General features: G+C 34.8%; 4 protein-coding genes across 4 annotated transcripts; all 4 read right to left on the bottom strand.

Annotated features, from left to right (window-relative positions):
- Positions 1-11684: 11684 nt before the first annotated feature.
- Positions 11685-14071, bottom strand: LOC141707073 (wax ester synthase/diacylglycerol acyltransferase 6-like). Its single transcript, XM_074510043.1, has 5 exons — positions 13804-14071; positions 12969-13559; positions 12238-12618; positions 11966-12103; positions 11685-11832 (listed from the first exon to the last, which is right to left on the bottom strand). Exons 1-5 carry the CDS (start codon positions 13987-13989, stop codon positions 11689-11691), a joined length of 1440 nt encoding a protein of 479 aa, XP_074366144.1. The 5' UTR covers positions 13990-14071; the 3' UTR covers positions 11685-11688.
- Positions 14072-36269: 22198 nt separating this feature from the next.
- Positions 36270-36944, bottom strand: LOC141686235 (secreted RxLR effector protein 161-like). The gene has a single exon (XM_074491284.1). The coding sequence runs from the start codon at positions 36942-36944 to the stop codon at positions 36270-36272; it is 675 nt and encodes a 224-aa protein (XP_074347385.1).
- Positions 36945-41904: 4960 nt separating this feature from the next.
- LOC141686256 (uncharacterized) lies at positions 41905-44921 on the bottom strand. Its single transcript, XM_074491303.1, has 5 exons — positions 44400-44921; positions 43525-44289; positions 43229-43419; positions 42825-42883; positions 41905-42596 (listed from the first exon to the last, which is right to left on the bottom strand). The coding sequence occupies exons 1-5, from the start codon at positions 44919-44921 to the stop codon at positions 41905-41907; spliced, it is 2229 nt and encodes a 742-aa protein (XP_074347404.1).
- Positions 44922-45727: 806 nt separating this feature from the next.
- Positions 45728-46901, bottom strand: LOC141705852 (early nodulin-like protein 3). The gene is made up of 2 exons (XM_074508727.1): positions 46609-46901; positions 45728-46469 (listed from the first exon to the last, which is right to left on the bottom strand). The coding sequence occupies exons 1-2, from the start codon at positions 46790-46792 to the stop codon at positions 45964-45966; spliced, it is 690 nt and encodes a 229-aa protein (XP_074364828.1). The 5' UTR covers positions 46793-46901; the 3' UTR covers positions 45728-45963.
- Positions 46902-72089: the final 25188 nt, after the last annotated feature.

The raw sequence follows: 72089 nt of genomic DNA on the forward strand, positions 1-72089 counted from the left end.
ACAACCCCCTTTAGGCGGACAAGAAGTCCGAGAGGATCAAAATACACCAGATCATCATCTAAATGATGGACCGGTTGATAAGCTCCATTAACAAGTCAGTAGAAGATTGGGGCATCCATTTGAATGAGAGAGAGAGAGATGAACTGAATGTGAGTTTGAAATTTGATGTTTTTGTTGAGAGTAGGAGAGTGATGAGTGATAAAGAGTGAATCATTTTAATTTATAGAGGGAGTAAAGATAGAAATCAAGAGACTCTTGAGTTGCCCGGATAATAGGAGTATTAATCACATAAGCCTACTAGACAGCTAGAAATGACTAGTGACTATTCCCCATGCAAGTACTCAAGAATATTAGTTTATTTTAAAGAGTAACTATGTCCCATGCAAATAATCGTGTACTCCCTACACAAAAAGTAACTCTCCCTATCAGCAAGCAATCAGATAAAATTATCACTATCAGCATACGCAAAGCAACACAAATAATGTACTAGTCTACTAACATTAGACTAACATATTTCCACGTAAGCAAGAAATCATATAGCATGTAAATGTGTCAATAAGTCAGAGAAATTTAGAGACTAAGTGTGTCAAAAGTATTTTTATGAACATAATTTATGAATTAAATTTGTTCTGTTTTTCATACTTTTTGCTTCTTTTGATATGTTATTTATTAAGTTCACATACTGAAGATATGATGTAATAAATATTCAGTTTACTTAAAATTTTGAGAAATTCCAAGTTAATATTAATGGAGAAGTCCGGGTATTTATAGAAAAAGGTAAGATACTTATCGAGAAGTCAAATAAATGTTTGATATTAAACTTATCGAGAAGTAATTTTGAATATGAAAAAGGTACATTCGAGAAGTCAAGTGACTTATCGAGAACTCTGATAAATGCCCAGTTTGTCCAAAAAGGACTGAAATACTTCTAATTTATTTGAATTGAAACAAATTGAAATCAGAATAAATTTTCCAAAAGTATTTGTCTAAAATAATTCATTGAATTAAATTATTTTAGTTCTGAGTTATTGATAAATCTCAAAATATCCTTGTCGAGAACTCTGTGAATTAACACTATTAGAGAACTCTACATGGTGCCCGTTTGGGAAATCTTAAAATAAGTAACTTATGACTTAAAATAATTAAGTGCGAAATAAGTGATAAGTTGATAAATACTTATAAGTTCTATAAGTGTTTGGATAAATTTACTTATAAGTCAGAATTTTTTTTACTTAAATGAATTAAAACAAATAATTATTAAATATAATTATCTTAGTTCATGAATCTTAAATTAGAAAATATTTAAAAATTTATATTTTAAAATCAAAACTTTAGAAAAAAGTGAAAAAATGAAAATAAGTTGGAAAAAAGTACGTCACTGCTAACTTTCAACTTATCAGCTTATAAGTTGTAAATTCAGCTTATAAGTTGGGTCGACAAACACTCGTCGATAAGCTGTTAAGGGCTTATAAGCCATAAGTGGCTTATAAGTAGCGTGCCAAACAGGCCCATGGTCTTATCGATAAGTCATAATAGAGCTTATCGAGAAGTCATTCGAGAAGTCTGTAAATAGACGTATCGAGGACTCACTCGAGAACTCTAAAAAGACTTGTCGATAAGTCATTTTGACTTATCGATAACTTAGTTCTCTATACCTTTGAGTACTGTTTTTCTGCCTTGTGTTAATTTTACATATTTAAGATGTAAATTAACAACTAAGCAGTTTACTTAGAATTTTGAAATATTATAAGTTAATTTTTGAGTTTTCAAGAAAGATAAATATACAGAGATTCGGAAATATTTATATTTCATATTTCAGTTAATTTCCAATTAAATCAAACTATGTTGATTTATTAGAAATTAATCTGCTGCAAAACATTAGCTGAGTTCTTGCCTTAGGATGAAGAATTGAGCATTCCAATTTCACTCACAAGTCTAGTGAAGGTTGCTTCATCCAAAGGTTTAGTAAAAATGTCAGCTAATTATTTTTCTGTTGGAACAAAAATGAGCTCAATTTGCAGCATGTTCCCTGATAAAATGGTACCTAACATCAATGTGCTTTGTTCTAGAATGATTAACTGGATTAGCTACTATAGATATGGCACTAGTATTGTCACACATAATAGGAATTTTGTGTAACACTAGACCATAGTCCATTAGCTGATTTCTAATCCAAAGCACTTGAGCACAACAACTTCCAGCAGCTATATATTCAGCCTCATCTATGGAAGTTGATACAGATTGTTGTTTCTTACTATACCGGGACACAAGTCTTTGACCAAGAAATTGACAGCTTCCACTAGTACTTTTCCTATCAACCCTGCATCCAGCAAAATCTGCATCTGTGTATCCAACAGCTTCAAAACCAGTTCCCTTAGGATACCATAATCCCAAGTTTGGAGTTCCCTTTAAGTATCTGAAAATCCTTTTGACAGCCATCAAATCTGATTCCTTTGGATTGGCTTGAAATCTGGCACATAGACAAGTAGCAAATATGATGTCTGGTCTACTAGCAGTCAAATACAGTAATGATCTAATCATCCCTCTATAGCTAGAAATATCCACACTCTTGCCTTTCTTGTCTTCATCCAACTTGGTTGCAGTAGACATTGGTGTAGATGCTAGTGAGCTATCCACCATACCAAATTTCTTCAATAAGTCATTCACATATTTGGTTTGGCTGATGAAAATACCATCACTTCTTTGACTAACTTGAAGGCCAAGAAAGTAACTCAATTCTCCCATCATGCTCATTTCATACTCACTCTGCATTAGCCTAGAGAATCTTTGACAAATCTTTTCATTTGTAGATCCAAAGATGATATCATTCACATAGATTTGAACTAGGATCATATCTTTACCATGCTTCTTGTAGAAGAGAGTCTTATCAATAGTACCTCTAGTAAAACCATGTTTGAGTAGAAATTCTGACAGTGTGTCATACCAGGCTCTTGGTGCCTGTTTCAATCCATATAGATCCTTAAGTAATTTGTAAACAAAGTTAGGAAATTCTGGATCTTCAAAGCCAGGTGGTTGTTGCACATAAACTTCTTCTTCTAGTTCACCATTGAGAAAATCACTCTTGACATCCATTTGATACACCTTGAAATTTGAGTGTGCAGCAAATGCCAGAAAAATTCTTATTGCTTCTAGTCTTGCAACAGGAGCAAAGTCTCATCATAGTCAATTCCCTCTTCTTGTGAGTAGCCTTTAGCAACCAACCTTACTTTGTTTCTAGTAATAATTCCATTTTCATCCATTTTGTTCCTGTACACCCACTTAGTTCCAATTATGCTTCTGTTCTTTGGTGCAAGAACTAATTTCCAAACTTTGTTTCTCTCAAACTTATCCAGCTCCTCCTGCATGGCACATATCCAGTCAGGATCCATTAGGGCTTCTTCAGTTTTCTTGGGCTCTACTTGAGATAAAAAACATGCATGTAGGCATTCATTAGCAGTTGCACTTCTAGTTCTCACACCAGCTGAGGGATCACCAATAATAGCTTCTACTGTATGACTCCTATCCCACTTTCTGGTGTGTGTCTGTTGACTAGTGCCTTCATCATTTTCTTCAGTATTACCATGACCATCATTTCCATTTTCTCCTTCTCCCCCTGAGTTTTTGCCATCAAATTCAGGTGTCTGAAGAGAGCTTTCATTCCTATGATTTTGTTCAGAGGTTTCTTGATTTGTCACTTATTGTGTCACAACTTCATCTTCCTCATCAGAATCACTATCAATGGTTAGATTTCCATATGCAAGGGCTTCATCATCATTTTCATCAAGGCATTCCAAGCCCGGACACTTGTCATCATCAAAAGTCACATCTGTGCTTTCCATAATTTTCTTTTGATCAATCACATAAACTTTATAGGCTGTTCTTTCCAATGAATATCCCAGAAAAATTGCTTCAAAAACTTTAGAGTCAAATTTTCCCACATATTCAGAGTTGTCTTTTAGAATGTAACACTTGCTTCCAAACACATATAGATGCTTCACTGTAGGCTTCCTGTTAGACATGATTGAGTAGGGTGATTTTCCATGAGCTTTGTTGATGAGATATCTGTTTTGAGTGTAGCATGCAGTATTAACAGCCTCTTCCCAAAAACTAGTTGGCAATTGAGCATCTTGTAGAAAACTTCTAGCAGCTTCAACCAATGTTCTATTTTTCCTCTCAACTACTCCATTCTGTTGAGGTGTTCTAGCTGCTGAAAATTCTTGAACAATGCCTTTGCTTTTGCAGAATTCACTTAATGTTGAGTTTCTGAATTCTATTCCATTATCACTTCTCAATCTTTTCACACTAACCTTTCCTTCAGCTTGCTTCTCAATTTTCTTGATGTGCTCAATTATAATGTTTGGAGTTTCATCTTTAGAGTACATGAACTCAACCCAAGTGTATCTTGAAAAATCATCAACCATGACAAGGGCATATTTGTTCCTTGAAATGGACAAGATATTTACTGGCCCAAACAAGTCCATGTGAATAAGTTGCAGATGTGCACTTATGGAATTCACAGATTTTGACTTGTGACTTGATCTTTTCATCTTTCCTTTCTGACAAGCTTCACAAACTTCCAGTTGAGTAAATTTCAGACTGGGCATGTCTCCCACAAGCTCCTTCTTGACTAAGGTGTTGATTGCTTTGAAATTCAAGTGAGATAGCTTTTTATGCCACAGTTTGCTTTGCTCTTCTGATGCCTTGGTGTAGAAATAACACTCTTCTTCCTTATTTGTTGAGTCTAAGTCTGCAACAGACAAGCTTCCCTTTCTTACTCCCTTAAGAGCAATTTCACCAGTTTTTTTTCTAATAAAAGCACAATCTTCTTTGTTGAAAACAACTTGAAAACCTCTGTCTGTAAATTGACTAACACTTAGGAGATTTACTTCTAATCCAGCAACTAGTGCTACATCTTCAATGACAATATTTCCAGAAATAATCTTGCCATATCCCATTATGAATCCTTTGATGTTGTCTCCAAAGGTCACCAAAGGGCCAGCCATCTCCTCAAATTGTGATAGCATGGCCTTATCACCTGTCATATGCCTGGAACATCCACTATCAATGATCCATATGACCTTCTTCCCTTTGCCCTGCACACAATGAGGATTAAGTGTGTTTAGCTACCCAAGCTGTGTTGGGCACTTTCTTCTTGTTAACTGATTTTGCAGAAGTAGAATGAGAATTTTGAGATAAAATAGAATTCATAGACTGTTGAGCATTTTCCCTTTCAGATATAGAACCAACTTTTGATTCTATGAGATCAATTCTCAATTTGTAGCAACTCTTCATCATTTTCATGTTGCAGGGAATGCAGTCAAACTTGTCACAGAATGAATATGGATCATTTGCCTTAACTTCATTGTACTTGCAGACTCCTTCGGGTGGATTGCTAACAGTCTTTTTACAAAGATGAGTTAGGTGATTCATTGATCCACAATTCTCACACCTCTTTCTAGGAGCATCTGCAACATAAGCAAAATTATTACTTTTGTTTATCCCAAATTTTCCATTTCGATTCTTCTTTTTCTTTTTGACATGTTCAGCTTTAATCTCCTTCACAGGCTCCTTAGTTTCTTGATTGGCTTTTGGTGTTTCAACAGAGATGGAAGACTGAGTTGTCTCATCATTTTTCTTTTCCTTGTCCTCATCAGCTATCTCCTGTTTGATGATCAACTCTTCTTCACTGAAGTTCACTTCACAGCTCTTACCCTCAGCAATATAAGCTTTCCCTTGTTGCTTCTTTAGAAGAGCATCATACTTTGCTTCCAATTCAAGATAGGCTTTATCTTTCTTTGCCTTCTTGGGTTTCATACATTCTGTAGCAAAATGGCCCAACTCATCAAAGTTAAAGCACCTTATTTTTTATCTATCAACAGATCCAGTTTTGTAGCCAGTTTTGCTATCAGGAGTGTACTTCCCTTTTCCTTTCCAGCTGCTATCTTTGTTGAAGGACTGTCCTTTGCTCTTGAAAAATCTTGATTTCTTTACTCTAATATTAGAGAATTTTCTAGCCAAGTAAGCCATTGATTTTTCTAGCTCATCAAGCTCATCAAGAGTGTAGAACTCATCTTCTTCATTCAATTCCAGTATGACTTACTCTTCAGTGTCATTGACTCTTTTCTCACTTGTAGAAGTTGCTGGAGTTGGGGATCTTTGCTCATCATTAGAAGTCTGGCCATCATTCACAATCAGTGCTCTTGAGCCATCCATTACATATCCTTGACCAACCCTTAATGACTTCTTTTGAATCATTTCAAGTTCATAAGTTTTCAGAACCCCATAGAGCACTTCCAGTGTGATTCTACTCAGATCCCTTCCTTCTCTGATTGCAGAGATCTTTTGTTCCAAATGGTCAGGGAGAGTGAGCAAGAACTTCAAATTCACTTCTTCAACATCATAAAATTTATCATGAAGCTGCAAGTCATTTATCAGCTTATTAAACCTTTCAAACACATCAGTAATACCCTCCTTTGGTTTAGCCATAAAACCCTCATACCGAGAAATCAATATCATTCTTTGATTTGACCTAACCTCCTCAGTTCCTTCACAAAGTATTTCAATCTTTTCCCAGATCTGTTTAGTAGTGTCACAGTTGACAATGTTATTATACATTACATTGTCAAGTGACTCAATTAGTATCAGTTGCAAAGCACTATCTAGGGAAACTTTCTCTCTTTCAGGTTCAGTATACTCAGAAGGATCCTTGGGAGCATAATGAGTTGGAATAACCATATCTTCATCTGTGGTTTCCTCAACTCTAACTACAGGAGTGAAGGGCCCATTCTTGAAGATACCAATGTAAAGATGATTGTCCATTCTTATAAACAGCAACATTTTCTTTTTCCATAAGGTGTAATTGGCCTTATCAAAGGGAGGAATCTTGATACTACTGATTTTCTGTGTATTCATTTTTCTAAGATCTAATCTGCTTACTTTCAGATTTTGCTCTGATACCACTTGTTAGGTATGAATACAACACAGGGGGGGTGAATGTGTTTTGGCTTAAATGTTTGATTTTCGATCGACTTAGGCTTTAGCAGTTGGTAGTTCTTAATGATTTAGTAGAATGAATGTTAAACATAAATAGCTGTGCAAATATGTAAAATAAAGATCTTCAAAACTCACTTAATTTTATATTAAAAATCAAGCAGTGTTTTGCTACAAAATCTCTAAGTTCTTATTTTACAACTTAGCTTCTTTCTTGAGAGAGAACACACAAATTTTCTATTATGATTGTTCTACTTAACTAGAGGACCAGTGTTAACTTTATAACTCAGTTAACTGCTGGTTTACACAGTGGATAATAAACATGCTATTAGCTTTTCTAAACTGTCACTTGTCATTTCTATTTATAGAAAAAAGCAAATCTTCCATTTCTGGCTTAGCATATCTTTAGCATCCTGTGATTACTTTAATCTCCTCTGTCAGTTAATCTTTGTCATTGATCTTGCACATCTCTCAAGCTGCTTTTTGTAGACTTGTCAATCCAGCCGTGTGAATTGTTTGTTGATTTGCAACCTTGGATATTGAACTGTTCTGCAATTCTGTACTTAGAGAAATTTCTTCACTTCGAGATCTCCAATTAAGCTATAGAGAACTCGACATCTCGATTGGCATGTGGCTTGTCGATATCCCTGAAACTTCATTGTTAACTTGACTTATCGACAACTCCGAGTTCTCTAGTGAATTTTGGTTTATCGATAACTCAGAGTTCTCTAATGGACTTTGGCTTATCGATAACTCAGAGTTCTCTAATGAATGTATACTTGTCGATATCTCTGAGTTCTCGAATGGGTATCTGACTTATCGATATCTCCAATAGCAATTCCTGAGTTCTCTACACCCGGTGGATGTTGCTTATCCGTCGGGTAGACATTGCTCATCCGTCGAGTAGATATTGCTCATCCGTCGGGTAGACATTGGTCATCCGTCGAGTAGATATTGCTCATCCGTCGGGTAGATGTTATTCATCCGTCGGTACTCTCTGGAGTTTAAATGACTTCTCGATAAGTCATTCTGGAGTTCTCGAATGATTTCTCTATAACACTAATTATGTGACTTGTAGAGATCTTGACTTAGAATGTTTTACACCAAACAGATTTATTCAACTCCAAGCTTCTTCATAATTCTTCTGAGGCATGATCTTCTTGATCTTCTTCCAGATAGAATTCTTAGGCTTGGCACTGTTTAGAGAAAAATGCCCCAGTCTGCTCCATTTACATTTTACAGACATTAAGTGTTACAAGTATGAATTACAGATTAAGGTTACAATACAACTAATCTTAGGGTTGTCAGTATGACTTAGTCTTGTTATAATACAGGCATGTCTTGCACAACAGTCTCCCCCAATTTGTGAGAAGATTGCTTATCACAAATTCATGCCTGTTAACAAGACTAACCCCAAGTTATAGAATGAAAATAAAATAATATAAAAGCTGATACAACACTTGTACAATGAATATTTGACAGTTTACAATAATTAAGTAAAGACTGAGCTGCCTGATTCTTTCTCAATTATGTTCTTAATTTGCACAAGTATTTCCAATTCTTCTAGGATGGGGGTGTCAGTTAGAGCCTCTATTAGTTTCAGCAAATTTGGCTTAGGATAACTAGCTAACATCCCTATCCTGTATCTTGACAAAGAGCCAGCTTTCATATTCAGAAATCTTCCATCCTTTGATCATAGATGTTGATGATATTATTAGCTCCAGTAATCTTTGACATCATCTATTATGTATTACAATCTCCCCCAACTTGTTCATTATGAAATTATGCACAAGTTCTGATTGATGATGTCAAAACTTTATCCAAATGGTCTTCTTTTGTTGAGTTGCATTTAGATTTATTCAACATCCATTAGTTGTTTTGGCATTTAGATATATTCCTTTGATCATAGATGTTGATGATATTATTAGCTCCAGAGTTCTTTGACATCATCTATTATGTATTACAGTCTCCTCCTTCAAACAACGTTAAAAGCTCTCTTATCACACCTCTTTACAACAAATACACAGATTATCATCAATAATTTTACCTACAGAAACTAGGGGTGCACATAGGTGGGTTGGTCGAGTTAAATATATTTTAGCAACCTGACCCAAGGTTTGAAATTTTATAACCCGGCCCATAAAAAATAAAAATGCAACCTAAGCCTACCCTTTGTTCGTCGATTTTGGTTGGGTTGAACGGGTTGTTAAAAGTCATTCAAAATAAATAATTATTAAAAAATATATTTATGATAAGAGACTACCATGCAAACATACGAGTCCAAAAATAAAATCACGTTATGTGTCATTAGAGAACAATTTTGGGATTTTGAAATAAATCCCAATAAAAACTTTGAGAACAATTTTTAAAATTTTGAAATTTTAAATTTTTTTGAGATATTTTATGATATGTAACGATTTTTATATGGGAATTGAACAACAGATTGATACATTTATTTATTGCATTTATATGTTCAAGAATTTTTTAAAAGAGGAGAGAGGGGTTGTACGAGAGCTCTTCGTTCGATTTTCTTTTCAGTTATTAATGGACATAATGATCGGTGAATGGAAAAAAAAAATTAGTTTGATGACCAAATCGCAAGTTTTGAGTCAGTTGAGTGACCATGACGCCGCTTTATCTAACTGTACATGCCCAATGAATTTATTTAAACTAAGTCACAAGCTTAGTCAACATTTCGTCAAGTTTTTAACGGAATATAACGGCGAGTAACCTGAATGAAATTTTTTAAGAGTAAAATGATGTAATTGAAAGTTTTTTGAGTTGAATGACCCAATTAAAAGTTTTCGGTCAGTTAAATGACTAATACGCCATTTAACCCAAATTACATGTAAGATAATACTCTGTTTTCCCATCAACAATGTTCCACAGATTTTAAAAAAATCTAGCATGACAAGTTAAAATGTGAAGTATGAAGTGTTAAGTTTATGCCACGCTGTCTTGTGCCGAGTAACTGATGCCCCTCTATGAGCCGAGCCGAATATTTTGTCTATTCGGCTCAGACTCGGCTCATTTAGTTCGGACTCGGCTCGGACTCGGCTCAAACTCGGTAACTCGACTCGGTTCAGATAAAGTTTATATATATTATAAATAATAAATTATAACTAATCACTTAAATGTATGTTTTTACTGGTACATTTTTTCATGATTTATTAATTATTTAATTATTTTAGAAATTTTATTTATTTTTCTAAATTCAACACTTAGTTTTTCGTAAGTAATTATCAAATTGTTATCATGATACATTCATCTCCTATTATTCATATTTCATAAACATCATTAAATAACTTGTAATTTACATAAACCAAATTTAAGTAAAATAACAAACATAATAAAATTTGACATCGTCATTTTAAAAAGTAATGTACGATTTATAAAGTTACAAATGTTTCAATAATTAAAAATAAAATTGGATATATTTTTAAAAATCGTCTTGAAAAATAAAAGATATAGCTAAATTAAAAAATAAGTGTGAAGTGTGAGTGTGCATATATAATTTTAATGTAAAACTAGTATTTGATCTCGATACAACTTGTAAAATTATGATTATAATTTAAGATTATTAGATTGAAAAAAATATATTGAAAATATTAGTGGACAAACTCGACTCAACTCGAGTTCGGCCCAGTTCGGTTGTCCGTGAACAAACTCGTGTTCGGCTCGAGTTCGAGTCGTTTATAAACGAGTCAAGTTTGAACATCAATTTCCGCTCGATTATTAAACTCGGCTCGAATCGTTTTAAAAATAAACTAAGTTCGGCTCGGCTCGGACAGAACTCAGCTCGACTCTGTTCGTTTGCAACCCTACCTCTACGTGTTAACTGTCTCAAATATGTCAACTTTTAACCTTTGAAAACTCATAAATCACCCCCACAAAATTATATCTCCAGAATTGAGATTAAACGTGGGATGATTTGACTTTGATATAATAAATGATAATTATTGAGATAGAAGATGATCAAAATGATGATGCCGTTGACTTGGCAGAAGTACTACTTCCAAAAATCATGGTTATAGTCTTAGAGACATACTCCCTCTGTCCCATTGAATTCTATACATTACTTTTCGACACGCTTTTCAATGCTCATTTAAAACATAATTCCACAATATTTTTTTTTTAAAAAAAATTCTGAAAAAAAGTTTCATGTTTAAACTTTTATTCAAAAAAATTTTTTTTGAAAAAAACATTACGGAACTATATTTTATAGAGACCTCGAAATACGTGCAAATAGTAAACGTATAGAAATCAACGGGACAGAGGGAGTAATCCTTAATCAAAAACATAAAAAAAAAAAAAACTATCGTACAACACGAATGAAGATTATAAATAAAAAATATATAGAAATTGGATTTTAGAAGAGTTATACTAAGCGAAAAAAAGTATTTTTTCTTGTCGGAAGTATATTATTTATTTTAAATAACTAAAATGGTTGTAATTCATAGCCCAGAGTAGGTATACTGTATACATGACATGAGTGTTTGGTCCAACATACAAACGATAAAAAAACAAATTACATAATACAGGCCAAATTTCGGATGGCTGACTAAGATTTACAATAACTATCACACTCTTTTTTATGCAGACAAGTAAATTACTTCATTCTTTATGTAGTTATGATAAGTATTGCTGATTTATTGTTAAAAGCACTCAGACAATCTGTAGAAATGTGTGTGCAGACTTTTAAGAATGAAGTGCAGCTTTGGAAATAGATTCAAAGGCATTCTGGACGCATGTCTTCAACTTCTCCAAATCAATGAAATTTTTGTCCACTGCAAACGAAATTCTCACCTTGCTCATGTAACTCAACACCGATACTCGAAGACTCTGCAAATTAGCAATATCGATTCCATTAAGCAATCGAATTGGTTGACAAATATTTAAGAACCACTATAATAAGTGTTTGTCAATTCTAATAAGTATAAATCCTGGATTTAGTATCAAGTTAAGTTATGACGACCTGAGGAACGCCTGCCACAGAAAAGTAGATGCCGCTAATGGGATGCTCACATAAACTCATTTGATCTGCTGGTCCAATCAAGCTGCTGATGCCCATGCTGGAATTCGACATCGTTTTGTATATGTATCTAGCTGGTGTCTGTCACATACATGTTGTGTCAAGTATAAATTATCATTCGGCGATTAGTTTGAAAATTGTCGAGAACTGGCCATAGCATTAATAAAAGAATGTACATTTAGCTAGTGCTGTTGTGCATAAATGTATAAACGTACCTCAGGACCTTTGATTTTTCTAATGTAATCCAGTAATCCACCGGTGAGGAAAGCAGCTGGATTATTTCTCTTTCTTTTGATCACATGGTGTGATTCGTAGACAAATTGAAGGGGGTCGAAATTGGGGGACGGATCATAACCAGGAGAAGTGTTACTTAGTTTAGGTAGGGGAATTTGCAAGAAGGCAAAATGATTACCCCATGGAATTGTGACATTGGGCTTGATCATTTCACTTGAAGATTTGTTACTAGCTTCCATGTTCCTCCTGGTGTTGAGTAACACCACTGTAGTAGCTTTTTTGTCCCCAGCGTTCTTGTCTTTGCATTTCATGTACAACCGAGTTCCTAGATGGATTACTCCGGTGATCACATCGTTCACAGTCTGGTGAAATTTAAGGTCATGCAATTTAAAACTTTAATGAATATCAAATGAAATTATAAAAATATAACCATATTGGCCACTTGATCACGCACAGGGGCGGAACTAGAGGATTGAGCCCCGGGCAACTGTCTAAGTTCATGAAAAAATAAGTGAAAATCATTGAAAAAAAAGTAAAATAGTTTAGTTCGGCCCCGGCCCTGAACATTATTCGGTCCTCCTGAGCTATATTTCTGGTTCCGCCCCTGATCACGCGGTATCTCTCTCGACATTGACAGGGTGCGTATGTGAATGTGTTAAACTATCAAAAAAATTAAAAAATAAAACACCGGTTATGAAGTGTTATATATTACCACTTTAAGGCTGGTCTTTATTTGCTTGATATGGTCCAAAGAAAACTCCATAGTACTTATATCCATAGGAAGAAACTCGAGCCCAACTTCTCCAGATCGAATTGGAGACAAATCATCTGCAAGCACGCTGCTTTTCAAAACACTCCATCCAAAATCTCTGACAGTATTTAAAATCCATGATGAAACCAGAGGCACGCGCTTCAAAACGCTTTTAACATCATGACTACTTTCAGATTTTGATGAGGTACATGATGAATTCCACGAAGGAAATGTTACAGAAAGAGACGGATCATCTGCTCGCTTCACCATAGAAAGAATAGCTGCCATGATAGAATAGCCATCCCCAAGTGCATGGTGAAACTTGAAAATTAGGTTCCCTGCTGCACGGATAGTGGGACAAGGAAATACGTGAAGTTCCCATAGTGGTCGGTGTTCTGGAAGTGGCTCTGATGATATATTCAATAGGTATTCGACCAGATACTTCTCATAATATTCGGGTGACTTCCCGGTGGGGATTGTTGGAACCTTAACATGTTCTTTGACATTCACCTCCACTTTCTTCCATTTCTTTTCGCCATTCTTTTCTCCTACCTGCATTGTTCTCAAATTATCATTTACATGTAGCTAGCACATCAATTCTATACAATCCTATACAAAAATAACAAATCTAAATCATTGTTTAGCTAGCAAAGGACTTTTTGTGTAATTAGGCTTATATGCCTTACAATGAACCAAAATCAATGTTTTCTTTTCTTACATATTCTAGCCTTGAGGTGTTACAGATAACACAGGTGATTACTAATCACGAAAGTGAAGAAGAAGATTAAGAAAATACCAGAAGAGAAGAAAAGCGACGGTTAATAGGTACGAAGAGAGTCTCCAGCATAGAAATAGTTGGCAAGTCATGGATGGGAACTTGGAACTCGAAGACGACAACAACGGTGAGAGTAAAGGCGGAGGTGGTTAAGCATTGGCCATTTGGACTAACCGGGGCAAAAGTTTCTTCTTCATACAACGCCATTGATCACCTCCTGTGTGACTTTCTGATATAGCTAGATTAAACAGAACTCTTATAAGTCCTACATGTAACTAGAGTCGTCATTTTGTGCGTATTTATAGATTGTACACCAGGATTTATGATCGAAGATGTGTGATTTGTGTTTTGGCTGGAAGGTGGGTGGACTACCTAGGCTTCTAACGGGCACTAAATCTGTTTGTTTCTTGTTTGAAGTTTTTAAATTGTTTGGTATTATTTGGCTAAAACTTAAACACATAATCGTTTTTGGTGTGTGCAATTTTCCAAACTTAGGCTGAGTGCTGTAACAAATGCCTGTGTTAATCCGTCAACCATTATTTATTTATCCCTAGACAAAACAGAAGCAGCATTTATAAAGAATATACACTGTAATTCAGGGACGGAGGTAAGGGGTGGCAGGCGGGTGTTGCCGCCACCCCCAAACTCGGGTAAAATAATGAAATTAGTATTAAAATTGAAGGAAAAAAATTACATATTTGTATATTTAGTATTAGATTTTTCGTATTTTTAATTTTCGCCCCCTCAAAAATATAGAAATTTTATGAATTAGTATTAATATTAATGATGTTTATAATAGTTATGAATTTAGATACACGAATTTAAGTATATTTATACATTTTAATTGTTAAAAATAATATTTATAAATTTATTTAATATTTAATAAATTAAAAATATATATTAATTACTCGGAAAAAAAAATTCTATCACCCCAAAATCTGGCTTCTGGCTCCATCCCTGCACTGTGTCATACTATTAGTTGGCAGGTAGTGGACTATATACAGTTTGCAACTACTTGGTTAGTTGGTTTGGATGGTGGAATTCCGAACAGGTTAAGGCATGTGAACGAGATTTTAATCGATACCTAAAATCACATTTTCATTTTGTTCACCGGACGGTTAATAAATTAATTCGATGCATGATTTACAATATAAGCACTTTTTCATATACAATGTAATAAATCATATAAATCACATGTCAATCTTTTTTGACTAGATCAAAATATCAATATTAAATAATGATTATAAAATTTTATTTTAATTTTTTATTAAAATATATAATAAATAAAATTGTACGATTATTATAATTTTTCTTTTAAAATTAGATGCATATAAAAAATTTAGCAAGTTGAGACAGATACAGAACGCTAAGAAAGAAGATCACAAGTGCATGACGACGGGGCGGCGACGCGCGTGAAGCACACAACCACACAATGGACCTTCACACAACTTAGTAATTGTATACTACTCATGTGTGTGATACCATATAAAGCACACAACCGCCTTTATTTATTTCAATGTGGGACAAAATATTCTCAAAAATTCCAAGCTTTTTCAAGTTATTTTCAACTCTCATTTCATATGGTATTCATTAAGAAAATTCTTAAAACCATACATGAAAATTTAAGTTCAAATATCATTGAACAATTTCCAATCATTAGATTTTAGGATTAACATCAAGAACATTATTAAATTAAGCTCTAAAATCCTAATTTTCTAACAATCCCCCACAAATCCATACAGAAATGCGATTATTTTCCATCATGACTTGTTTTCCAGAGTCGGTACCCTTCCGGGTTTGAACCCTCCTAAATCCTCTACTTCAATGGCTATCGGATTCAGATGGAATGTTTCACCTTGAATCTTAATCCGTTTTGTATAACCATATTCCATAGACGACGACAAGTCAAAGGCTATGGTGCCAATCTACGGCTTTGAGACATTAATGGTCATGTCTCGATCCTGTTCGTCGAATGCTTCAAGGATTAACCCTATCCTCTAATTTTGACCACACAATTACATTCGCTTAGCTGGGCATCTCCAGAGATATACTGCCTATATCTCGTCAAATGACTTGACCCCATTCAGAGTTTTAACACTCTTGCTTTTCTAGCAGTGTCAGTACCTTCTAGGTTTACAGGGGATAGACTCAGATACTATAGTATCATCTATGTAGCAAAGGTACTACCAATTCATCCTTACAGCTTGTTATTACCCATTGAATACACTTCGAGGGATCTCCTCTCATGTGTATTGGGTTCCCACTGTTGATGAATTATGATAGGTTGACAGTCCCATCCCCAACCTTGACTTCAGGACCACTGCAGGTTCCAGTCCTTTAGTAAGAGGATCAGCTATATTATTCTGAGTTCCTATGAACTCTATAGCTATGATCCTATCAGTCATTAAACCCCTTATAGACTTGAGTCTAACTTGGATGTGTCTCTTAGTTTTAGCATTATGCTTTTTACTGCTAATCTTGTCGATAGTTGTTCGACTATCACAGTGAATAGCAATAGGCGGTCTGCTTACTACAGGTATCGCAGACATAAGTCCGTGTAACAATTCAGCCTCCGTCCCTATGACATCAAGTGCACACAACTCAGCTTCAAAAGTAGACCGAGTAACTATAGTCTGTCTGCTTGACTTCCAGGATATTGCTCCACCAGCCAAGGTGAACACGTATCCAGTCACTCCATTGGAACCAGACTTCTTAGCTATCCAACTTGCATCACTGTACCCTTCAAGCACACCAGGGAATCTCCTGTAGTGTAAACTAAGGTACATTGTGCCTTTTAGATATCTAAGTACTTTATCAAGAGCATCCCAATGAGTTCTATTTGGACAGCTTGTATATCTAGCCAACTTAGACACAGAATATGAAATATCTGGTCTAGTACAGTTAGCAAGATACTGCAAGCTCCCAATAATCTGAGAATACCTTAACTGAGACACATGCACTCCTGAAGTATTCTTACCCAGATATGGGTCAATGATTTTAGGTTCAGGGCCGCAGATTCTATCAAAAGCAAGAGAATTTTTCTGGGCTTAGAGGAAGAGGACGCGTCCCCTGCTCCTACTCCGCTTCAGACTCAACCTCCCCCTGCGAACGACCAAGACAAGCCTCAGGACGCGCCTCCTGCCTAGGACGCGTCCTATGTTTTTTTATGTACTTTACTTGAAGTACTTTAAGGGCGCGGGCCCCTTGAAGCCTTGCAAATTGTATTGACTATTTTTGAACTTCATTCGCTTGCACTTTTTATGAAGCTTCTCTGCCTTAACCATGCAGATTTTTACTTAAATATTCTATTCTGTCATTTATATGGGCGCGTCTTGTGTTGAGGACACGTCACATTTGAAATATTGTTGTTATCTTTTCTACTATCACAGATCAAGCAAATGTCCGTTGTGGGCGCGTCCTGTCTAGTTGAACGCATCTTTGTTTGTTTTGGAAAGTACATGAGCATGGCATTATGCTGTACCTGTGTATTTAGTCAAGGCACAAAGCACAATGGGGCGCGTCCTAATATTTTGACGCGCCTAAACTTTATCTCAAAGAAATACTTCGTCCCTCAGGCAAGACGCGTCCTCAGTAAGGACTTGTCTTCCTTTTTTTAGTTATGGGGCAACTTTTGAATCATAGGGTGTACTAGCGATTCTACACTGTGAATAACCATATTTCTCAAGTATAGATTTCTCTATATAATGAGATTGAGTCAACGTTATTCCTTTAGTGGACTGAATCAGTTTGATTCCAAGAATCACACTTGCCTCACCCATATCCTTCATTTCAAAATTCCTTTTCAAGAATTCTTTAGTCTCGTTAATAATCTCAATATTGGTTCCAACCAGTATAATGTCATCCACATATAGGCACAGAATAACACACTCATTACCTTTAACTTTAGTGTAGATACGCTTATCACTTTCATTAATCTTATAACTAAAAGGCAATACAGTTTCATCAAACTTTTTATGCCAATCTCTGGGAGCTTGTTTCAAGCCATAGATGGACTTGATCAACTTACATACTTTCCTTTCATTGCCAGATGCAACAAATCCCTCAGGCTGATCCATATAAATCTCTTCTTCAAGTTCACCATGAAGAAAAGCCGTCTTTACATCCATCTAATGGATGATAAGACCATGGACTGAAGCCAATGCTATAAGCATTCAGATTGTTACCATTCTTGCAACCGGAGAGTATGTATCAAAGTAATAAATTCCTTCATTTTGCTTAAAACCCTTAGCTACCAGTCTAGCTTTGTACTTGTCTATTGAGCCGTCAGGGTTCAACTTCCTTTTAAAGACCCATTTGTACCCAATAGTAGAACACCTAGGAGGGAGATCAACCAACTCCTATGTTCCATTAGAAACAATAGAGTCAATTTCACTCTTCACAGCGCCCTTCCAGTTCCTTGACTCAGAAGAATCCATAGCTTGTCGGAAACTTAAAGGTTCATCCTCGATATTGTAAGTGATGAAATCACCTCCAAAATCCTTGACTACCTTTGCACGCTTACTTCTCCTTGGTTCCTCTACTTCCTTAGGAATAAAGCTACTACTAGGTTCCGCCCCCACATTTGTCATCTTTTCCACATGATCAGGAATAAAACTTGATGTGTGAGTCGGATCTTCCTCAGAATTCGTTTCAGGTATTCCAGTCTTCATAGGGTAGACATCTTCAAAGAATGTCGCATCTCAAAATTTAACTATCGTGTTTTCCACTATACCATCTATGTCAGATTTTAACACTAAAAATCTCATAGCTGTAGTGGTTTCAAGATAGCCCAGAAAGATACAGTCAACAGTCTTTGGACCTAGTTTCTTTCTCTTGTGTTCAGGAACAAGCACCTTAGCAAGGCACCCCCACACACGAAGATAGTTAAGACTAGTCATCATGTCTTTTCATAACTCCATGGATGTCTTATCCATGTGTTTCAAAGAGACTCTATTCAAAATATAACAAGCCGTATTTAGAGCCTCTCCCCACATGTATTTAGGCAACCCAGAGTTAATAAGCATACTATTAATCATATCTTTAAATGTTCTGTTCTTTCGCTCAGCAACCCCATTAGACTCAGGTGTGTATGGTGGAGTAACTTCATGAACTATACCATTGTTTGCCCAAAATTCATTAAAAGCATTACTCGTATACTCACCACCTCTATCAGATCTCAACCTTTTAAGTACCTTACTAATTTATTTTTCTACTTCAGTTTTATATATAATAAAATTACTAAGTGCTTCTTCCTTATGTCTAAGTAAATAAACATAACAATATCTACTATTATCATCTATAAAAGTAATGAAGTATCTAAACTGGTCCTTGGTCAACACACCACCAAATTCACAAATATCAGTGCGTACTAAATCTAACAAGTCTGAATTCCTAACAACGTTATGAAAAGGTTTCCTTATTTATTTAACAGACACACATACTTGACATTTAGAATTTTTTTCTATGGTATGTTTTGGAATCAACTCTAAGTTCATCATGTTCTTAAGAGCATCAAAGTTTAAATGACCTAGTCTAGCATGTCATATATTCGAGGATTCAATACAGTTAACAAAAGAAATAACATTATTATTCAAATTTCCTAAAACGGGATCCACATTAATAACAAATAAACCATTTGACAAGTAACCCTTGCCAAAGAATGTACCAGTGTGAATAAGAACTACTTTATTACATTTGAACGAAATTTCAAAACCATTAGAAACTAAACATCTTCCACTTATTATATTTCTACGCATGTCGGGAACATGATGCACGTTTCCAACTCCATGTACTTGAGCAGCACTAGCATTCCCCATCTTCACAGTCAGGCTATGACTCTGTTGATAAGATACAAATAAACTAATATCAGCACAAATATGTACATTAGCTCCAGTATCTATCAACCATTCATTTGACAGATAGGTAGAAAATATTACAGGGTTGTAGGATACATACCGGTCAACGTCGGTTTCAGAAGCCGTAGCCTCACCAACGACCATGTTCACTACACGCCCACTTGCGGTTCCAAGCACAACATTCGTAGGGCAGTCCTTACTCCAATGCCCAACCTGAAAGAGATATGTCCTAAGTCCAATCATGTATGAGGATTTAGGAATAACTTTTATGTAATCTGTTTTGATTTCATTGATATTAATAAAAGACTTGTTTTATTTTTATTGCGGGCTCTATCTATTTAAATATTTAAATAAGATATACCACAGTTTAGAGTAAAGCTTTTTATGGATTGTGATGAGATCATAATAATGAGACCTAAAAGATGATAACTCTAAACTTAAATAGTTCCTGGTCATAGGATTACTAACTGGTAATTAATAATCCGTAAAGATCGGTACATACTATACTTGCTTCATTATGAAGGATGTCTGTTCTCATAGACATTTGTGTGGTGACACTATAGCTAGTATGTAGGTGCTTATTATAGAATAAGTTCACTGAACATGACTCACACAGCTGAACAACTGATGGAGTTCACTCACGTGTCAGCAGTTGTTCACATAGTGATAGTTGTACAAGTATCCTTAGACCTGAGGTCATCATAGTCATCTTGTGTACACTGAACTATGATTTGGTTTAGTTCTTAGTCTCAAGGGACAATTATAAGGGCTCTATTGGGTATAGGAATTTGTACACGAAGATAGTGTATGATCAATAAAGAATCTACCCCTTCCAATGTAGGAAGAGAATGTTCAATGCTGATCCACTTATGTTAGTTCAGGAATCTCTGGCAAGAGTGAATGAAATTAGAAAGAAGTTTCTAATTTACATTAAATAGAACTAATCATAGTGAATGGGAAAGCAAGTGATTAAATAAGATAGGCTTGGCACAAGTTCCATGCCTTGTATTTGATCGTGATATTGCAGGGTAGAAGGAATTGATTGTGCGGTAACTACTCACTGAATAGGTTCTTGGTATTCTAAGCAGTGAATTCGTATTATCCGGATAGTCGCGATATGCTGAGAAGTATCCCTCACGATGTAGAATAAATATGATTAATTAATTAATCATATTTAATGAATTAGAGAATTTATATAAATAATGATAAAATAGTTTTATTATTATTTATTTCTATTACCGGCTTAATATTGAACCTACAGGGTCACACCATAAAAGAGAATGATTTAATGGTGGAGGAATTAATTAATAATGGCTGATAATTATTTATTATGAAATAAATAATTAATTGGCAAATTTAATAATTGATTAAATGAGATTTAATTGATTATAAATTAATTAAGAAAAGGTTCTTAATATTATTAATTAAGAATTTAATTTTTGGAAATTAAATCAAGTGAGAGAATTATTTCTAAAGAGTTTAGAAAAAGGATTAATAATTAAAAGGTGTTTTAATTATTAGTGAGAATAATAAAGGGTTAATAATAATAATAATATTTTATCGGAAAATTTTCAGCTGAAAATTTTGCCTATAAATATACTATTATAGACCCTATTTTTGCCTCAACCAAAAAGGATTTACAAAACCCTAATTCTCTCCATCTCCTCCTCCTTCATTACATCGTTTTCTTGGTGGATACCGGTGGAGTGCTTCACACTTGAGGAGCAGCTGCTAAGGATCTCCGTTCATCATTTTTGGATCGCCATTAAAGACCTCCATCTTTCCATTAACGGAAAGCTTCTTAAGGTAAACATACTGAACTACGAATTAAATATTATTTTTCGCATGGATCCTGCGGAGGGTTTCGGTTTTTTTTTAAGATTTAAATTTATGTTTTCGCTGCGTTTATGTGCTAAAAACCCTTCAATGACATCAGAGCTACTTGCGAAAAGTTTTTAATTCGTTTATGTGTTTAACTGTTTTCGATATATGAGCATGTACGTGATTCGCCATGATTTGATGTTGATATAATATGCTTATATATGTATGGTTTTGAATATATGATATTCATGTGAGTTGTATAATTATAAGATAATTATGTAATCTGTATATATACTGATATATACATGATTTATGTTTGTTCTAATTATGAGAATCATATTAGATACGGATTCTGAATTGGCTGCTGTAGATTTGCTGAAATCTGGGTCTGTTGTCCGATTTACGCAAACGAATACCCTATTCCATAGGTAAACGAGCGTTTGAACAAAACTGATAGTTAAAGCTATCAACGACTCGTCTGTAAGGTGTTTGACGTCGTTTACTGCCCGTAAACAGTGATTCTTGTTTTTTTTGATTTGATTCTGATTTTTCTGATTTTTGTCATATTTTCTTTTTATGATTAGATCATGGATAATATGATATGTTAAGATCAGATTATGTGTTTTAACATGCTTTTATGTGTTGTATGATCATGATGGATGGTTATGGCCTTTCGACCTTAGTGTAATGGTTTTGGTTTTGGTTTTAAATACGACTTGCATGTCGTCAATCTTTGTAATCATAAATCTCGAATGTAACTCGAGATATTCTTGTAAGTTCATTAGATTAGTTTTACTTTCAATCATGTAATGTAATTGAAGACTCAAGAAGGCTATCCAATGGAGGTGATACAAAGAAGAAGACGAGGCATACGAGAAGACTTATGTAATAAGTAGTTGTATTTATTTCCATCACCATATTAGATTGACCTTGATCTTTATCATGAGATTGATAAAGATCACATAGGATGGGGTCATAACCAAACATATTTACTTTATTTCACTACATTTACTTGTTTATTTAATTTTATATATGAGATATATGCCTATATTTACCATGCGATGATAGATTTAGGTGAACTTAAATCAATATAAGGCGTGCTCTAGAAAATTTAGAATAGAAATCATTTCTTGCCTTAATAATAAATATTATGAATACGATCATGAGATTCTTGTGTTTATGAAACACGTAATTGAATATGAATTTTCACTATTGAGAAAAAGGATGATTCTGTCAACAACAGATTTCTATCTGTAAGGAAGGGTTATTAAGTGACGCCTCTTGACAGTGCTCCACCCGATCTGGGAATCATCTGATTATCGATTATTGATTTGAAATATTTAATTTAAAAGGAAGAATCTCTGTATAATATGATTATGATTTTAACGTAATATAATCCCTCTAAAATTATATAATATCAAGTAGTAATTGGCCAATGACACAACGGGATTGTGTCGGTCATAGCCTTCCAACATGGTAGAAAGTGGTTCTTATTTTTAAATCATTGTCGTTTCGTGCTACAGCCGAGGGCTTTGATTTCGAAATAAGAAATACTTGTCTATTACATAGAGATGTGTACATTGAATTAGAATCTAAAGGTCGGTACGTGCTACAGCCTTAGGCCGTTGGAGACTGATTCAATTGTACAAAATGTTGGGTTAGACTTGACTTAGAATATTGAGTTTGTCGTGCCACAGTCGTGACTCAATTATTCAAGAGGCTAAACTATATTAGGGAATAACATAAGATGTAATTGACAAGAGTTGTCTGCCTATTGAACATCACATGACATTTCGTGCCACAGCCGAGGTTGTGTGATGTAATGTAGGATCCCTATTCCCACTAGCATTATGAATGCTTAATTTTCACTTAAGGGGTTGAAAAAATTAGATAAACTAGTGGGAGACACTTATGGATAAAGACCCGATTCATATAGTGTTTTGAAATGAAATTGAATATTTGCTAAGTATTGTTATGTGTTTATTATTTACAGATTTACTATATTCGTCATGTCTTCTACACTATCACTCTGAAGCATACTAGATGCTCACAAGTTGACTGGTCCTAATTTAGCTGTTTGTTTTCACTGTAACAAGTTGGGGCACTGGAAGAGGAACTGCAAGGTTTACCTTGCAGAATTGAAGAAGAAGAAGGGTAGTAAGACTATCACTTCTGATTCAGGCATGTTCATGATCGAAGTTAATATGTCACTAGGTCAAATTTCTACTTGGGTATTAGATACCGCCTGTGGTTCTCATATTTGCAATTCGTTGCAAGGACTAAAGGGAAGTAGGACTCTTGAAAAAGATGAGGTGATTCTACGTATGGGCAATGGAGCAAGGGTTGCGGCCATATCTGTAGGATCATTTAGTTTACATATGCCTACGGGCAAGACTATTATTCTGAATAATTGTTATTACGTTCCCTCTATTGTGAGGAATATTGTTTCTATCCCTATGTTGGATTTGGATGGTTTTTCATTTATTATTAAGAATAATGAATGTTCTATCCTTAGAGATAATGTTCTTTATGGACGTGGTATTATAAATAATGGTCTGTATGTATATGACGTAGAGCATGATTTACTTCAGATTGAACAAACTAATAAAAGAAAATGAGATGATGAAAATCTGACCTATTTATGACACTGTAGGCTAGGTCATATTAGTGAAAATAGACTGCGGACATTGCATAAGGAAGGGTTACTTGACCCCTTTGATTTTAAATAATATCCTACATGCGAGTCTTGTCTATTGGGTAAAATGACCAAATCTCCATTTAGTGGACATGGAGAGAGGGTTGCAGATTTGCTAGGATTGGTATACACAGATGTATGTGGACCAATGTCTACGCAAGTCATGGGTGGATTTTCGTACTTCATTACTTTCATAGATGATAGATCTAGATTCTGATATGTGTATTTGATGAAACATGTAATATCCGGGATATATCGTATAATTATTTTTGCTAATAAATAATTAGTATGTATGTTCAGTATCTATTTTGTGAATTATTTGTTAAGTGTTAAATATGTTTGGATGTTTAAAAATATTATTAATTGAGTATTTCAATTTTTTTATGTCCAAAATAAAATATAGATAATTGTCATATCTTCCTAATTATTTTTATGTTAATTTATGAATTTATAGGAATCATATGGATTTTTTTAAACTCTTGTTCCGGGTATTTAAAACCTATTTTATGAAAACGGGAACCAACCACCGTTAACCGTTTTTACGTTTTTAGAACCCGAAACTCTTCCGAGAACTCCTTCCTAACCTAATTGCAATATTCCGCGCATTTTCCATGTTTCGACTTTTTCGATCCGGCGTACGGTTTGTCCTGCGCGGGTCCCGGCGCAATATTTTCGATACAATATTCGTTTCGGTAAATCAATAAAACCCGTATTTTCGATAAACGGGAGCTTTTTATTAAACTATCACAATTATCACCTCGTAGTACGTGTAACCAGGCGCTGAGACCAAGACTGCAGTACAAATTGTACTGATTTGGATAATTATCCCGAAAACCGATACCGTTTGGATCAGTTTTTATAAATAAACGTACCGTTTTATATCCGGAATGATCCAACGGGATACTAATTCTCCGTAATTATAAATAGCCTTTTACCGTATTTTATTTCGTATCAAAATCATTTGCAGACAGATAATTATATAATTTTTACAGAGAAAAATCATATATTCATAAACCTTTCTGAGAATCAAACCACAAATTCAAGGTGTTAGTGAAATCCGTTTGGAAAGTTGGAGTAACCAATTTGAAGGTCTCAAGGAGTAATATCAGATTCCAGGACCTGTTTTACTGCAGAATCAAAGGTTGATTTTTTATAAATTTAATTATTTTCGAATTATTTTCATGAAAAATATGAATTTTTGTTCGGATGATTGTTTGTATGATTTGATGATTGCATGTTGTAGAGCTTGTTTTCCTGATGATTTTGGTATATTATACGTCTGATTTGGAGTCCAATAACATGTTCAAATTTGAGTTTGATTTTCGAATTTCAAAATTAGGGTTTATAACCCGTATGAATGTTCTTAATTGAAATTTGGGGGTTTCTTATTCTGGAATAGATTGATGTTGTGATATAGTGGATTCTGTTCTCTGTAAAATTTGAAATCCAGTCGTATAAGTTTCATGAATCAACGAGGTCTGTAGAGAAGGGAGTTGTGTTTTGAATATTTCCGAAGTTCGCCGGAAACTGGCAAACTTCACGGCCAAATTCAGGCCAACTCAGGGATTGTTAGATCGATTTGATTGCATGGTTATGTTCTTGGTAATCCGTAGATGTGATCTGGAGCTTGTGGCAAGGTGAGGAGGCCGGAATCGTGTTCTCCGGCCACCCCTGTGTTTTCCGGCGACTGGACTGCAAAATTGCAGTTTAGTCCCTGTAGTTTTGTAGATGATGAAGTTTAGTCCCTGAAGTTTCCAGACTTTGCAAAAATTGGATTCCTGTTTTAAAAATGTTTAAAAATCATATTTCCTATTTATTTTTATTATAAAAATCCGTTTTTAATTTCTGAAAATTCTAAAAATTATTATTTTAATTCCGAAAATTATTTTTTAATTCACAAATAAATCTGAATTAATTAGTTAATTAATTTCAGTTAATTTTTAATTGATTAATTAGTCAATTAATTCGAAAATTAATTGATTAATTGATTTAATTAATTATTAATTGATTTTTAATTAATTATTTAATTAGATTTAATTATTTAAAAATGATTTAAAAATTTCGAAAAATAGTTTCGAGCTTTAAAATATTATTCTAAATTATTTTCAAGGCTCGATAATTATTCTAAAATTGTTTCGGAGCCAGAATTGGCCAACCGAACCCTGTTTATTATTCCGAAATTGATCCAACGACCCGTTTTAATTCCGAAAAATGTTTTAAAAATCATTTTAAATACCAGAAAGCCTATTAATGACCCGAAATGTCTTTATAAATGATATGTCATTGATTACGTGATGTATTATGTGTGACTTATTGATTGACTGTCGGTTTATATATTCGATGATTACTGTTTATGGCGTAACTTTCAATCCGTTAATCGGATTTGGGTGAAACGAAGGGTTGATAAAAGTATGTGTTGAACAGAATCGTATGCGTGGAATATTGATAGATACTTATGATGCCTAGCAGAGTAAGCAAGGCGTAAGAAAGAGAAGCAGGTGATCAGAAAATAGAATTGACATGTAGAAAATACAGCAAGTGAGCAGAGATTAGAAGCGAGGCATAGGAGAAACAGATGAATGGTGGTTGAATAGAGTCGTAGACAAGTACAAGTGAGGTTGGAATCAATTATGATAAGGCAAGTACTTCTAAACCTTTCTCGAGATTTATTGCAAATATTTCTAAATTCTCTTGTGACCTATTGTTAATATTTAAAATAGCTCTGTTTTATATTGGAAATACTTTGAATCCTCCAGCCTTGAACCTGAGCCACATCATTTGATCTTTGAGCCGTAAGCCTTATTCTTTGTGAACCATTTCTTGTGGATTTACCAAATATTAAACCACACAAATACGATACTACTCCACAAATATATATCCATCATATACCAAACACTGGAACAAAATTGTTTATATATACAAAAACTTTTATACTTAACCATACCTTGTGATATCAAAGCACTAAAACTTTGGAAAAATACTATTCATCTAATACCCGATTATCCTACCGGCTGAAGGCCACTTCTTTTATGTATTTTGACATACCCTTTTTGGTAACTATGAACTTTTACCATGCTCTTTTACAAATGTTTTATGGTTATTGATTATGATCTGGTTTTATTGAACTCTATTGTTTATCATATTGAAATGCTTTAGAATTGGATAGTTTTCTTTGTATGGACCAGATTCGTGGTCAGACCATATCGATGGTCAAGTTAGGCCAATGTGTGCCTTGGATCCAGTAGTTAGAGCAGTGCTGTGTGCTTTGCTCGGGGTTAGTGCGTGACTGATCAGCAGCCTAACCTTGGTTTTAAAAACTTAAAATGAATATCCAATTCTATTGGTTGTTTAACAAGAAACTTGATTCCTTTGAATCATCTCATTTATTATTGTCTAACCTCAGTTATTGATAATATGACTTGCTGAGCTAGTTAGCTCACTCTTGCGAATCTTTTTATATATTCTACAGTTAAGAAGGATACGGTTGATAACAAGGTTTCCCAGTTCAATGTTCGAGCTAGGATTCCAGATTATGATTGATCGAGCTAGCAGGAGCTTATGGCAGTAGTGAGATAGCAAGGTTGTAAGAATGATTTTATTATCAATTGTAAGTTAAATTAGTTGGGATTTGGTACGATATAATAATTAAGGTTGTGGCTTGTTTTCATACTTTAACCTGTTGCGATCCGTGGTTTTGTGAAGTAGGGTCATTATAAATAATATTTCTTATACAGGTTGATATTTTGTGTTTGCGTTGTGGACCCCAAACTTCTGACCCGGATTTGGAGGGCGCCACAAAACACAAGTATGAAGCCTTTGAAAAGTTCAAAGAATATAAACATAAAGTGGAGAAACAAACCAAACACAGTATTATAACTCTTCGATCAGATCGAGGTGGTGAATACTTGAATGGAGAGTTTCTAGATTATCTCAAAGAAAATGGTATAGTCTCCCAGTGGACTCCTCCATATACTCCACAGTTAAATAGGGTATCTGAAAGGAGAAATTGAACTTTGTTAGACATAGTTCGGTCCATGATGAGCTATGCGAATCTTCCAGTATTCCTATGGGGTTATGCATTGGAAACCTCAGCATATTTACTGAATAAGGTGCCTTCCAAATCTGTTCCTCAAACACCATATGAGATATGGAAAGAAAGGAAACCGAGTCTTAAACACGTTAAGATTTGGGGATGTCCAGCTTATGTCAAGAAAGTTGACCCAGATAAGCTAGAATCTCGATCCGTAAAATGTAATTTTGTGGGATATCCTAAAGAGACTTCGGGGTATTACTTTTACACCGATCATCGGGTGTTTATCTCCAGACATGCTACCTTCTTGGAAAAGGAGTTTATCCTTGAAGGAAATAGTGGGAGCAAAATTGAACTTGATGAAGTTCAAGAAGCACAAACTACTACGGATCAAGTGGAAACACCTGTTCAGACTGAACAACCTTCTGTGGAACAACCCATTCGTAGGACAGGGAGAGTGTCTCGCCAACCTGATAGGTATTATGGCCTTGTCATTAAGAATGACAATGAGTTGTTAATCATTGATGATGATGACCCTGTGACCTATATGAGGCTATGAGTAGTGTTGACTCAGAGAAATGGCATAGTGCCATGAAATCCGAAATGGAATCTATGTATACCAACTAAGTATGGACTCTAGTTGAGGCGCTTGAAGGTGTTAAGCCTATTGGGTGCAAGTGGGTATACAAAAGAAAGATTGGAGCAGATGGCCAGGTGGAGACCTATAAGGCCAGGCTCGTGGCAAAAAGATTCAAACAAAGGCAAGGGATTGACTTTGATGAAACTTTTTCGCATGTAGCCCTGTTAAAATTAATTCAGATTTTGCTTGCGATTGCTGCTTACTACGACTATGAGATCTGGCAAATGGATGTGAAAAGGGCCTTCCTCAATGGGGAACTTGAGGAGAAAGTGTATATGACACATCCAGAGGGTTTTCTTTCCAAGGGAAATGAACACCTAGTGTGTAAGCTGCTGCGAACCATATATGGTTTAAGGCAAGCTTCTCGTAGATGGAACATCCGTTTTGATGAGACAATCAAAGAATTTGGTTTTATCAAAAATATAGATGAACCATGTATCTACAAGAAGGTTAGTGGGAGCGCGGTAACATTTCTTGTATTGTATGTGGATGACATACTTCTTATAGGAAATGATATACCGATGTTACAATCAGTCAAAGTATGGTTATCAAAGAACTTCACCATGAAGGACTTGGGAGAAGCATCCTACATTCTCGGTATGAAGATCTATAGAGATAGATCTAGAAGAATGATAGGTCTTACCTAGGGTACATACATCCAGAAAGTGCTTAAAAGGTTTAGCATGGAAAACTCCAAAAGAGGTCTCATACCGATGAGCCATGGAGTGTCCCTTTCCGAAAAATGTCTCCTAAGACACCTGAGGAAAAAGAGCGTATGAGTAAGATTTCTTATGCTTCAGCAATAGGATTTATCATGTACGCGATGTTGTGTACAAGGACTGATGTTGCTTATTCAATTAGTGTGACGAGCAGATATCAGTCCAATCCAGGTGAAGACCACTGGAAAGCAGTGAAAAACATCCTTAAGTACTTGCAAAGGACTCAGGACATTTTTCTTATTTTTCATGGTGAATCTGAGTTAAAAATAGAGGGTTATACTGGCTCTAGTTTTCAATCAGAAAGTGATAACAAATCCATGTCAGGGTACGTGTTTACTCTGAATGGTGGTGTAATTCAGATTGTTGAAAGAGGAGATGTCAACGTCGAGAGAGTTGACACACATAACAACGTAGCAGACCCACTCACAAAGCCACTTTCTCAGAGTCACTTTAATCGTCATAAAGACAAGATGTGTATTAGATACCAAAGTGATTGGCTTTAGTACAAGTGGGAGATTGAAAGAGATATGTCCTAAGTCAAATCATGTATGAGGATTTAGGAATAACTTTTATGTAATCTGTTTTGATTTCATTGATATTAATAAAAGACTTGTTTTGTTTTTATTGCGGGCTCTATCTATTTAAATGTTTAAATAAGATATACCACAGTTTAGAGTAAAGCTTTTTATGGATTATGATGAGATCATAATAATGAGACCTAAAAGATGATAACTCTAAACTTAAATAGTTCCTGGTCGTAGGATTACTAACTGGTAATTAATGATCCGCAAAGATCGGTACATACTATGCTTGCTTCATTATGAAAGATGTCTGTTCTCATAGACATTTCTGTGGTGACACTATAGCTAGTATGTAGGTGCTTATTATAGAATAAGTTCACTGAACATGACTCACACAGCTGAACAACTGATGGAGTTCACTCACGTGTCAGCAGTTGTTCACATAGGGATAGTTGTACAAGTATCCTTAGACTTGAGGTCATCATAGTCATCTTGTGTACACTGAACTATGCTTTGGTTTAGCTCTTAGTCTCAAGGGACAATTATAAGGGGCTCTACTGGGTATAGGAATTTGTACACGAAGATAGGTATGATCAATAAAGGATCTACCCCTTCCAGTGTAGGAAGAGAATGTTCAATGCTGATCCACTTATGTTAGTTCAGGAATCTCTGGCCAGAGTGAATGAAATTAGAAAGGAGTTTCTAATTTACATTAAATAGAACTAAGCATAGTGAATGGGAAAGCAAGTGATTAAATAAGATATGCTTGACACAAGTTCCATGCCTTGTATTTAATCGTGACATTGCAGGGTAGAAGGAATTGATTGTACGGTAACTACTCACTGAATAGGTTCTTGGTATTCTAAGCAGTGAATTCGTATTATCCGGATAGTCGCGATATGCTGAGAAGTATCCCTCAAGATGTAGAATAAATATGATTAATTAATTAATCATATTTAATGAATTAGAGAATTTATATAAATAATAATAAAATAGTTTTATTAGTATTTATTTCTACTACCGGCTTAATATTGAACCTACAGGGTCACACCAAAAAAGAGAATGATTTAATGGTGGAGGAATTAATTAATAATGGCTGATAATTATTTATTTATGAAATAAATAATTAATTGGCAAATTTAATAATTGATTTAATGAGATTTAATTGATTATAAATTAATTAAGAAAAGGTTCTTAATATTATTAATTAAGAATTTAATTTTTGGAAATTAAATCAAGTGAGAGAATTATTTCTAAAGAGTTTAGAAAAAGAATTAATAATTAAAAGGTGTTTTAATTATTAGTGAGAATAATAAAGGGTTAATAATAATAATATTTTATGGAAAAAATTTCAGCTGAAAATTTTGCCTATAAATATACTATTATAGACCCTGTTTTTGCCTCAACCAAAAAGGATTTACAAAACCCTAATTCTCTCCATCTCCTCCTCCTTCATTACATCGTTTTCTTGGTGGATACCAGTGGAGTACTTCACACTTGAGGAGCAGCTGCTAAGGATCTCCGTTCATCATTTTTGGATCGCCATTAAAGACCTCCATCTTTCCATTAACGTAAATCTTCTTAAGGTAAACATACTGAACTATGAATTAAATATTATTTTTCGCATGGATCCTGCGGAGGGTTTCGTTTTTTTTTTAAGATTTAAATTTACATTTTCGCTGCGTTTATGTGCTAAAAACCCTTCACAACCTGCCCACAAGACCAGCATGGTTTGTTTGCCTTGGGTTTCTTGGTCTTGTCCTTATCACTCTTAGGTTTATTACTATTAGCTTTCTTAGAAAAAGCCTTCCTCTTATGTGCTACAGGCTATGTTTACCTTCGAGGTACCGTGTTCAGTTGGCATCACATGTCCCTGTTTGGACTTGTGTTGTTCTTGCACCGAGATGTCCAACATAAGGTTGGTCCAGGTGATCTATCCTTTCTGTCTTTTCAGAGAGAGTGAGAACTCTTCCCAAGACTTCGGGAGCTTTTCAATCACACTCATCACCTTGAACTTCTCTGAGAGGTCCATTTCAGACTCCTTCAAAGCATGTATTATCATCTCGAACTCATGCACCTGCTCAGTCATGGACTTATTGTCCACCATCTTGAACTCGAGGAACCTTGCCACATAATACTTTTCTAGATCTTGTGAGTCAGTATTATGTGTCTGGTCCAGCTTCTCCCATAAGAGTTTTGCGGAGTAGGCATCAGAAGAATAGACATCAAACAAAGTGTTTATTAGTGCCACCAGAATGGCCGCCCTAGCCACTCCATCCTTATCAGCCCACTTCGCAAAAGCCTTAACTGTGTCAACCTTCTCTTGATCCACTATTGATTTCTCATATTCCACAACCGACCACAGACCCTTTATAGTCAGCCACAACTTCATCCTTTTCTGCCAGCGAGAAAAGCCAATGCCACCATTGAATTTCTCCGGTAAACCGGTTAGTTCAACAGCTTGTGGGAAACTATAGGTGGTCCAATCAATGGCCCCAGCAGTTGCACCCGAACCGCTACCACCACCAACGATAACCTCACTTTCGTTAACCATTATGCTAAATTCTAAATAACTAATATTCTCTTCAAGAATGTTTTAAAACTCACTAACAAATATAGCAACATAGAGGCAAGTATATAAAAAAATTTAGCAAGTTCAGGCCAAGACCACAGTTAACAAAACAAAACATGCATGTAAACAAAATCAGTAACTAAAATAACGAAGAGAAAAACGAATATGTACCCGAAACCATAACTTTCAATAGTGACTAAAAATAATGGTTGTGCACAGATACAGAACGCCAAGAAAGAAGATCACAGCTGAGTCACCAGACCTTGCTCGAAGCCCTGGCTGCTCTTGAAGAGAATATTGCCCCCTACCTGCGCAGAGTGGGAGAAGAGAAGATAATGTTGTGTGATGTGTAAAATACATTCACTTTAGCCTCTATTTATAGGAGAGGAAAAGTGAAACTGTCCACACATTTAATGTATGAATTAAACTGCTCCATTAATAAATAAAATCAAAACTGATCAGATTTTGAATTTAAATTATTCGCCTCGCGTACGCGAGGAGCCGAGACATTCGCCCAAATCGACCTTTGACCCGTGGCGTGGCAGGGCGGCGGCCACGCGCACGTGAAGCACACAACAACACAATGGACCATCACACACCTTAGTAGTTGTATACTATTCATGTGTGTGATACCATATAAAGCACACAACCCCCTTTATTTATTTCAATGTAGGACAAAACATTCTCAAAAATTCGAAGCTTTTTCAAGATACTTTCAACTCTCATTTCATATGGATTTCATTAAGAAAATTCTTAAAACCATACATGAAAATTTAAGTTCAAATATCAATGAACAATTTCCAATCATTAGATTTTAGGATTAACATCAAAAACATAATTAAATTAAGCTCTAAAATCCTAATTTTCTAACAATTATTATGTATCTGTTGTTCAAAAAGACATAACTAGTATTTTACATCGAAACTTTAGTCGCAACACGATTGATGGATAATTTAACAAAAAATTAAATCAACAATACTAAGTAATTGCATCTTAAATTTCTTATTGTTAGCTGAATTTGTGTTTTTATATAGTTTGTGATTGCATAATTTTTCTAATAAAATATTCATTATGTATGTATACATTTTTCATTTGGTGCTAAAATAGAATTCTGGAGGTATAAATCTAGAAATTACAATGTATATATGATTCATTTTATATAAAAACAAAATAGAGATGTGGTATATAAGAATCAAAAAACGGGTAAAATATTAAAACCAAAAAGGGGTGAAACCAAATTATCCCTTAAAAGATGATTTCCTTATTAATTAATAATAACACTGTTTAAAGAATTTCATTTTATTAAAAATATAGATATCGTAATTATAATATGATTTCAATCTATATTTTGTTATAAAACAACATAGAACTCGGGAAATATAGGGGTGAAACCAAAATACGGCGTAATTGTATTAAGATGAAACCAAGTACCCTATCAAGAAATAATTTAGAGTTCTACGAAAATAGAATTGTAATTATATTACGGTTTGAACAATTTTATTATTTTCTAGTGATGAAACCAAAATACAGTTTTCATAATATTCATACCATTTTATTAAAATGGAATTCCACCCACAAATTAAAAAATTCTAAATTAAAAAATTCCAATTAAACACACGGCCTATTTACTTTATCGTGATTTGTATTTCTCGGAACCTATTTAGTTAAGCCAATTTATGAACTTATTTATTTTAAAATATAATTTAAAATAGGATTCAAACCTATAAAAATAATGAAAAAATCATGGCTTATAAAAATTTAAAAATGAGTAAAAATATAGAATTATGTCATATAGGAATAAAAAAAGGATAAAAATAATACACTTAGAGTCATAACATAAATCATAAAAGGTGAAAACAAAAGGTGGTGGAACTAAAAAATATGTGAAATCAAAGTATCACTTAAAAATAAATTTCGTTTATTAATAAAGAAAAATGGGTAAAAATAATACATATAGAATTATAAGTCATATTGGAAATAAAAATGATAAAAATAATACACTTAGAGTTATAACATGAATCATAAAAAGTGAAACCAAAAGGTGGTGGTACCAAAAAAAACTGAAACCAAGGTACCACTTATAAAAGAGGTTTCGTTTATTAATAAAAGTTATTAATGGGAAGATCGACAATATTAATAAAAAATTAAAATACTCATAAGTACTCATAAGTACGCATTCAAGTTATTTACATAATCACACACTATATTTAATAATTTAACTTTAAATATATCATCAAATTTCTGTAATTACAAACATATCCTTCTTATAATTTATTTATTTTTTTCTCTTCCTAATCTATATAATAGCAACTCCAATAGAGGGTGCCGTCATGTAGTTTGCAACTCCAATAGAGGGTGATGTAGTTTGACATCGTTATTAGCACTCCATTAGAGTTGAGAGATGTCATTTGGGTGTCAAATTAGTAGGCATGAGTGTCAAAAGTTGACATCCCCATAAAAGTAGGCGTCAACTTCATTTGTGATCCCAATGTAATCCAATAGTGCATAAAATATCATTTTTCTAATATATTTTTATTATGCATTTTTTATTGAATTAGTAAAGTTGATATCTTGAAATGTCAACTATTGGAGTGTTTTTTGAAAGAACAGTGCTAAAAATGATATGAAAGAAAGAAAAATTAAAATATAATATTTTTTATTATGTGACGAAGTGAGGGGTGCCATGCTCTAAGAGCGTCTTCAATGCATCACACCAGTTTGGTGTGAAATTTACACCAAATTATACCAAAACAGTGTAAAAGTTACACTATTTTCATATTCTCATATTCGTCTTCAACCCAAAATGGTATACTATATAGATTATTTTTATTATTAGAGTATAAAATAAAGTAATAAAGTCGGTAAGATATAAAATGAATCATTTTGTTTTAGATATAAAGAATAAGGGTAATGTTGACATTAACAAAAATTCTAAAAATTTGGCATGACATCAAATTTGATGTAACTTTTGGTGCACCATCAAAATGAGGTAAAATTTAGAGTTGAGCTTGAAAAGAATTTTATACTAGAATGATATTAAAGTACAAATTTAAAGCTGGGTAAGTTGGGTTGCAGATGAGATGGTCTAAGCAAGGGCATTAGATTATAACAAAGCAACTGAAATTAAGTCCGAGTTACGGCTGTGTTCTGGTAAAATGGGTGGATGGATGAGCTCAGTAGTCGGTACATTTTTTAAACAATTAGTAAAAGTGAGCCACACGAAAATGTACTGGATCAGAGAATAGTCTATACAGGTCCTTCTTTAAACTATTAAAAGTGAATATGCAGATAACTCAAGAAATCAGCTAACTTGGATATTACTACTGAAGGCTGGTGGATTACACTTACTGGAAAAGAAATACATGAACGTACAATAATAAAAATTAATAAATAATCCAACATATTCTCCCTTAATCTAAACATGTTTGAGATCCTTAACTCCCAGCAGTTCATGCATCTTCTCGAACTTGGTAATGGACATAGACTTTGTCAGAATATCTGCTCGCTGCTCATTTGTACCGATATACTTGATAATGATTGATCCTTTATCCACACACTCTCTGATGAAATGATAACGCACATCTATGTGCTTGCTACGGCCATGGAAAACAGGGTTTTTAGCCAAGTCGATGGCTTACCTGTTATCTATATATATTATTACAGGTCCAACAGGTGTATCTGATATGTGACTAAGCACTCTCTGTAGCCAAATCCCTTGACAAGTTGCTGTTGTGACAGCCACAAATTCAGCCTCGCATGAAGAGAAAGCCACACACCGTTGTTTCTGCGACACCCATGTGATCAATGACTCATCCAAGTAAAATGACATGCCCCCCGTGCTTCTCCTATCATCTAAGTTCCCAGCTAAGTCACTGTCTGAGAACCCTGACAACAAGTAGTTTCCACGACCCTTCGCATATGTTAACCCATACTCTAATGTGCCCTTTACATAACGTAGAATTCGTTTGATAGCATTCATATGTAATGTCGTGGGTCTCTCCATATATCTGCTAACCACTCTGACTGCGTAGGCTATGTCTGGTCGAGTATGTACCAGATACCTCAACCTTCCTACCATGCTCATGAAATCTGTAGAATCAACTGGACTGCCATTTACATCCTTGTACAACTGTAGCTTTGGATCCATCGGATATGTAACTAGGTTACACTCGGTCATACCAGACTTCTCAAGGACTTTCTTTGCATAAGAAACTTGTTTCAAACTTATAAAATCATTTCCCTGTTCTACTTCTAAGCCCAGATAGTATGATAATTTACCGAGATCACTCATCTCGAACTCATTGCTCATCTGCCTTTTGAATTTTATAATACTTGCCACACTTGTTCCAGTGATGAGCAGATCGTCAACATAAACTCCAATTATAAGAGATTCATTCCCTTCACGTCTCGTATATACAGCTTGTTCAAATGAACACTTGACAAAACCCAACTTTTCCAAGCATTTGTTTAGTTGAGCGTACCAAGCCCGTGAGGCTTGACGTAAGCCATATTAAGCCTTAAACAATTTGTAGACTTTCTTTTCATGACCTTCTATCACATATCCCTCTGGTTGATTCACGTAAACCTCTTCTTGTAATTCTCTGTTTAAGAAAGTTGTCTTTACGTCAAGATAGTGGATCTCCCATTCATTCCTCGCCGTGAGTGCTAACAGCAAACGTACTGTCTCCAATCTAGTGACCGGAGCAAAGACCTCCTCATAATCGATGCCACACCTTTGTACGTAGCCTTTCGCAACTAAACTGGCTTTGTGTTTCACGACATCTCCATTGGTGTCCTTTTTAAGTTTGAAGACCCACTTTAAATCAATGGCACGTTTCCCCGGTGGCAACTCCGTTAACTTCCATGTCCCATTCTTCTCGATGGCCTCAAGTTCAGCTCTCATAGCACCTCTCCAAACCTTTTCTTTCTCTGCTTGACCATAAGTTACTGGCTCATCCATTTTCAACAACAATAATTCATCTGCAAGTTCCACTTCCTCCGTGCAGTTGTATATATCACTAATATTTCTGAATTTTGTTGGCTCGCTGCTTTCATTGGATGCTGCAGAATTGTAGCCCCCATCCGTATGTTGGATGTGTGAACTTCGATTTTCTTGAGTATTACCCTGTGAGTCCTCACTTGTATGCTGAGTACCAGAACTTGGTGTGTGTGTAACTGGTGTGCCACTGTTACTTTTTGCACTTGCTGTATCATAACTCTCCTCAAAATCTGCATCTCCATTTCCTCTAATCTCTGAACTTTCACTCATTTCATTCTCACATGTTTCAATTTGATAACCAGTTACCGAAAATATGCTGGTTTGTGGTTGGTTTTCGTTTTCCTTTCCCTTCCACTGCCAACCTTTTTCTTCCTCAAAGACAATATCTCTGCTAACGTGTATAGTCTTTGTGTTTGGAACGTACAATCAATATGCCTTTGTCCCAGGTTCTCTACCCAAATGTATAACCGACTTGCTTCTGTCATCTAATTTTTTTACTTGCACACTTGGCACCTTCATATGAGCAATGTACCCGAACACTTTCAAGTACTCGATCTGTGGTTTCCTTTTTGACCATGCCTCGTAGGGAGTTGTATTTGTTAAAGCTCTTGTTGATAACCTGTTCAGTAGGAAGACAACATGTCTGACTGCTTCACCCCACATATAAGATGGCATATCACGTTCCTTCAACAAACTTCTGGCCATTGCCACCACAGTTCTATTGCGTCTCTCCACGACCCCGTTTTGTTGTGGAGAGTAAGGAGCCGTGAAGTGCCTAGTTATTCCAGCATCTTCACAGAACATTGTGAAGTCTTTTGAGCGAAATTCGCCCCCTATCTGTTCTCAGCACTTGTATCACCTCTTTTGACTCTTTTTCAACCAATGCCTTGAACTTTTTGAACATGCTTAATGCCTCATCTTTCGTTTTTATCATGAACACCCACATAGCACGACTGAAGTCAACAACTAGCAATAAGAAATATCTGTTTCCGGTTGGAGTTGTTGGCGAGATTGGGCCACAAATGTCTCCGTGAATCAGTTCCAAACACCTTGTAGCAGTGAAACCTGTTTTGGAGGGAAATGGGCGTCGTGCTTGCTTTGACAGCAAGCATCCATTACAGGTTCCCTTTGGACAGATAAGGTCTGGCAAGCCATGTACCATTCTATTTCTAGACATAAGGCCCATTGCTTGGAAATTTACATGGCCCAGACGCAGGTGCCAAAGCCATGACTTTTTTTCTATTTTTGATAACAAGCATACATCCCTATTTTCTTCGATAATCAGTTTATATAGACGATTACATGACTTCTTAACTTTCATAAATAGCTTTCCACTTTCATCATACACCCACAAATATTCACCTCTTATGATTACTTTGTTACCACTCTTAGACAATTGACCTAAACTGATTATGTTATTGCAGAGTGTAGGAATGTAATATACCTCTTGTAGAGCTCGCTTCTATCCATTTTTGCAGGTGAAGTATACAGACCCCTTTCCCTTTATATCAACTGTAGATCCATCCCCAAACCGCACCTTGCCAATTATTCCTTCATCCAAATTTCTAAATTTTGATCGTTGCCCGAACATGTGATTACTAGCCCCGTTATCCAAGTACCAAACATTTGATTCTCCAGTTAAGCTGCTAGCATTTGATTTTTTCTTTGGACTCAACACATCTTCATTTAACAGGACTATACCTTTCTCTTCATCTCCACACTCCAGTACAAAAATTGCAGGTTCATCATCGGTTGTCTGGGTTAGATTCACCTCAGATTTTGGTTCTCTTTCTCTTTTTAGTTTTCTACACTCCGCAGCAAAGTGTATGTAGGCGTAATAATTAAAACACCTCACTTTGCTTCTATCACGTGGTCCACGTCCATAATCCCTACCACGATTTTCATTACTATTTCTAGTCACTCCTTTGTTCACCTTTCTTAGCCATTCTTCTCGTGACAACAACAACTATCGTTCACTGCCTTCTCGCTTTGCCCACTCTTCTTCAGTCAGTAACAGTTGCTGCCCTCCATTAGTCTATGTCCGTCCCTTTAATCTTTCTTCGTGTGCCTTAGTGAGCCCACGATCTCTTCCATAGACATAGTGTCCAGATTTCCGAATTGTTCAATGGCTGAAGCGATTTGCAAGAATTTTGTGGGTACCCCTCTTAGCAATATTTTAACCACATATGTTTCTTCTACTACTTCACCTAGTGCTCGAATGTTCGTCACCACGCCACTTAATCTTGCACAAAAGTGATCAAGTTGCTCCGTATATTTCATGATCATTGACTCAAACTCAGATTTAAGAGTTTGGGCTTTTGCCTTTTTCACTTTATCTGCCCCTAAACACATAGTCTTTATTGCGTCCCAAGCTTCTCTCGCTGTTTTCTTTTCAACCACTGACAGAAGTGTCCCTTCTGAAATTGCTTGATAAATTGCAGCCATTGCAATTTTGTCTGTTCACAGTTTTGGATCCTTCTGTTCGATTGCTTCCCATACGCCATGTGCTTGCATGAAGACTCTCATCTTTAGAGCCCATGTCGTGTAATTTGTTTTTGTGAGCATCGGGTAAGTCTGGCTGTCAAATGTAATGCAGTTTCAGAGATTGGGCAAGAGATAGTGAGAGAGAGAGAAAGAGAATGAGAGAGAGAGAGAGAACATTGTAACTGAATTGTAAATCTACATCTCTTAAAATGATTCTGTTACAAGAAAAGAGTTATATAGGCTTGGAGCCATACAAGAGTGATACTACATTTCTAACTAACTTTCCCCCCATTTCTCTATTTCTATATTTCAATATTTAATAGTCTAATATCCCCCCTCAAGTTGAATGATTCTGAAACAAGTTGCAGACATTCAACTTGGAAAGAAAGAACTTGATAACAGTAGCACTTGTTGCCTTGGTGAACATATCAGCAGGCTACTGTCCTGAGGCCAAGTGCAACATCTGAATAATTCCCTTTTTGAGTTTTTCACGAACCAAGTGACAGTCGATTTCGATGTGCTTAGTTCGTTCGTGAAATACTGGATTAGATGCTATATACAATGCTGACTTGTTGTCACAATAAAGAGAAGCTGTCATAGTATGATTTAGCTGAAAGTCATTAAGTAAAGCCAGGAGCCAAGTTATTTCACAGCACGTATCTGCCATGGCCCTGTATTCTGCCTCAGCAGACGAACGAGATACAGTTGGCTGCTTTTTGCTACGCCAAGAAACAAGAGAAGATCCAATGGCGATGCAGAAACCAGTAAGTGATTTTCTGGACTCTGGACAACCAGCCCAGTCAGAGTCAGTATATGCTGTTATCTGTAAATTTCCAGTGGCAGAAATGAGCAATCCTTGTCCAGGTGCCTGTTTTAGATATCTAAGTACTCGATAAACAGCTTGCAAATGATCCGAATGAGGTTTTGAAAGGAACTGAGACAGTACATGGACTGCATATGATAAGTCAGGTCGAGTGATGGTAAGATAGATCAAACGACCCACTAATCTTCTATATATTGCAGTATCAGTATCAGATAGGAAAACAGATGAGTTGTCAATAAGTTTGTGGTTTTGCTCAATTGGAATAACAGAAGGTTTAGCTCCAGATAAGCCAGTTTCCTTGATAAGATCAAGAGCATATTTGCGTTGGTTGAGATAAAAGCCAGTGGTTGACCTGGCAACTTCAATGCCTAAGAAATACCTGAGAGTACCCAAGTCCTTGATCTTGAATTTGGTCTTGAGAAATGCTTTCATAGCATTAATATGTTCAGTAGATGAGCCAGTAACCAATATATCATCAACATAGATTAATACAGCCATGAATATGGAATTACTATTGAAGGTGAATAAGCTATTATCACTTTGAGACTGTTTAAATTCATAACTCTGTAAAGCTGTAGAAAGTTTCAGATACCAACACCTAGGAGCCTGTTTTAAGCCATATAGTGATTTCCTTAATTTGCACACAAACTGAGATGAAACAGATTGATGTGCTGTAGATAGAACTCTGTATCCAGGAGGTAGTTTCATATATACTGTTTCATTTAGATCTCCATGGAGAAATGCATTAGTAACATCCATTTGAGTGACATTCCAGACCTTTTTAGCAGCAACAGCCAAGAACACTCTCACAGTGACCATCTTTGCAACAGGTGCAAAGGTATCAAAATAATCAACTCCAAATTCTTGAGTGAATCCTTTGGCTACTAACCTAGCCTTGTATCTTTCTACTGAACCATCTGGATTATATTTTACTTTAAACAACCATTTGCAGTCAATGACATGTTAATTTGATGGTAAAGTAACCAACTCCCAAGTTTGATTTGATTCCAAAGCTTGAATTTCAGTTTTCATTGCAGCACACCAGTTAGGATCTATAACAGCTTGCTTAAAAGAATAAGGCACTTGAATCTGAGATGTCTTGGTTACATAAGCTTTGTATGAAGAAGATATATTCTCATAAGATATGTACTGATGGAGAGGATAAAGACAAGGAGACGCAGAATAAATGGAGCAGGCTGTAGCAGATGGTAAACCAACATAATCCTTGAATTTTGATGGAACAGTTTTATTCCTTACTGGTCTAGCAAGAACTTGAGGTTCAGTATTATCAGAGTCTAACACTTCAGATGGAGAGTCTAATACTTGAGATTCTAAGGTATGACCAGCAGGTGAATCAATGAATGATTGCTCAGCATTAACATCAACAGGATTAATATCCTCAAGAGTACTTTCACAGATAGTGAATAAAGGAGTAGAAGCATGAGATTTATTTAAAAAAGGAAACACTATTTCAACAAATCTGACATCTCTGGATATAAAGCATTTCTTAGTTGATAAATCAAGAATTCTGTAACCCTTTTTGGCATAAGGGTATCCTAAGAAAATACCTTTAATAGCTCTAGGACTTAGTTTGTCAGTGTCAGTAACATTTGTTGCATAGCAAAGACAACCAAACACCTTAAGATGATCATAATCTGGCAATTTTTTATATAGTAATTCAAAAGGTGTTTTATATTGAAGTAATTTGACAGGTAACAGGTTGATAATATGAGTAGCAGTCAAAATAAAATCTCCCCATAATGAATTAGGAAGATGGGATTGAAACTTAAGGGCTCTAGCAATGTTAAGGAGTTGTTGATGTTTTCATTCAACCCTCCCATTTTGCTGAGGTGTATGAGCACAACTCATTTGGTGAATGATACCTTGAGACTGAAGAAGTTCAGTAACAACATGATTGGTAAACTTAGTACCATTATCAGACCTGAGGATTTTAACAGAAGTGAATTGATTCTTTGCATACTCAAGAAAATTTTTGATCAGATTTGGAACTTGAGTTTTATGCTGAAATAAGAATATCCAGGTAGCTCTGGAATGATCATCCACTATGGTTAAAAAATATGAACATTTATTATGAGTAACCTGTTTGTAAGGTCCCCATACATAAATATGGATCATATCAAACACATTGCTACTATAGGAATTACTGGAATCAAAAGATAGCCCGTGTTGTTTTGAAAAATGACAGATATCACATGAAGAAAAATCACAGTGTTTTACATGTACATCAGGAAGTTTAGTTAAGACATCAACAGAAGGATGTCCTAACCTATTGTGCCACAAATTGACAGAATTAGAATTGGAAGTACAAGCACTATGAGCAAAAGAATTACAAGTTTGAGAATGATCTGATGAGACTAAAGCAGATGAAGTTGAGGCTTGAAAGAGATCAGGGAGTTGCAATTTGTATAGACCATCTTGCAAGTTACCAATCTCTTTCTCCCTCTTCAAGATAAGGTCCTGCAAAATATATGTCTGTTCAGTAAAAATAACATGACATGATAGATGTTTTGTGAGTTGTGATGTTCAAATGAGATTGCAATGAAAGGTAGGCACACATAGGACTTCAAAAAGAGTGAAAGAAGAGGTCAGTTGAACATTTCCTATGTGAGTGATAAGAACAGTTGTATTATTTGGCAAGTACAATACTGATTTCACAGATTTAGAATTACTCAAGACTGTGTAGTCAAATGTTATGTGATTAGTAGCTCCTGAGTCTATTATCCAGTCATATGCAGCTAGAGGATTACTCATATCAGTAGTACTAGCACTAACTGTTGTAGAAAATACTGCAGATGAGAAGATCATACCAGACATATGAGCATTTGAGGAACCAGGTGTCTCGCATTGAGATTGCTTGATTGATTCTTGAATCATTTTAGCAAGTTGCTGGCATTGAGTATCAGAGAAGGCATTGAGAGTAGCATTTGAGTTGTGTTCTTTGTGAGAAGTATCAGTTTTGTCTTCATTAAGACTCACATGAGCAACAACTACAGATTTGTTTCCTGCATTTTGCTTTCTTGGTTTAGGCTTAGGTTTGCCATACATTTTGTGCCACTCTGGATAGCCATGGAGACAGAAGCATTTGTCTCTGGAGTGTCCTGTCATTTGACAGTAATCACAAGTAAAAGCAGAATCACCTGTTTTCCTTTGACCAGCATTGTTTATCCCTTTAGTTCTAAAATTGGGGTTAAATTTCACATTCATTGCCATGTTTTCTGTCACAGGAGTATTAGAGATAGAAGCAAAATCTCTTTGAGATTCTTCTTGAAGAAGCAAGGAGAATGCCTGATTGAGTGATGGTATTGGTTTCATTAGAAGCAACTGTCCCTAATTGCAGTAAATGCATCACTCAGTCCCATAAGAAACTGACTTAGTTTCAGTATTTCTTCATACTGATTCAATTTCTGAGCACTCTGACATGAACAGTTGGTTGTTACACAGGTACATTTTGGAATAGGTGCTAGATTATCAATTTCAGCAACAAGTGTCTTGAACTTAGTAAAGTAAGATGTAACAGAGAGATTGCCTTGTTGTAGAGAAGACAACTCTTTGCAAAATTGAAATGTCCTAGGCATGTTGCTCTGAGAGAATCTAGTAGCCAAATCTTCCCAGATTTGTTGAGCAGTAGAGAGATAAGCCACACTATTTCTTTTTTCAGTGGATATTGAATTCAACAACCAAGACACAACCATATCATTCCAGCGATTCCACATTGCAATTTGAATGTTATTATCAGTAGGCTTGCTAACAGAGCCATCAATGAATCCTAGCTTAAGTTTAGCAGATAAGGCTATAGACACAGATCGACTCCATTGATGATAATTTTGCTCAGTTAAGAGCATTGTAACCAAAGGTGTGCCAGGATTATCAGAACTTTGTAGAAAATAAGGATGATTAGTATTAATTGATACAGTATTAGATGATGTACCAGCAGTTGCAGTAGCATATGATCGAGTCATGATCAAAACACAATTAGATGCACACAATAAGAAGATAACAGATGCTATACAATACGTATAACAAGTGTACGTATGATTAGAACAACAATATTACAGTACTGAATAAGGATTGATAACAAATGAGTATGAGAAAGACTTAGAGTTTGTAGAGATTACAATCGCAGAGATCTCGCTCTTGAAGAAATCACAGATTGATAGCGGAAGTAAATGTTGTGTTCAGCAGTCGATTTCTTACTCTGATACCATGTCAAATGTAATGCAGAGTTACTCTGATACCATGTCAAATGTAATGCAGAGAGAGAGAAAGAGAATGAGAGAGAGAACATTGTAACTGAATTGTAAATCTATATCTCTTCAAATGATTTTGTTACAAGAAAAGAGTTATATAGGCTTGGAGCCATACAAGATACTACATTTCTAACTAACTTTCCCCCCATTTCTCTATTTCTATATTTCAATATTTAATAGTCTAATACTGGCCAACTGTGTTTTATTTTGTTTTGCTTGGTTCCATGGTTTTTGGTCTTGTCATACACTTGGGCATTAACCAAGGTTATTGGAGCTCTGATACCAGATATTAAAAGTGAATATGCAGATAACTCAAGAAATCAGCTAACTTGGATATTACTACTGAAGGCTGGTGGATTACACTTACCGGAAAAGAAATACATGAACGTACAATAATAAAAATAACATGTTTAGATTAATAAATAATCCAACATAAACTGTATTTAGCCCATAATATACATGAGCTTGATCGTTAAATGGCCCGTTATAAGTTTAATTTGGGTCACTATTTTCTTTTTAAGGCACCAACTCAATTGTAGCTATAAAAAAAACTGGTATACAAAGCAAATTATAACTTCTTCTGAAATGGTAAAAGATAACAATGACATTGATCAAACACATGACATAAAGATTTTGTTTGTGTCTTGCATGCAGCAGCAGCTATCTAGATGTAACGCCCCCATCATCAACTCAACATATGGTCAAAAACAGTTAAATGCACATGTAACATACCTATCTACTACTAATAATCTCCCTAATTAAGTAGTACTATCCAAAACAACAACGCTAGAATTACTAAATTACCCCCTAGGCCCGGTGCAGATGCAGATTCACCATAGTCCGGTGAAGCAGCTTGAGACGGTCCCTGAGTAAACGGAGATCCAGCTTCCGAAGGGACTGATGGAGCCGGAGATATGCCCGGTGAAATCCTCTCCTGAGGAAATGGTGATGGAGCCGGAGATGGGATCGATGCAATTGGAGATATATGTGGAGATGTAGTCCCCTGGAATAGAGTAGGAGATGGTGCGGGAGCTGGAGATGCGCTTCTTGGTGCCATGACTAAGATTATCACTTTTTCACCCTTCTTGCAGTTATCTGAATGACTGCTAATAAAGAAAAATAGGCCTGAATGATTCAGATTAAAAGTCGAGGAATCGCCTGTCTTTTCTAAAGCGTGTATGGGATCAGTTGTGTTGCATTTAATGTAATGATCTTGGTCGACTTGAAGAACCGAATCAGTACTGTTTTTGTACTTGAAAACTGCAACACAATAAATAAGCTGTGAAATAACTGAGAGAGACTGAGAGAGAGAGAGTGTGTGTGAGAGAGAAGAGATATCTAATTGCAAAACAGAGAGAGAGAGGGGGAGAGGCATACGAGAGAGAGAGAGAGAGATTACTGAGAGAATCATGGACTTGAAAGCGGTTTTGTGAAGCCCAGGTGTTGAAAGATTTAGGAGGCTTAACGGACCATCCATGTTTGCCACCAACATAGTACTTGAAAGCTTGAGTTGGGTCAATCAGATCAGAGCCCATCAACATCATCACCAGAAAGCTAATTGGCAAGAACATCACACAGGCCATCAATTATAATTTATGTATAGTAGCAGCTAGCTAGAGAGTCAGAACTGGAAGTACATATATAGGAGAGACTCAGGGAGGATTATATAAAAAGAGGGGACTGGGGAGAGTTCAGAATTGGAAGTATAATGCATGAGGGGAAGGTGACCATTGAGAAGAAGGGGCCGGAGTACACGTGTCATCTTGTTGATGTAAAAGGTGGCGCCCATGCGTTCCTCTCTAACACTTGTCTTGCATGCAATGCATTCCCCCTTTCGATTTTTCTTTTTTAAAAATAAACTTTTTATGCTCAAAAGAAAAAACTTTTTATAAGTTGAAACTTAGATATAACTAATTAGTTTCGGGTATATATAAAAAAGAACGTGGTGATATTATTTTAGATTAAAAAATCTCATAAAAAAATTAAATTATTCCTATTTTTAATATTTATATAAAAGATGTGTTTTGTGGGAATCGAACTCGAGATATTTCATTCACATATACAATCTCACATTACTACGCCATATTGTCACATATGTTTTTTATCATACACTGCTAAATGAATATTTTATTTAACTTTAATGATATTTATTGAATTCCACAAAAAAAGACAGTTACTTGAATATTTGTACAATTAATTTTAAAGAATTGAATTCCAGATATAAAGTTAAGTATAGTACATAAATGGATTATTATCTTATTTATTAAGCATTTTTTAATTTGAAAATACATATATCTATATAATCTTAAAGGCTACTATTTCCCATATAAGATTTACCCATAAATTTACCCATGATCCATTTTATTTTTTTACACATAAAACTTTATATTATACACATATTCAGATCTTTCGCATTTAAATTCATTATAACCCATTTAGAAACTAACTTAATATACACCTAACCCGCCCCCTCATTGTAGCAACTGAATAGTACGTTTGAATTTTTTTGAATTGTTCTCTCTCAGACTGCTGCATAACTCCAGCCTCCTCTGATCTTCTCATTCGTTCCATTCTCCGGTGATCATCTGTTAATTAAGGATCCACGCTCTCAGACAACCTCTGCAAGGACTTCACTTATAGGTTTGTTTTCATTATGAAGTTCTGTTAATCATTATGCACGTTAACTGTTATCTGATTTATTTGGTTTGTGTCTTTATCTGTAGGTTTGAAACGTTTGATTCGTAGTCGAGATTCATCAAATCAGGATGCAAATCAATCTTTTGTGTTGTAGCCCATCCCAAGTTTGAATGTTCCTGACTCGAGGGGTATTGTATCTTTCTTTGTTTTTCTTATCGTATGTAGATTTGAATCTAAATCATGTTCTTATATTTGTTTCATGAGCTTAGTTGTGAAACGTAGAAATATTTGTGTTGGCCAAGAAAATCTCAGTCTCGGTGATAAATGTATCGCGTGACCCCCCCCCACAAACCTTCTAACTTTGTTGTTGATGTTTCGTCTAATTGAAGCAGCAGATCTTCCTTCACAGGTATGTGTAGTTTCTTTACAAATGTTCCGTGCATGTTCACTTTATGTACCAATATTCCGTGCAGATGTATGATGTTATGTATAATTATATTGTCTATGATATTTTTTGATTGCTAGATTTGAAACTTATGAGCAGAAGTGTGGGATTGAAACTTGTTGGTGGATCAAATAAAACTCCTTGTAGTGTACCAATTTCACCTATTTTGGGGATTATACTTGAAGAACTCCAACTGCCAAGAACATGGAACAACCTGCTACATTGTCAGATATTACCAATGCGGCGCGTACGTTATATTATAAATTGATACTGAATTACGAAGTTTGTATGTTATGTTGCCTTTGCTATATGTTTAACATGACATTGTGTTATTGGTTGCAGCTGTGAAACGTAGAATACGTGGTCACAATATTGAGAAGATTTTTACAACCCTATGTGTATGTTGTCTTTTAATAAATCTGTTTTCAATAAGTTATTATGATTTCCTATTACATTATTGCCCCTAATCAGTTTCTTCCATTACTAACAATGTATATTAATAACTCTGTATGTTGTTGTTTTTTTTGTTCAACAATCATCTTTTTCGGGCTACAGGTATAGAAAATAATAGTGTAGCGGCGAAGAACACAAAACAAACTTCTACGCCTTCAGATATGAACAGTATCATGTGTGCGTTACCTATTAACTTAATTCTCAAAATTGTAAGATTTTATGTTTGTTTTGATGAGAAAACAATTAATATTCCATTGTTGTATTTTGTTGCAGATAAGAAATGTAGAGTACGTTGTCCTAATATTGAGAAGATGTATACAAATCCCATGCGTACGTTTTTTTTAAAATATCCTTGTTATGGATTAAAACTACTATATATAATTGCTGTATTTAATACTAAGGAACGTGAGCTTCGAGGCTCGATTTGACTGCTCTTGTGTTTCGTGACTCAATCTGCCTTAACAAGATGCCTACGTACCTTGCTGATTGCCAAGGATCAAGTCAAAAAACGTAGTTCTGATCTGTGGGGTGAGACCCCTTATATAGATGTTGGTGGTCCTTGAATTGGACTTGGTATAGGAGACTTGGTGGGCAAGTCTCATAATTAGAATGGACTTTGGAGTCCTAGATAGTAGGAAACTGATTCCTTATCCTTTTAGGTCCCCTTGAGGCTTATCTATAAGGATTTATATCCTTATCAGGACTCTTCTCAACAGCTGATTTTTCCCTTATTAATTAATTACGAAATTAATAAATAATCAGGGCTTTTGGGCCTTTTTTATTCCACCAGGCCTGATCTGGTCCATCAGGCTTAACCTTTCTGGTCTGAATATTATACATCTTATTATTGGGCCTATCAGCCCATTAATTATAAAATCAGGACTTATTTATCCCTATCATTTGCCCCCCAACTTTTGGGAAACATTGATTAGGTTTCGCAGAAGTTATTCGTTCCCTTTCAGGATTTCGTTTTTGCGTAAAGTGTGGAGCGACCTACACATTTACAATGAATCTTCCTTTTATTCAGAAATTATCTTAATTTCCAGGAATTTTTCCCTAATTTTCTGGGATTTTCCCTAATTTCTGGATTTTTCCCTTAATTTCTGGGATTTATCCTAATTTTCTGGGATTTTTCCCTAATTTCTGGATTTTTCCCTAATCTTCTGGGATTTATCCTTAATTTTTCTGGGATTTATCTTTAATTTCTGGATTTTTTCCCTAATTTCTGGGATTTTTCCCTAATTTTCTGGGATTTATCCTTAATTTCTGGATTTTTTCCCTAATTTCTGGGATTTTTCCCTAATTTTCTGGGATTTATCCTTAATTTCTGGATTTTTTCCCTAATTTCTGGGATTTTTCCCTAATTTTCTGGGATTTATCCTTAATTTCTGGATTTTTTCCCTAATTTCTGGGATTTTTCCCTAATTTTCTGGGATTTATCCTTAATTTCTGGATTTTTCCCTAATTTCTGGGATTTTTCCCTAATTTTCTGGGATTTATCCTTAATTTCTGGATTTTTTCCCTAATTTCTGGGATTTTTCCCTAATTTTCTGGGATTTATCCTTAATTTCTGGATTTTTTCCCTAATTTCTGGGATTTTTCCCTAATTTTTTGGATTTTTTCCCTAATTTCTAGGATTTATCCTTTAATTTTCTGGATTTATTCCTTATTTCTGAAAATATTAACATTTTTCAGAAATTATTTTAAGGAATTTCCTTATTTTTTTGTAATTTTCCAGGATTTTTTCTTCCTTCTTTTTTTTCTTTTTTCTTCCTTTTTTTTCTTTTTTTTTTTATACAATTTTCGACCAGGAATCCATTCGACCAGGATCCTGGTCGAATTAACCTCCATATTGCCCTGGTCGACAGCCTTTCGAGCAGGAGTATTTCGAGCAGAAGTCCTGGTCGAATTTCGGCCAGGATTTTTCCCTCCCCTTTTTTTTTTTTTTTTTTTTGTCGACTAGGAAGTTTTCGACCAGGATTTTCGTCCCTTTCGGTCAGGATCTTCATTTTTGACCGAATTAGCCATCTTTTGTTGCCCAGGTCGACAGAATTTTGACCTCAATGATTTCGACCAGGAATCTTTCATGTTTCTTGGTCGAATGGGTCTCATTTCTAGTCGAATTAAGCCTCTTTTTTCAACCCTGATCGACTTGATTTCGAGCTCAAGCCATTCGACCTGGACTTCTTTGTGTTTTCTGGTCGAATAGGTCAAGATCATTTGCATAAATTTTTGTACATACTTGGATTTAGGCCCCTAATGCTGGGCTAAAACTTGGGTTTTGTTTTTTTTTTTGAATTGGGCCTTTTTATAGGGCTTTCATATCATGCATCTAATTTAATTGCCATGCCATAGAGATTCAAACATATTTCGAAAAATTCTCTGAGCTTCAAAAATTGTTTGGGATTCATCCCTTACACAAGTCTTAATAAACTTCATAATAAGACATATAAATCCTAAGCAAAGCTTCAAGGTGCTTTTCAACCTACTCTCCATCATGACAAGTGAGAATCGTATCCAACTGCCCTACACATAGTAAACCTTCAGGTTTTGTGCATGCCAAGTTCTCGGGACTTCAAAACCATCCATAGTCTCCAGCTTGTAGGTTCCTCTACCCTGAACACTCTTGACTCTGTACGGCCCTTCCCAATTCGGGGCAAGCTTCCCTTTTTGTCCTACACCAGATGCTTCTATCTTCCTCAAGATTAGATCGCCTTGTTTAAAAAACCTTTCTTTAACCCTTAGGTTGTAGTAGAATGAAGCTTTTTTCTGATATTCTACTATCTTTGCATGTGCTTTATCTCGCACTTCATCAATTAAATCCAGGGCTAATCTCTGCCCTTCCTCATTTTCTTTCTCATCGAAAGCCTGAATCCTTGGAGAGGAATGTGATATCTCCACGGGAACTACTGCTTCCGCCCCATATGCCAACATGAAAGGAGTTGCATCTGTCGTGACTCTACAAGTAGTCCTGTAGGCCCATAATATTGGAAGTATCTCATCTACCCAATTATTTCTTGACTTCTCGATCCTCTTCTTTAGTCCATCCAGGATTATCCGATTTGCTACCTCTGCTTGTCCATTGGCTTGCGGGTGAGCCACAGAGGTGAATCGTAACTCGATTTCATTTTCTTCACAATACTTCTTGAATTCCTCATTGTTGAATTGTGTTCCATTGTCAGTGACAAGGATACGGGGAATTCCATATCGGCACATAATGTTTTCCCACAGGAATTGTGCAACCTGCTTAGTAGTGATTTTGGCCAAGGGTTTGGCTTCAATCCACTTGGTGAAATAATCAATGGCTACAATCAGAAATTTCCTTTGTGCCGTGGCCATAGGAAAAGGCCCTAGAATATCCATCCCCCACATGGCAAAGGGAATAGGCGAGTTGATAGAGGTCAGCATCTCAGGGGGTTGTCTAACAATTAGTGCATGCTTCTGACAGCGGTCACACTTCTTTACATATTCTTTGGCATCAGCCATCATTTCTGGCCAATAAAAGCCTAAACGGGTTAACTTATGAGCCAAGGCCCTGCCCCCCAAGTGCTGCCCGCAAATGCCTTCATGCACTTCCTCAAGAGCCAAGCGTGCCTCATCGGGCCTGAGACACCTCAAGTAAGGAACCACGAAAGATCTCTTATACAGAATCCCATCTATCAAGGAGTACCTTAGTGCTCGAATAGTTAATTTCCGTGCCTCAGTTGTATCACTTGGCAACCAACCGGTCTGAATGTGAGCCTTAATGGGATCAATCCATGACGTCCCCAAGCCTATGGGAGCCACAAGCTTAACATCTATGCTCCGTGTCTTCAAAATACGGAAGTACACACTTCCTGAACTTTCTTCAATCTCAAACGAAGCGAACTTTGATAGCGCATCTGCTTTAGCATTTTCTTCCCTTGGAATGTGTTCAACATGGCATTCATTAAATTGGGTCATCACAGCCCTTACTAGGCGAACATACTTAGCCATCGTACCATCCCTTGCCTCAAATTCTCCCTTTACCTGGGATATGATCAACTTCGAGTCTCCACGGACTTTTAAGTTTTTGACTCTAAGTGTCCCAGCTAGACCAAGGCTAGCAATCAGGGCTTCATACTCTGCTTCATTGTTTGTGGTTGGGAAGTCTAGCTTCATAGCGTACTCAATTAGGAATCCATCAGGGCTTTGCAAAACCAACCCTGCTCCACTGGAATTTGTTTTTGATGCTCCATCAAAATAGAGAACCCAATATTCTTTCTCCTTGTCCTCCTTGTCGACTCCCTTGTCTTGAGGTATGGTATCTTCCTGCCCCCCGACTTCTTGGTTGGGTATGGTACATTCCACCACGAAGTCAGCTAGTGCCTGGGCTTTTATGGCCGTACGTGGCTTATACTTGAGATCGAACTCTCCCAACTCTATTGCCCACTTAATCAGTCTCCCACTCGCCTTGGGACTGTGAATGATGTTTCTCAGCGGCTGATTTGTTAGCACTTCAATCTGGTGAGCTTGAAAATAAGGACGCAGCTTTCTTGAAGCCATCACCAAGGCTAAAGCGAATTTCTCAATAGTTGAATAATTCAACTCTGCACCATGCAAGATTTTGCTGACATAGTATACGGGTTTCTGGACTTTCAGTTCCTCCTTAACCAAAACCGCGCTCAAAGCGCTTTCTGAAACAGCCAAGTACAAGAATAAAACTTCGCTCAGAACTGGCTTAGCCAACAACGGGGCCTGGCCCATATACTTCTTTAACTCTTCAAATGCCTTCTGATTTTCCTCACTCCATATAAAGTCTTTAATGTTCTTTAATGACTTGAAGAATGACAAGCACTTGTCTCCTGACTTGGAGATGAATCGTCCTAGCGCAGCGACCCTTCCTGTGAGCTTCTGGACATCCTTGATGGTTTTTGGTGGTTCCATGTCCAGGATCGCCTTGATTTTATCGGGGTTAGCCTCAATTCCCCTTTTTGAGACCATCAATCCCAAGAATTTTCCAGATCCTACTCCGAAAGCACACTTCGTAGGATTCAACATCATCTTGTGGTACCTCAGGACCTCAAAAGCTTCCCTCAAATGGGTTATGTGATCAGTCTTTACTAGACTCTTGACTAACATGTCATCAACATAGACTTCCATAGTCTTACCAATAAGATCCTTAAAAATTTTGTTTACCAACCTTTGATAGGTTGCTCCTGCATTTTTGAGACCAAACGCCATAACAAGATAGCAATAAACACCAAAGTCAGTAATGAATGATACCTTTGGAATGTCATATTTATGCATTTTGATCTGGTTGTATCCGCTAAATCCATCCATGAAACTCAGCATCTCATGCCCAGCGGTGGCATCAATTAAAGTATCAATTCTAGGCAGCGGGAAACAGTCTTTGGGGCATGCATCATTCAGATCAGTGAAGTCTATACACATCCTCCACTTTCCATTAGCCTTCTTCACCATTACAGGATTCGCTAACCACTCTGGAAATTGAATCTTCTCAATGAAACCAGCCTCTAAGAGCTTTTCTACTTCCTGTTTTATAGCCTCTTGTCTTTCCGGGGCAAAAATTCTTTTCTTTTGTTTCACTGTCTTCCTGTTTGGATCCACGTTTAGCTTGTGAGTAATTAACTCCGGGTCTATGCCTGGCATATCAGCTGCCGACCATGCAAACACATCACTATTTTCTTGCAAAAATTTCACTAACTTCCCTCTAAGGGGATCCTCTAATGTGGCTCCAATGAAAGTCGTCCTCTCAGGATTCTTGGGGTCTAAAGGAACCGAAACCAATTCTTCTGCTGGTCTTCCTCTATTCTCGTCATTTTCTCGAACATCCATATCTTCAATAGGAAGAACTTGCCCCCCAACTCCATCTGCCCTCAAAGAGGCCACATAACAGCTTCTAGCCATTTTTTGATCTCCTCTCTCTTCTCCAATCCCGTTTCGGGTGGGAAACTTCATAACTGAATGGTATGAAGAGGGGACTGCCTTGAAGGCATGTATCCCTGTTCTCCCCATGATAGCATTATAAGTTGAACTAGCCTTTACCACCACGAAATCCAGCATCTGTGTTGCTTGCCTTGGCTCCGTACCTATGGTGGTTGGTAACTTGATTATCCCTTCTACAGGACATTCTACTCCAGCAAATCCATATATCGGCATGTCGGTTGGTGTTAACTGGGAATCGTTATACCCCATCCTTAGAAAGGCGTCATGGAGCAAGATATCCACAGAAGCACCATTATCAACAAGGACCCTCTTGACCGGGCTGTTTCCTATTATCGGTGTTATGACCAGCGGGTCGTCATGAGGAAACTTGACTCCCTCTAGGTCAGAATCATCAAAAGCCAATGTTACTTCTGTCCTGGCCCTTTTCGGGGCTTCTCCAACAATATGCATAACCTCTCTAGTATATGCCTTTCTGGAATTTTTGGACAATCCAGCAGCAGTTGGACCTCCAAAGATCGTGTTTATCACAGGCCCTCGAGGTTTCGGCCCTCCATATATGGTGTTTATAACTGGTCCTCTAGGCTGGGGGTTTCGCCCCTGATCATCTTGGTCCCTCCTACGATCTTCAAAGTTCTTCCTTTCATTATTATATCTGTCCCCTCCATCTCCAGTATACTTGTTCAATCTTCCTTTTCGAATCAAAAACTCAATTTCATCTTTCAATTGCCTACACTCATCGGTGTCATGGCCAACATCTTTGTGAAACCTGCAATACTTGCTCTTATCTAGCTTGGCTGGATCGGCCTTCAAGGGCTTAGGCCAACGAACATCTCGATCTTTCTCGATCTCCATCAAGATCTGGCTTCTGGGAGCATTCAGCTTAGCGTATTCGGTGAACTTTTGCCCAGGTCCTCCCTTCTTGGGGGTTGAATCAGGGTTTTGTTCGGTTTTAGGATACTTATCCTTAGCGATATACTCCAGATCAGTTTTCCGCTTCTTGCCTCCAGTGGGCTCATTACTTACTACGGTCTTCCTCATGCTTTCTTCAACCTTGATATACTTCCCTGCCTTCTCTTGGAGCTGCAACATATTTTCAGGGGGACGTTTGGCCAAGGACATCTTGAAAAACTCATCCCTAGTTCCTTGTTGCAGTGCTATCATAGCTACCTTATCATCAAGGTCTGGGACTTTTAAAGCCTCCTTTGTAAAACGATTCAGGTAATCTCTCAAGGATTCCTCAGCTTCTTGCACAATACTCATAAGAGATGCTGAACTTTTCTCATGGACTTTTCCACTGATGAACTGCTTAATAAAAGCCTGACTTAACTCTCTGAACGATCCAATAGAGTTTGGGGGCAAGCGACCGTACCATCTTTGAGCCATACCTGACAGGGTTTGAGGGAAGGCCCGACACTTTATAGCATCATTCACGGGTTGCAGCAACAGTGCATTAGAGAATGTCCTAACATGATTAGCGGGGTCTCCCGTGCCATCATAGGCTTTGATAGTGGGCATCTTGAATTTCCTTGAGATATGGGCATTCATTATCTCTTCTGTGAAGGGTGGAGTTGGATCATCAGGATCTCCAAGGGGAAGGAGATTGCTTGGATCAGTTCTTGGGACAACAGCCCTTCTTCTTACCGGACCATCCAGGTCTATGACAGGAGGAAGATTTCTCCCCCTAGGAGATATCTCGGGTCTGGTGACCTGGTGAGCCTCCAAATCACGCCTCAGCCTTTGGATTTCAGCCTCATGAGCCCTGATCCTTTCCTGCACTTCTTGGGTATTCGCCCCTGGGGTGCTTTGGGGGCGTTGCCTTCCATCGGTCATTGGCTCTTTTCCAGGACGCCTCCTTCTCGGGGCCACTTCATCATCCGAAGATTCAGAGTCTCTCTCAGTATAAGGACCAGAAAATTCCCGATCCTCAGGAATAGGACCCAAACCTCGTATATAGGGGGGTGACTGCCCTCGTGCTTCGCCTCGCCTAGCATATCCGCTTCCTCCAACCTCAGGGAGAAGGGGCATCCCATAAGGGGGATTAGTAGTAACAATAGTTGAATATTCATACCCGACGGGTCGAGAATTCACAGGTATATGTATTTGTTGAACTTGAGGATTCGTACCTTGAATAGTCGGGGGAGTTGTCCCTTGTGGCTGAGGATGAGTTGCCCCTGTCTGGGCTTCCCCCTGAGTAGATGCATAAGTTGAATGGGGAGGAACCTCCATGGTTGATGAAATCACCTGGGTTATCTCTGATGGTGTTCCTTCCTCCAGAGTACTAGTTGTTCTCCGTGTTCTCGCCATGGTTGTTGTTGTGCCTTTCCCACAGACGGCGCCAAATGTTATGGATTAAAACTACTATATATAATTGCTGTATTTAATACTAAGGAACGTGAGCTTCGAGGCTCGATTTGACTGCTCTTGTGTTTCGTGACTCAATCTGCCTTAACAAGATGCCTACGTACCTTGCTGATTGCCAAGGATCAAGTCAAAAAACGTAGTTCTGATCTGTGGGGTGAGACCCCTTATATAGATGTTGGTGGTCCTTGAATTGGACTTGGTATAGGAGACTTGGTGGGCAAGTCTCATAATTAGAATGGACTTTGGAGTCCTAGATAGTAGGAAACTGATTCCTTATCCTTTTAGGTCCCCTTGAGGCTTATCTATAAGGATTTATATCCTTATCAGGACTCTTCTCAACAGCTGATTTTTCCCTTATTAATTAATTACGAAATTAATAAATAATCAGGGCTTTTGGGCCTTTTTTATTCCACCAGGCCTGATCTGGTCCATCAGGCTTAACCTTTCTGGTCTGAATATTATACATCTTATTATTGGGCCTATCAGCCCATTAATTATAAAATCAGGACTTATTTATCCCTATCAATCCTGTTTTGTATATTTTTTAAAACTTTACAGAATGTTATGATTAATCCCACTTTCTTCAACAAATGAGATGTATACTCAAGTATTTGTTTACTATGCAGCTCTGAAACGTAAAGGACCTGGTATGTCCTATGTAAATAGCGATGAAGCATCTTCAAACTCTAATCCCATCTTCAAACAAATAAGAAATGTAGAGTACGTTGTCCTAATATTGAGATAAGAAATGTAGAGTACGTTGTCCTAATATTGAGAAGATGTATACAAATCCCATGCGTACATTTTTTTTTAAAATATCTTGTTTTATATATTTTTTAAAACTTTACAGAATGTTATGATTAATCCCACTTTCTTCAACAAATGAGATGTATACTCAAGTATTTATTTACTATGCAGCTCTGAAACGTAAAGGACCTGGTATGTCCTATGTAAATAGCGATGAAGCATCTTCAAACTCTAATCCCATCTTCGAACATGGGCGAATGAGTCAACCTGCGACGTCTCCTTTACGTAGAAGTTGTCATAATCCCCATGAACCAAAGTTAAGAAAGAGTAAAGGAAATAATATATGTCAAGCATCTCCTGAGAACAAGAATTTGATTTCAGATTTTGACAATGTGGTTAAAATTGACAATTCAGAGTAAAGTGATTTAGATGTTGGAATTGATGATATGTACCATGATGACCTGGATGGTGTGATATTGAATCAGAATTTGTGGCGTGGATATATGGATCTTGGCCCTCCGTCAAAGTTGTGCAATAAATGTGGTGCTACTATGTGGAATGAAGAGCGTAATAATAAATCATGTTCGCTTATCTTTATCAACGTGAATCATTTTTTTGGTAAAATAAGATTCTTGACCGACTTGCATAAGTAATTACCAAGTTATAAATCAATGTATCATTATGCTTTCAATCAAATTTACGAAACGAATTGATTAAGTCTCCTATTATAAACTTTTAAAGTTGAAAAATATATTGTATTTGTACATGATACTAATTAATTGTGAAAGATTTTAGGTGTACTCACACTTAATTCTTTTCTTATACATTTATAAATATTAAGACAATCATTATGTTGACGATTCTATATAATATGGATTGTTATACTATCAATGCAACAACTAATAATTTGATTTATGAAATCATCTAAAGAAAATTAACAATTAAAATTTACATATTTTGGTACAATCAGATATGCACAAGTATCATACTCTCACTCCATGATCGACTTTATATCTTTCAAAGTAACTAACTTTATTACAGATTAACAGCCTGACATATCACATATAACAAATTTGGCGGCATAAAACATGTAATTTTATCATATCTCTAAATTAAAGTTTTAGATATACATCTAAACCTTTTTCATAGAATTTTGTTTAAATTCCGATATTCTCATAGTTGTTCATGTATTCTAACTCAGAGCTGCATAAGAAATGTTGCATGCCACATTTTACAATCATTATGGGTTAGTATTCTGCATACAATTTGTATTAAATAGTGAATGATTGTGAAATCTTGAGTTTGCTGTTATGTTCTCTTTTAATATAGATTTCAAAATTCAATTATTTTAGCGCCAGTTATAGTTCATTCGCTTTCTTCACTGGACATTTACAACGGAAACTTGAGGATACGAGTTCGAGTCACAAGATTATGACATACTAATAATAGAGAAGGAGTCTTTCTTGGATGTAATTTGATTATTTTGGACCCTCGAATAATTCATGTTTAAAACAGATTATTTTACGTTGTCACATTTATATTTCTGAGTATACAATTGTAACCGACATATTTTCATGTTTGTAAGAATGATCATATGCAGGCTTTTGTGAGAGCTGATATATGGAACTCCCTTGGAAATACTATTGTTGAGGGTCAGATGTATAAATAACACATTTCATTACTACCCACGCATTTGGTATCTTGAGGCATGTTCGTTCTGCGCTAAAATTTATTTTCACACCTTTAACCACAGTCCAAACTATGTATCCAAATGACTTACTGTAAATTTTCATTTCGAGGCATAATTTTGAATTTGTCAGTTTACCTCAGTTGGCTATAAATATAAATCTTGAATCTTATGCTCTCGATAGGACATTCGCCATAGGAATCAACAAATTTCATATGCTTTATACTAACACAATAATGTAAAAAGTCAATTTGTTTTAATTATATGACATTGTTCTTTATCAGATATCATATGAGTTGTTGCTGATCTCCATCCAAGGGTGAACATCGAAACAATTTTTGGAGTTCAGCCTCTTATACGATTCAATGTTACTCAAGGACCGTTGTAAGAATTAAGTTACACGTAAAAAAATTTAATGAACTAATGCATCTACTTAAATTTAATTTTTTTCGTTCCTTTGTGTTTTGGTACAAGGGTTTCTTTTAAAGTGGATACATGGGGTGCATTGAGCGAAAGTATGACTTCAATGTACGAAGATGGGGAAGAGACACCAATCATTATTGTTTTGTCAAGTGCCACAGTTATCCTGTACAAAGGTCAAATTTATGGAGTTAAGATAGTTTATTATATTATTTACTTAGACAAGTACATTGTAAGTTTGTAACATGTTTGTTTTGGTTGTCAGGCGTCGCTATTATCATTAATACTTCGGCCTCCAAATTCTATATTAACCTGAGAGTACATGAGGTTTATAACTTTAGGCATTGGTATGTGTAAAAAGATTAATTTTAAAACTTTCTACTTTAACTATTTTTGGGTATAAATGTCTTAATACATATATGTGTATTACAGGCTTGAGGGCAATGGATTTGATGGTGCCGATAATTATTGATGATTTCAATAAGGTAAATATAGCATTTGTTTGTAAAGTAATGTACTTTAAGATTGAACACGAGTTACTAAATATATGAAATAATGAAATTAAAAATTGTAACTTATTTCTTAATGTTTCCTTTACAGGAAAAAAGATTTGAAGTTGATTTTTGAAATCTGGAAAAAAAATGCATTACACGGATGTCGCATCAAAGAAAACTTATTATTTGAATCATAATTTCGTTAGGCATATCTAAATAAGTTTTAGAGACAAGTCAATTTTTATGTTTAGTTCTGTTTTGTTGCAAAATTTAAAGATTTTAGTTGGATTTTTAGATGGTTTGAATGTACACCCTTAATGATTTCTGTTTATTGTACTACTTCATTAGCCGAATTATCATCATGTGCATTTTCAGCCTCTGCTACTACATCTTCTATATTCAAATCAACCAGCTCTTCATTCTTCGAATATTATCTAACACAACATGTTTGTTCTGCGTTTAACTATTTAAATGGATTGCTCAAAATCCTGATTGTAACATTTGATGCTAAATATTCTCTCAACGTTTAACTATATAAACATAATAAATGATTTTAAATATTATTGAAAGAAAATCATGGGATCTGAGATACATACCAAAGCAGACTTAATCACGTGTGTTTGGCTTCTATTTTTGGTAATTTAACTGAAAAATAGTAACATAAAATTGACGAAATAAAAAGTCTAAGTATAAGTTAAAAGAAAAATATTTGTCATATTTTGTCTTAATTTTTATACCTATTAAGCATTTTTTTGCAATAGATGTTTAGGAAGAAATCACTACTGAAAATATTGTACAAGACGATTTAGCCTAATTTTAAGGTCGTATACATTGTTATACCACATTAACTTATTGTAATTATTTTCAGAATATTGGATTACTTATGTAGAAGGTAAATCATAACAAACTCATATGTAAAGACTACGCCAACTGGATTAACATCAATCATGTACCTAAATCCATGGTTGACATACTAATCCTCTTACATATACGGTTAACATATGTTTAATGAGTGTTTAAATTGTGTAGCCCTTTAATAATCATTTGTTTATTGTTAATCTTTCTCGTGGCTGCCATGGAAAATAATATTGCATCAGTTGATAGCACTAGGACTGATTGGAGGGTTCATGTACGTATTACTCGAATGTGGCCTTCATTTTCTCGCATTCAACAATTTCGAGGTGTTAATCTAATTTTGCTTGATTTTGAGGTAATGTCGTTCACTTTATAAAGTAGTAGTATATGATTAATGTTTATATAGAAGAGTTTCTTAATGAGCCTATGTTATGCAGGATTTTCATGTCTTTGCATTTGTGAATCGTGTGATTTGGCATGATGTTAGCAATATCATACTTGAAGGAAACACATATGATATTCACAACTTTATAGTAATGGAGGCTGCAGGACTTCTGAGACATGTATCTTCTGATACGATTATAGTTTTCGCACATGATACCATTGTCCATCCTGTTCCGTTTGAAGTAAATACCATTCCAAGACACAAGTTTGAGCTTAAGACTATTCCTGAGATTTCTGAACTTGCAATGTCACTTTCTAAACATGTGCCCCCTGTACATGCTATATGTATTTTTGTATCTTATCACACAATTATTTTTATTTTAAATCATCCTTTAAAAATTCTAAATATATGACATTGCATATATATTATTGGCATGGCTCAAAATATTGAACAAGTAAAGCAAATTTATACACGATTTAGTGAGAAAAAGTTTCTTCGTTTTGAGTTATTTGATGGCAGATAAGACCATGATTTCACTAATAAATGTAGTTTCGATCAGTGTTTTCCAATGTTGATATGATTGTCTATCTTTGTTTCCATATCAGCAACGTGGTTAAGACTTGTGCTTGGGATCAATTTACTGATGATGTAGCAACGTCGCTAGAAGGAAATGCTGTGTATCCTGCAATAGTGATCTTGACAATAATGAGGCCACTAATCCATAATTGTTCCATTTACTGTCAATCTATATATCTTTACTACAAACTATAATTGTTTTTCAAGGTGTAAACTAAAGATTATTGGTAAATTGCTTCTAATAGGTTCACTGCAGATAAGAAGTTCATCATGTTCGCAGATTTATTTCAATATTAATCATCCGGCTGTTGAAGTGTTGATGCAAAGGTATAAACACTTTTTGGGTAATGTAAATTATTACTATTGGGAGAGATATAAACATGATTGAGTTGTATAAACTCTAATGAACATGCTGTGTACTATTGTGTTTATAGGATACTTGGTGGAGCAGTCTAAATAAACTAATTTTGGCGTGAAGTCTTTCCTACGCATTTGCAATCAATTTATTCATAATAAGATTTAGCCAGATTGTATTCTGGAATGTCTGCTATTTTGCATTACATTTGAGCTTTTATCATTTTAAAGATGATTGTTTTGAGATTTCAGCATTCAACCAAACTTTCTCTTATGAACTGAAATAAATGTTAATGTAGAATCATATAAATATTTTATTCATCTAATCATCTGTTATATGTCATTGCCGAATTCAATGTTTACTTATGACATGAAAATATAATGTTACATCTTGCTATTACAAATGGAAATAATATATAAAATAAATGAGACTCTGTTCCATGTAGATTGGAAGACAATGATTTAATTTGAATATAGATAACAACAATGTTCACTTTGATCCAATAATCTTGCAAACAATTTTTCCAGGATAACATTTTTACTAATTTATAGTAACGTTGATTACACAATAACATACTAACATTCTTCTAATAATCTACTGAAATATGAATTATATATTGCGACTATACTCATCCATTAATATGTAAATTCTACCAATTGCTTCAATCAACTGATCATCCTGACCATTCAAATTAGCAAGATGTTCCATCCACCCATCGCCAAACTTTTGAAAGCCATTCATCATTTCTGCAGCTTTTAGTTTCAAGGTTGCCTCATGACCACGCAGAGAGGTGGATGTATCACCTAGGAATCTGAGTGGATTTCCCATATAAGATGGTGGAATTTCGTCACTGCTTTGGGATGATTCTCCACATTTTTCCCTTGATCCATTGTGCAAAATATCTTCTATGTTGCTGTAAATGAGAGAGATAAAATTATTCAGCACACGTCCATAAATTGGTAAGACATGAAAAGAAATAGACATGTAAAGAATACTTTAACTGTTCCTGGAGGCCAACCGAACGAGTAAACAAATCAGATTGACAACTTTCCATGGATGCATACAACTCTGAGAAGAAAACATTTGTATCTTCTAAATCAGTGTTGAAATCTGCGCAAGTGACATCCAATTTGTGCAACTCTTCCATTGCCACATTTTTAATCCCTAACCATTGTTTCCTATTTGCACTGCGTGAAGTCATTTTTGACGCTATATAAGAGAAGGTATAAGAGAGAGTGTTTCTGTTAATGTGTTTGTATTTGTGAGGTCATTTACCTTTCCCTTACATAAGCACCAAATGTTGATCAGTCTGCATGTTCTATAATGTGTAGTTAGATAACTGCAAGTTAGTTACCAAAAACTTTGGTAACTACAAGTCTCTATAACTCTCATCATAAGCATTGATCTGGGAGTGAGTCTTTGAAAACCAATATTCTCTCCCCAAATTATCATCCAAATACTCCTAAATGTACAAATTTATGACCAAATGTAAACAGGTTCAAATATGAAACACAAAAAGACTTTTATAAAGAAACGTATCTCGGGAATTTCCTTGAATACTATCACTCAAAGTACCATGACACAAATGTATAAACCATCCGTATCTTATTGATATCATACAGAGAAATTATTAAGTGCTTATGATATTACATCGAAACTATCATCAATCTCAATTACTTCTTCAGAACATGAAGGAAACATGAAATCTTCAAAGCGGTAAGTTCCATAACAATTACGAAGGTGATTCATGTATTCTGTATCATAAACAGAAATCTGAAAGTCTGAATTACCTAAATATTTAAAAAACATAATATAACCCTCACATACAATGTACTTCCGTAAAAGCCGATTCATCCCATAAATCTTCTTCTCCGCAAAACATAATTTAAATTTTGCACTCATTCCACCACCGAGAAAGATCTTTAAGTTATTGGCAAGTTTTGTACCATGATGACAGTAAAACACATGTGGTACTTCCTGCATAGTAAGGTTATTAATTACTGCAAGACCTCATTTTAGTGATTGACTTCTTATAAACCAAAAACAAAATACAAACATACCAGTGCCCCGTACTCTAACGTATGATCTGTAATAACCTTAAAAAACTTGCCATAATGCTGAACATCATCTGCCTCACCTGTTAAAATCCAACAATGGAAACAATTTCAAAATCAGGTTTTTAATCAGAAACTATTAATGACAAGATACCTCCATATGTTCCCTCTTTTGGAATGATAGATTCATCAAAAACACTTATTTTAAACTTCAATGCTTCGGTAGTCTGCTGGAAAGCAATGGTATCACCAATTTTAATTTTTGCATCTTCAATAAACCAATCTCACTCCTTAGTAAACAATATTGTGTCATGAACCCACTTTACATGGATAGGCCATTCTTGATCTTCAAAATAAAATGTGATGACTGGAGACTTTTCACATAACCCAATTTTGTCGCAAATATCTGAATGATAACCTAGACAGTACAAAAGTATTAGGGCCAACACAATAAAAAACCCACAATGTTTTAAAATAAATATCTAAATATTTACGTCTATTTGTTACCTCTGTAAATGATGTGCCCAACAAATATTTTCCTTGAATAAGTATATGATGAACAGTGCAAAAATTAGTTGTTGCATTATAAGAGAAAGTGGTATTGAGTCTTTCTAGATCAGTATCAGTCCACATCAAGTCAGAATCCCATGCAACTTATGTATATTTCATTTCCACCGCATACAGATTATATACATGGAAATTAAAGTGTGTTCCTCCTTCATATTCCTGTAGAACCATGTGGTAGGGCTTCATTAAGTAGAAAGACATCATATCAGATAAATCTTGGATGCTCTTAGAGTTTCTCGAATATTTTCCCGTCCAAACAATATTACAGGGTCCTAACAACTTAACCTCAACAGGGAGGTGACTACCATAGTTTACATAAAATGGCAATGGCAGAAACTGCATAATTTGAACAAAGTAAGTAAAACAAATTCACTAATATATAACAATTACTATAAGAATTACAATTATCACATAATGAGCAATTGAACTTTAACAAAGTACAGAGATACATGCTAATACATACCAATTCCCCCTTTCTGTAAAAATCACCCATATTTGTACAAACACAACATATCTGAACTTCTTTTAGATCCATTTATCCATCAATTTACATTCAATGATCAATCTAACATCAAATTCTTATTCTAACAATGAGAAAATTATAAGAGAATTGAACAACTTACCTCTTTCAGAATGAGTACCCCCGATGAAATGCTATGGATTAGTTATAGTAGTGAATGCAGTACTTCAAGCTCTAACCATAAATTCCTTGAATCAGCTTCAAATTGAAAAGGAGAGTGTATGAATTGTAAGTGAGTTTTGTTTACATATGCTTATTTATTTTTTATTTTTGTTTTTGGAATATATATGTGTATTATTCAAGTATTTTGTCAATACTAAAAACATACTTTTATATGTTAAATTGACATTATACTTTTCCTTATAAATTGTATGGAAATATAAATGCTCTATTAACGTATTTTTATTAAAATCAAATAATTCTATAATTATGTTTTATATCAATACAGTACATACATTTGGAAAATCTTTAATAACTTGTCGCTATACATACTTTTTTAGATGCAGAATATGTGATGTCATCTAAGAATGAATGTGACTGTTGTATTATATGTATACCTTTTTTCATAAAATTGAATCACATTATTTAATTTTGGTATTGTCTACACTATTCATGGCAATATTATTTTTCAGACTTTTACCTAAACTCGACACAATTATTTTTCAGCGAAAAATAACTATTCAAATTATAAAAAAAATGGTAAAAAAAATTATTTGGTGCGAATCGTAAAAATTAGTAATATATATATATATATATATATATATATATATATTGCTAGCACGCGTAGCGCGCGGGTAAAAGTCCATAGTAATTTCTAAAGGAAATATTGTAAATAGAATCGCTTATATATAAATAATCTATATTGGAATTACATATTTAGATAAGTTCGAATGATAATGAGTCAATGCATTTTAATTTATTTTAAATTTGAAATCAGAACTTGACCCAAAGTTCAAAAAATACTCAAAATTTGACTACTTGACCCGACCGAAAAATATCGTCACATTCTACATTTAGTAAATTTAAATTACAAACTCGGCGAGAATATCTTACCAATAATGTGATTTTTTTAAAAATCTTTTGTTAATATAAATTAATGTGTTTGAGGTCTTTATAACATCAAGTCAATTGATTATTTGTATTAAAATTACTAACTTGACTACTAGTGCATTATTATTTTTGGGACTTGCCCAGATTTTAAAATTATTCAAAATTTGATATGAGATCTCACGAGATTTGTTAAAACCACAACAATATATTAAAACGATAAATTTTTCACCTTTTAAAAAACTGGCTTTTTAAAAATAACTCTTTCAAATAAACAATATTCATTAACGAAGATAATATTATTTGCTCGAAAACATCATACAAATATCTTGAATTATTTAAATAAAAGTTAAATCTATAATGCACTATAGCATTTGATTCCATCCATTTTATGATATTTATTTAAAGATTTTTTAAGAAAATTATTGAAAATAGAATCACATATATATAAATAATTTATATGTGCACTACATAGTTAGATATGTTCGAATTATAAAGAGTCAATGCATTTTAGTTTATTTCGAATTTGAAATTAGAACTTGGCTCAGTGTTCAAAAATACTCGAAATTTGAATACACGACCCGGCCGAAAATACAATATCATATTCTTGGTTTAGTAAATTTAAATTATAAACTCGGCGAAAATATCTTACCAATAATGTAAAAAAAATTAATATCTTAAGTTAATACAAATTAATGTGTTTGAGGTTTTATAGAATAACGTTAATTGATAATATGTGTTAAAATTACTAACTTGACTGTTAATGCATTATTGTTTTTGAGAATTGACCCAATTTTAGAAATATTCGAAATTTGATACGAGCTGTCACAGGATTTGTTAAAACTACCAAGATATATTAAATCGATTTAATTTTCATTTTCACTTAAAAAACTAACTTTTTAAAAAGAATTCTTTTAGATAAGCAATATTCATTAATGAAGATAATTTTATTTTCTCGTAGACATTGTACAAATATTTTGAATTATTATAATATTTTGAATTATTATAATATTTTGAATTATTCCAATAAAAGTTATATCTATACTATATTGTAGCATTTGATTCAATACATTTTATGCTATTGAAAGAAAAATATATATTTTTCAATAATTTGAAAGAATTAGCCAGTTCAACTGATATTTAAAAATTTTATCGAGTTGAAAAATATTTAATTTTAGGAGAATAGTATACAATGTTATCAAATTATTATATGAAAAAATATTAGAGCCGTAATGAAAGAAACTTAAAAACGGTTTAAATAACGATATAATTACAAATTTTCCTTCGAATTCTTGAAAAAAATCATGAATATCAATAATAAGTCTTTGCAATATATAATTTATTTTTATGTTAGAACCATGATTGATACTTGTTTGCGTAAAAATAGATATGGATTGTTTGTTGATAATGTGAATACCATATATAAATTATTGTAATTTATTTATTACATAATTTTAATTTTTGAATAATTATAAATGCATGTTATCTAAGTAATCAATTATCTCACTAGATGTTAATAATGATTATATATGTACATAAATCAGATATTTAACATATAAATAAATAAAACTATCGTAATTTACTAAAAAAATGTAACATACGATAATTTACATGCTGACACACATACAAATAACTTAATCTTACTTTGTTAACAGTACTGTAAATAAAAAACTAACATTTTTCCATACATACATGCGGTGAATTTCAAAAACTACCATTTTTCATTAAAATCAACTTTTATATTAACAATAGTGTGAATTTTACATTATTGTATATTATGATTGCAAATCATTCTGAATTCAGTTATGCATTTTTTATCTTTTCAAATTGAGTAAGTTAATTGTAAGTTAGTATTGAACTCAGTAATAAAATAGCCCAGTACATATAGTTTATTTACATAAAATTAAAATGGTTGGTAAAGTCTGTATTCAACATATATATTAATTTTTAGCTTTTTCTTTGTAAATATACTAACAGCATTCTACAGATTAAGTTTAGTCATTTCGTTTTAAATTTACACTAGTAACCTGTTTATATTCATTCATTAAATACAAATTATACGACACAAACAAGAATACATATAATTTGCTTAATTAGCTATATTAAAAATGTTATGTAATTTGGTAATGTCTTGTATGAAAATAATACACATTGATAAACAATCAACTTGTATTTGATATACGTTAGACATTGTACAACATTTAAAAATAAGAAAGCAACTAAAAATGTTATAATTACATGTTGCATAAAAAAAACTATTGGAAATGACCTGTGCCTCGCACGGGTTATTATGCTAGTTATTATTAATTTTTGTAAAATTATTCTAAAATAGCTTAATTTGAATATATAATAATATAATATATTTAATATATAATAAACATAATAGAATAAAACTATAAATATAAAAACTTAAAAGAATAATATTACCCAAACTATAGATATTGATTACCAACTTTTTATTAAATATAAAAATATAATAATAAATATTTGTGTAAATAAAATTAATTTTGAATAAGGTAAAACTAGTGAAAGAAAGAGAATTATTGAAAATTATTAATTAAGGATTAAAAAAGGAATGAGAAATGGGGAAGAGAGAGAATTAGTGGAGGTAATAAATGAAGAATGAGAAAGTTGAATGAAAGTAATTTAAATGAAGAGAGAATTGTTAGTGTGAGATGACATCATTAAATTGATGAGAGTTTGGCACATAAAATAAACACTTAAAGGAAAATTTGACACATAAGTTGGGGTTAAATGCACTTTGCACCCTCTTATTTTATTTTAAAAATAAATTTGTACCAAGAGTATTGAAAACTCAGTTTGCACCCCTCTATTTCAACCCGTCAATTCACGAAGCACCCATTCGACAATTATAATTAAAAAGGTAATGGGTAAAATAGGGATTTCAGTAGAATATTTGTGACGCCCCCAGTGCCGGATTAACCTCGGAAACCCGACCCGGGGGTTGACAAATAAAGCAAATGTCTCAATCTAAGTTTACATAAACTTAAACTTTATTTAATACAACAAAAGAACTTACAATGTAGTCAAATCTTACGACAAAAGTTTACAACATATAATAAACCTCTTAACAACTTCTAAGCATACGTCTACTACGGAAGTCCTTTCACTAGCCTTATACACATTTCTTGTCTAATCAACACATTCTTATCCTTTCCAGAACATCCCTCTCCAAAATTCTTTCTTGTGAAAGTTAGTAATATAAAACGAGTGAGCCCATAGAGCCCAATAAGCATATACCATACCATTTAACCGAGGTTTATAAATAATTTCAACGGAAAATTCACAAAAAAATCATCATATCATCAAAATCTCATCATAATAAGATAATTTCACAATGATAAAAAAATGAGTATTCAAACACGATAATTCACAAGTGCACAAGTTCTACTGGTGGGGATCCCGGCCTGCTAAACAATTGGTTTAGCTTTACTTCTAATAAGGAAGTATCATAATTAACAATATCAATGCAAGAATACTTAATCTTCGATATCATCAAAATCAACGATTAAAAATCACTTTATAAATCATCTTCAACAGTACATGTAAGGTATATACTTACTGTACACCGCTTAATTTATTCTCTTTGAATCCCGAACTTCGAATTGATTTTACTATCGATATTTCGTCCACTTGAATCTACAGTGATATGGTTGATAAAACTTGATTTTACTTGTCACGAGCTTCGATTCGACTACTTGCACGTCAAAATCGGAGTTCGATAACGCCTTCGAATCCTCGTTTGATTATGAAGAACACTATGAATATACATATTTTCACCGGATAATTATAAGATTTTACGGTTTATTTATGTTTATCTATATAAAACAAAGTACTGTAAGGGTTATTTATAATTACGGAAAGATAAGATATGATTACACGTACTACGAAAAGATAAGATAGGATTGCACGTACTGCGAAAAGATAAGATAGGATTACGCGTACTACGAAAAAATAAGATAGGATTGCGCGTACTGTGAAAAGATAAGATAGGATTGCTCGTACTGCGAAAAGATAAGATAAAATCAAAATATCTCGTATATCAAAAATATCTGGTTTATCGGTTTACCGAAACAAAAATAATATCGTAAAATTTGTACTGGGAACCGTATAAGTAAAACCGTACTCCGATGTGAAAAAGTCAAAACACGGAAAATGCTCGAAATAATCAAATTAAGATCGAAATGAGTTTTCCCGAAACTTCCAGGTGGTGAAAACGTAAAAATCGTTGAAGTTGGACGATTTCCGATTATTCAAAATATTTAATATCCAATTTGAAAAATAAGTAACTAAATCTATAAATCATTGTTATATATATTTGTGATGTTATGTCTAATAGTGATTTGTGTTTAGTTTTCAGATCTTAACTAACAGGACAAATTAGGACTTTACTGGAAATCAGTACTTATACTGAAGTCAGAACTTAAGATATCAGAACTTAAGTTATCAGAACTTAAGATATCAGAAGATATTTATCAGAAGATAAAATCAGGACTTAAGAAGACGTTCAGATAAGGAAGGCGGATGATTGAAATGAAAGAATATCAAGACTAAAATAAGAAGAGATATGCATGGAGAAGAATTCTATGAAGAATAGAATACTTGGAGGAAAAGATAACTAATTGATATATTTTAGGATGCAGACTTATATTCGATATCAATTAGAAGATTATCTTGTAACTGTGTGTCTATATAAACACAGCATAGGGTTTACACTATATGTGTTATCTTAATCGAGAATATTATTCATTGTAACCATAGCAGCTCTCGTGATATTTATTCATCACTGAGAAAGAACGGTTCCATTATAAAACTATTTTATTAATAAGATTATTATGTGTTTCATACTTGTGTTCTTAATTCGATTTGATTGTAGTATACACTGTATTCAACCCCCTTCTACAGTGTGTGTGACCTAACAAGTGGTATCAGAGCCTATCTGTTAACACATATACAGTAAAGATCCAAAACAATCATGTCTGAAGAAGAAGAAACTCCAACCAAGCACACCAAAACTAAAGAAACTCCAAAGACTCAAATCCATAATCGATATGAGACTATTAGGGTTCCCATACTGAAACCTTCTGAGTATCCCATATGAAAAGTGAGGATGACTATGTTTCTGGAAGCTACAGATCCAGAATATCTTGACAGAATTAATGAAGGACCACCTAAACCAACCAAGCTCTCTGTTGTAGTTGCAGATCAGCCAGCAATGAATGTACCAAAGGAGAAAAGTGAATATACAGCTGAAGATATCTCATCTATTGCCAAGGATGCAAAGGTAAGGCATTTGCTGTATAGTGCCATTGATAATGTCATGTCAAA

This window comes from Apium graveolens, chromosome 2 (assembly GCF_009905375.1).
Source record: "Apium graveolens cultivar Ventura chromosome 2, ASM990537v1, whole genome shotgun sequence".
In the NCBI taxonomy this organism is placed as follows: domain Eukaryota; kingdom Viridiplantae; phylum Streptophyta; class Magnoliopsida; order Apiales; family Apiaceae; genus Apium; species Apium graveolens.

What these genes read in the sequence shown, in the direction of transcription:
- LOC141707073 (XM_074510043.1), bottom strand. Translation starts at nt 13,989, where the DNA reads ATGGCGTTGTATGAAGAAGAAACTTTTGCCCCGGTTAGTCCAAATGGC. An exon ending in TAAAGACCAGCCTTAAAGTG is followed by an intron (nt 12,619 to 12,968) that starts GTAATATATAAC and finishes AAATTTCACCAG; the next exon opens with ACTGTGAACGATGTGATCAC. An exon ending in CTGTGGCAGGCGTTCCTCAG is followed by an intron (nt 11,833 to 11,965) that starts GTCGTCATAACT and finishes GCTAATTTGCAG; the next exon opens with AGTCTTCGAGTATCGGTGTT.
- LOC141686235 (XM_074491284.1), bottom strand. Translation starts at nt 36,944, where the DNA reads ATGAGCAATGAGTTCGAGATGAGTGATCTCGGTAAATTATCATACTAT.
- LOC141686256 (XM_074491303.1), bottom strand. Translation starts at nt 44,921, where the DNA reads ATGACTCGATCATATGCTACTGCAACTGCTGGTACATCATCTAATACT. An exon ending in CTTCTTTCACTCTTTTTGAA is followed by an intron (nt 43,420 to 43,524) that starts GTCCTATGTGTG and finishes TATATTTTGCAG; the next exon opens with GACCTTATCTTGAAGAGGGA. An exon ending in TGAACTTCTTCAGTCTCAAG is followed by an intron (nt 42,597 to 42,824) that starts GTATCATTCACC and finishes AAAAATTGCCAG; the next exon opens with ATTATGATCATCTTAAGGTG.
- LOC141705852 (XM_074508727.1), bottom strand. Translation starts at nt 46,792, where the DNA reads ATGGCCTGTGTGATGTTCTTGCCAATTAGCTTTCTGGTGATGATGTTG. An exon ending in TCAAGTCCATGATTCTCTCA is followed by an intron (nt 46,470 to 46,608) that starts GTAATCTCTCTC and finishes ATTGTGTTGCAG; the next exon opens with TTTTCAAGTACAAAAACAGT.